This window comes from Zea mays, chromosome 9 (assembly GCF_902167145.1).
Source record: "Zea mays cultivar B73 chromosome 9, Zm-B73-REFERENCE-NAM-5.0, whole genome shotgun sequence".
NCBI lineage: Eukaryota > Viridiplantae > Streptophyta > Magnoliopsida > Poales > Poaceae > Zea > Zea mays.
In genome coordinates this window covers 122873153-122945241 of record NC_050104.1, presented here as the reverse complement: position 1 = coordinate 122945241, position 72089 = coordinate 122873153, and the positions used below count along the sequence as shown (strand labels likewise).

Below are 72089 nucleotides of genomic sequence, written 5' to 3'. Positions count from 1 at the left end.
GAATATAATCGCTTGATGATGGGTATAAGTACTCATCAACATTAATTACTTGGTTTAATCATTTTAGATATTAAGACAACATAACCAAGGCATACTCGGATTGTCACAGATGAGTTAGCTGTTACCCAAGCTAATGGAAACATCATAAGAGGAAAACCAATAGGAAAAGACCACCTCAAATCAGGGAGGTTTCAAACATTAGAAATTGAATAGCAAGGCCCCAAGGAAGATAGATGAAGGAGCGAGGAATTCAGTGCACACAAGAAATGATGTTGAATCAAAACAAGATGATATGGCAATAAAAGTGGTTTGTCCTAACGTGGGCAATAAAAAGGAACTACATCATATATCACATTGGACAATTTAAATGAACAAAGGAAGTTTATAACTTACCAGATGTTGTGCATGGTGTTAAATCAAGCACATTCTTCTGTGATATGAATTCATATCCCTTAGCCTCAGCATCTCTACCAGTTTGTGATGGCTCAAGACAGCACAAAAATCATAAGCAAATGTCCTAGCTGGCTTTACCTAAGAAATTCAGTCTATTGCAAAAATCAGAAAATATCATACATCACCTATGGACATTTTAGCAACAAAACAAATCTCTAAACAAGCATCCATTTTTTGGTGAATAGTAAAAAAACTACAATGGCCATGATTATTAAGGATTAAGGGGGACATACTACTCGTGCAGCCACATGCAAGAATATGGAAGGCAAGTCTGTAAGGGCTAAAAAACTATGGTTGATCCACATAAAAACACGTTTTGGACAGTGGACTCACTCAGAAACGACAATAACAAGTCTGAAGCACATGATGATAGTAATAGGGAAATCTTAAATGGAGTCACACTCCAGCTGGATCATAGGGCTAGCAATGAGTTGCTGCCGAGAAGCATGGCCACCAATGTACCACAGGTGCCCACTCAGCAAACTGACGCTATGGACATAGTCATGCCATATTCCCCCAATGATGTCTGTGAGGGATTATTTTCCTGCATGCCCTGACATAAACATCCCAAGTGTTCGAGGAAAAAGTGTGCATCCCATTAATATTTCAAGTGTTTCTCATACCATAGAAGCATTTGAATTATGGTTGATGGATGCCGGGGACTGAGGGGTGGTGCTATGGCTGGACATATTATGTTACATTTTATGATTTAACTTTAAATATTGTTATATGAAAAATCTTCAATTTGTTGCTAGGTTTCTTAAAGAACAAAGACGTAGATAAAGTCTAAACTTTCTACAAAATAGTTTCTTGTAATTTCATTATGATGTAAAAGAAATCTATTTGTTTGACAGATGGACTTTGTCATTTAATCCTTTTAATGATGTTTTCTTTGCAATAATGCCATGATTGGTCCTACAAGTTCAATGGCGGGATCAGGTAGAATAAACCAAAATAGGACAGTTCCAAGCATTCGTCCCTTTCCTCCATAAGTATATAGTTCACTTGTCACATTTATATATGAATGAAGAACTTAAGCTAAAGTTTGTGTTTTATATAGTTTCGTGTTATTTGATGATATTCAAGATTTCAGTAACTTACCATACGTAAAGAGTATCTTTGCGAGGGTAGTTGTTAAGTTCCCTAGGCGTCATGATAGTCAACACTTCATCCTACAGGATATTACAGTGAGTTACTTCAAGCTTTAAAATAGAGTCAATATAGTCATGTTGTTATAATAAAATTCTTTGACTCATACGACCTGTATTCCCATATATCTAGGGATCCAAAATGGAAGCAATTTCAAGCCACAATAATGTTCCACGGTTCGATGCCTTACTCACACAAGGATGCACATATACATTGTATAGAGTGGGATTCTGTCTAAATAGGGAGGAGATTCAATTTCGGAATATTGGACATGGGCTAGAGATCGGACTCATAACACAAACTATTGTGGAGCCATTCATCAAGCCAATCCAATTTCCTCCATTTCCAAAGTATATTATGCCATTCCATAAGGTGTAGCAACAACCGCATAAGTCGTTCATAGGTAATGATCATTCCTTCCATATGGTTTATATGTATAGTATTAATGGCTGATGTATAAGTTATTCAAAGATAACTAATCACATGTGAATTGCTCAGACATTATTGGCATAGTTCTTCATTTAGAGCCATTAAAGCATATCGGTGGAAGGCCGTATAGAGAGGTTGTACTAATGGATTCCAGGTGACACTAATTTATAGCTACATTATTTTTTGAAAGTATTAAGTAATTGTTAGGTCTTATTCAGACAACATTAATGTTTTTATAGGTGGGATCTAATCGTCGTGGGGGTATGGACTAACCTCTTGCAAAGAAATGCTCTACGATGGTCGTTAGCTAGAGTTGACAATAACATAATTATTGGAACTATGCTGCATCGTAACAATAAACACAGTAATTTCTCTTGTACCTAAAATCTTTCAACTTGAACTCAATTCTTATGCTTATTTATTATCCTAACAATAAGATGCTTGGAAACCTCGGATTACAGCACCGTTCATTTCAACCCAGATCATCACACTACATACCACTTGAAGAGTGAGTGGTTCTTAGAATATAGTTATAAACTATAGCTAAAATTAAAATGATAATAATTTAAAATAACCATCTTCTTACAAATTATGTTCTAAATTGCAGCTATTCGACGTTCGTTGATTCAAAATCCAAGGCGTCGTACGTTGACAGATTTCTTGAGAACAGACGGGCACATCTCACAACTGTGATATCTGATTGAGACGTGTTCTAGCTTGTTATAGTAGATACTTTGTTAGTTATGTTTTAGATGAAACTTAGTAGTAATGATTTGTTCTCTATTTGTATTAGTCGTGTGTTCGGTCTCAATGGTGATCACTTTGTATAAAACTATGTGACCTTTCTATGAGCTAATAAATAAGTTCACCATCATTAGTCTTCATTCATCTTTCTTCATCACTGTTAGCATGGTTCTTGATCTATACAAGCCTATGTCATTTGCATTTAGTCCATCGTAATCCATGGACTGGTAATCACAAAACTATTGAAAACAATATCCGCTTATGAAAGATATGTGGAAAGTGCGGTAGGAACGACATAATGATGATAGTGTTACTCAATAAACGAAACAAATTACAAGTAATCTACAACTTGCAAAATAGAAATTATTGTTATCAACAAGGCTGCAAGTTCACAGCACAAGACATGTCAACTTACAAGTAATCTGCAACTTGCAAAATAGAAAATATTAGAGAAAAAGTTGAGGTCTACTTACAAATGAAGGAGTCAAGGCAAGCTAGACAACTCAGATGGGATTTGTAATGAGTTAATATTCATGTGACTAAAAGGTAAAATTGGAACCATAATTATTTACTAATTTTACAAATCAGAAGCATCAGGATGGGCAGAAAATAAAGATACTCGACACTTACAGATGTTTAATTCTTGTTAAGTTGGCAAAAGAGTTAGGTATGGGCCTGATATGTTGTTATCTTTTATTTGTAATCTGTTAAAGTTCATCAGGTAACCAATCGCATCAGGCAAAGATCTAGATAACTGGTTGCCATTCAAAGTTCTGCAAGATTGTGGATGTGGCAATTAGCATTGTATGTAAAGAGACAGTACATAAAATCTCTTGAAAATAACAATTTATACAAGTTAGTAAAATATGTTAATGCAATAGTTATTCTTAGAAAAGAGAGAAAGAAACAGTTGCAAGATCATAGTATGAGAGGTGATTTGACTTACTACAAATTGTTCTGTTGAAACAGAAATAGGTTGTCCCTCAACTCCGTTCTCTCTTACATGTCTATAAATTGCAACAAGTCTAGCTTCATACGTTCTTCCAGTTTCACCTGTACAAAAAGTTGGTTCGGTTAAAAGATGACATTAAATTCAATTATTCAATGCATAGGAGGGCATAAAAATTGGGTAAACATTCATATAGGTTGCTTGTTCACTGGGGGTGCAAGCTTAATCAGCCACCATGGATGGTAAGGGCAAGCCTTCTCTCTTTGTGTTCCCACTTTGTTACTTATATACATCCTTGCTTCATTACACACTTCTACTCGACCAGTTTGCTCCATTTCTGTTATTTTCTGTTTCCATAAGCCAACTCATGAGTCATGACCCTACTAAAGCATTCCACAAGATCGTGTGCCTTTTGATCTTTTGAATTTAACAAACAGACTGCACTGTTCACCAAGGAATCATCTGGACTAAGGCCCAGAGCTCATAGAGGAAGCAAAGAAGGCTGCCAGACATGTTCATTCATTGGCTGTCTGATGTGCCTCCTTTGGCATTACAGATGCGTCCAGTTTTTATATAGCCTTTTTAAGAAACTTGTAAGTCCACACAAGTTTTCGTTTAGTTCTAAATTTGTGATTATATGGAAATTAAATGCCAGCATGATTTCTGCAAGTAAATTTTCTTTGTTATTCTTTTGCCTGATCAGCTGTAATGCATCGTGTATTCCCTAAAATTATAGCCTGGGATACAGTAGTTTAATATGAAATAAGTATTGATTCAAACGATCCTAACAAATGATATTTGAGTACTAGCAATATATAAAAAAACTCGACCAGGGAGGGAATGACCACCCTCCTGATATTAACATTAATGTCGGGGACCATAATTAGGGGTACCCCCAAGACTCCTAAACTCGGCTGGTAATCACCATCAGCACAAGCTGCAGAGCCTGATGGGCGCAAGTCAAGTCAAGGCCCCGTCCACTCAAGGGACGCGATCTCGCCTCGCCCGAACCCAGCCTCGGGCAGGAACAGTAGACCCAGGCGAATTCACGCCTCGCCCGAGGGCCTCCTCAAGCAACGGGCGCACCCTCGACTCGCCCGAGGCCCAGCTCGGGCAGGCTTCGCAGTGAAGCAACCTTGGCCAGATCGCCTCGCCAACCGACCGTATCGCAGGAGTATTCAATGCGAGGATCGCCTGACACCTTATCCTGACACACATTCCTCAGTCGACAGGGCCGAAGTGGCCACAGTCACTTCGCCCCTCCACTGACTGACCTGACAGGAAAACAGCGTCGCCTGCCCTGCTCCGACTGTTGTGCCACCTGCCAGGGTGAGGCTGACAATAGCTAAGTCCGGCCTCAGGCGCAACAGGAAGCTCCGCCTCTCCCGACCCAGGGCTCGGCCCCTGCCTCGGCCTCGGAAGGTGGTCTCCGCCTCGCCCGACCCCAGGGCTCGGCCCCTGCCTCGGCCTCGGAAGATGGTCTCTGCCACGCCCGACCCCAGGGCTCGGCCTCAACCTCGACCTCGGAAGACGGTCTTCGCCTCGCCCGACCCCAGGGCTCGGCCTCAACCTCTACCTCGGAGGAGTCACCGCCTCGCCCGACCCAGGGCTCGGCCTTACCACGCCACAGGGGGGTACATCATTACCCTACCCCTAGCTAGCTCAGGCTACGGGGAACAAGACTGGCATCCCATCTGGCTCACCCCGGTAAACAAGTAATGATGGCACCCCGCGTACTCCCATGACGACGGTGGTTCTTAGCCCCTGTAGGAAACGGGTGACGCCTAAGAGGGGGGGGGTGAATTAGGACTTATAAAACTTTTACTAAACTAGGCCACAATTAAATCCCTAGAGCAAAACCTATGCAAATAATCAAAACGACAATGAACAAACTAGGTTTTGTCTAAGTGTTGCTATCTCTACCGCAAAGGCTAAGTTTCAATCTACACTAAATAAGTATGACTACAAGATTGAAACTTAAATGCTTAATATAAATGCGGAATGTAAAGAGCTAAGTAGAGAAGCAAACTCTCGTGGATGACGCCGGTATTTTTACCGAGGTATCCAGAACCGCGCAAGGTCCCGACTAATCCTCGTTGGTGCCCCTACGCAAAAGGGAAGCCCACGCGAGGGCCAAGCACCACGGTCGAGTAACTCCGTAGAGAGCCGCGAGCCTTCTCCACGCGCAAGTGGTGCTCCGCTTCCGGCTCCTCTCGGACGCTCCCCGCCGTCTCCACTATCGAGCTTCCGGCCGAAACACCGTGGGCCTCGTTCCCTCCGGTACACGGTGGCGGCCGTGACACAAACGCGGTTGTCACGGTCTCGCAAGACTCTCGCCCCACTCGTGTCACACCCGGATTTTAGGGGTCCAAAACCCGAGCGCGAACATAATCACCAGGTGTGCTGGGACCAAGTCTCACACATATGATGATTCATGGCACAGGATCGAATGTCACATCTTTACTACATAACAGGAGTTCTATACAAAATAAATAAATAAATACATTATAAGGAGACAACGGTCCAGCAACCAAAGTTGACTGGGAGACGACGGCCTAGACCTCTCACGAACACATCGCAGCATCCTCCAAGCGCCTCATCCTGCGGTACCTGTTCTTGACCTGTGGGGGTGTGAGACAGCAAGAGTGAGCTCACATACGTTCATCGCTCAACAAGTTGTGGGGAATAATGTGTATGAACTCGCCAAAGGTGGGAGCTCATGTGAAGTGTAAGGCTTACCAAAGAGGATGGCTGAAGCTGAGCATTGCTTTTAAAGTTGGTCAAAATTTTATTAGCCATTACTAAGTATAAGTAAATACCAACCCAATTAAATAGTAGAACAGAAGTAACAACATCACCTGCGATGCAATGCATATGACAAATTGAATTTAAGTTCCATAGATTAATCATGTGAGGGTCCGAGCTGCTCATGACCGTGAGCACGGCTAGTATACCAGTTTTACACTCTGCAGAGGTTGCACATCTTTACCCACAAGTCATGTTACCCATCTGCCAAGGGATCACGACTTCCCATACACCTCTACCGAGGAGGCGAGGCAGGGTAACACTACGAGGCCTTTACAAAGTTCCACTAGCTTCAGAAAACCCGCTACAGTTTATAGGAAGCTCCAATGCAGGAATCCCTTGCAGGACCGCCATCGCAGCAAAATCCTCCCGAGGGCCTCCCTACACTGACCACTCCCCTACTGCCCTTGCCCCTTTCGGGTAAGGTAGTCCTCCACTAGCTTTCCTAATTAATTAGCCAAGGGCGTCCCATTAAACCCTTGTGGTAGCACTGTTTTCCCGGGTGGTCGCTCCATGTTCCAATTAACATAATGATCTTATCATGAACAGTGATAATAAACAGATAATAAAAGTGTGATCATGAATAATGTATCTTCATACCCAAAACCACATAAAGCACTAGCAAGTACTACCCAAAAAGTTTAGTGGTAAACAAGGTATAAAGATACTCAAACTAGGGTAACCTATTGGGTCCCATCAAAATTAACCTATGCAGATCATTATGATTAATTAGAACATGAGTGGGTAAAAAGAAGTGATCAAGGGCACAACTTGCCTGGGACTTGAGATTCCAGGTATACCAGGATGATCTTCAGGTGACTCGTAACCTCGCTGCTAGTCGTAGCAATACAGACAAACATGGTATAGGCAAAATTAATATTACACCAAATATAAGAACAAATTGTATAATAATAATCTACACGTTGCTACGAGATCGTAGGAACAAGAACCACTAAATTCGGAGCTACGGTTATGAATTTCCGAAATTATTTAGTGCTTAGAATAGATTAATCCAAATGAACAATTTTAATTCAATCTTCATGGCTAACTAGTGTTACTGGTTGATAGACAATATTAATACAAAATTATAGGAACTGAAATGACTCAATTTGGAGTTAAAATGAATTAACTATGAATTTTACAAGTTTCTAGCATTTATTTTCACATTAAAATCATTTTCTAAATTTATTTTTCTGATTTTTCTATCTCTCTGGACCGCGCATCAAATTCTGTAAAGTACAGGGTCCCCTGCGCAAATGTTCTCAACACTCAGAACCACACCCGCATGGACCACGGGTTATTTTCTAGAAAACAAAGGGGCTCTTTAAGAAAAGTGCACGGCGAAGGGGTAAGATCTATTTTGAGCCGTTGGATTAGACACCAAGGACCTAGATGAAATGCTCACTTTACCGAACCGGTATGCCATCAGGGCCCTTGGATCTCGGATCTACGGTCTAGCTTCCATCGCCCAAAAGGGGATCTGCGATTTGATCGTGGCCGTTCGGATCGCATCCTATGGCCCCGGCTTCTTCTACCCTTTCTTCTAATCTTAACCGTTCATCACGAGGTCGATGGCCCTGGGCTCGCCTTCTTCCCCTTACCGATGGCCATGCCATCATCTTCTATCTACGGCTCGGCGCACAGGATCCTCCCCGACAGCTCCTAGATCGCCACACCGAGCGCCAACATAGAAGATGCAACGGAGTGCGGAGGGGAAACTCACCGTCGACCGGAGCAGAGTTGACCGACCGTGGCGCTTGGATCACGGCGACGCTCTAAACTCCGATGTCCAGTCCCCTCGCCATGTGGTCGCTCCAGACCACGGCTCAGCCGAGCACAGGTGACCGCGCAGAGATCCCAAGTCCGGCGAGCTTCACACCCCGCGACATCGGTTGTCCAACCTTCTAGCGCCCACCGGTGAGATCCCTCCTGAGCGACCAGCCGAGGCCTTGTGGCTTCACAAGCAGGCTACAGCGCATGGTTTTCTCTCTCTCTTCCTCTCGATTCTCTCTCGGCTAGCACCAAAAAAACGTTCCTGGAAGATTGCAAGCTCCCAGCAGCGGATGAGATAGTGCAGGGAGTCACGGGGGTTCGGTTTTAATACTCAGGAGCTGGTTCAGTTGGCATCTGGCAGAAATTTCGGATCTCAACAACCTGCTCCTAATCGCAATGAGCCCGCCCGCAGAAACCGCATGCATGGACGGTTACCTGATTTGATTCGTACGTAACAAACTATGCATGGATACAATTCTAGAGAATAGGGCCCACATGATAGTCTCTGTAGAGCACAACAACCGCTGTGACCTGTTAGCGCTGGGGCCCATGGATATCGTCATGAAGCAGCCGATAGAAAGAATAAAGAAATAAGAAAAGGGTTAAAAAAAATCTATGCACGCTCATGCTTGCATGTCGAGTGAAATGGTCTGGCCATTTTATGGTTAGCTCGATTTAATTCTCTCCTTTCTCTCTTTTTTGTCTATTTTTAATTTCTTTACTAAAATTTAATTCTAAATTCGAACTGCATTTTGAAGTTTAAATCTAAGTCAAGTGCACATTTAAAGACCCAGCATGATGCACAATTTATATATTTAGATAATTATTATTTGCCTTAACTGGACCCACATTGTTGATATGCAAAAATATAGTCACAAAATCATATAATCAAGGATTCTATTTTATTTCTAAGATTTTGGGTATTACAAATCCTACCCCCTTAAAAATAATCTCGTCCTCGAGATTAGCAAGAAAGGGATATAGAAAGTTTTTTTTTACTTTTCGTTTTCAATTAGTTTTAATGCTTCCAAAAGTTTCTCTTCATTAGCAAGTGTGGCTAGAAAACATGTGCATATTATGTTTTAGCTAATAAGTAAGATTTAGAAAAGCTTAGGATAAGAGAAGGTTAGGCAAGAAAAACTTCTATCCTGGATGGTGGATCTTGATGCATCTAGAGATCTGGTTTAACTTTTATCCTTGACGATGACTCTTATCCTTTCCTTGATGAGGTTGATCTTCTTCGTAGTGGTGTCTTGGATAAGATAGCTGTGGGTAGGGCAGGCTATATGAGGTAGGTCAAAATCCCTGTTGGTTAAAACAGAGGGGTTATGTAACTATCGAGTGGTTAAGGTAGTTGCATATGGCAAGGTTGTTGTATGTGGTCTAGTCTAAATTGGAATCTTAGTCCAACTTGGATTAAAACATATTTATAAGAGTAGGATCCAATCTTATTTTACCAGTATTATCTAACATGTTTGTCCATTAGGTTAGATCCGATCAAATTAGATGGGATCAGAATTAAATTGGTGTAATCAGATTAGACTGGATAAAGTATACTTAATTTAATTTTGGAATAGATCGTGTTTGTTACGACATTATGAAATAAGCAAGGTGGTGGGGATAAGTATGCTTATTAGAACAAGATGTATCTCTAAGAATAGGATAGAATCTTTTGAGATTAGTCAGATCTATTAAGATAAGAAAGAATCTTTTAAGATAAGAGGAATCTCTATGAAATAGATACATTTTAATGGAGGATAATCTAAGTTGTGTGGTTATCTTATGAATTTTATTTATGCCTATATGTATATGCAGATGTAATTGCGGACATTACTCCATAATTCACCACACTCAATCAAAGATCTAAATCAAACAGATATCATAAGAACAAACACTCAAGCGCATAGATATCTATAAAAAATAGTTTTATTTTTGTTCCTAAGAGTAGGTCTCCTATTCCTAAAGTCACTTTAGGCACAGGGTTTCAAAGTATGAAATCCACTTTTGTCTTTAGAAGGAACATGGTAGAATAATCAGAGCAAAGCGGAAATAGATGAGAAAGGATTGAGATAAGTTTAGAAAAGAATCAGAGTAGCAAAGGTAAGGTTAATCAGAGTAGAACAGTAGAAGATGAGATTAGATCAAGAAAAGTATAGAAGAATCAGAGTAAGGTAAGTAGGTAAAGGTTTGTCTATTTCTATCTAGGTTTCGTCCTACAGTCAACATTCCTCTGATACCACTTCTGTCACACCCGGATTTTAGGGGTCCAAAACCCGGGCGCGAACATAATCACCAGGTGTGCTGGGACCAAGTCTCACACATATGATGATTCATGGCACAGGATCGAATGTCACATCTTTACTACATAACAGGAGTTCTATACAAAATAAATAAATAAATACATTATAAGGAGACAACGGTCCAGCAACCAAAGTTGACTGGGAGACGACGGCCTAGACCTCTCACGAACACATCGCAGCATCCTCCAAGCGCCTCATCCTGCGGTACCTGTTCTTGACCTGTGGGGGTGTGAGACAGCAAGAGTGAGCTCACATACGTTCATCGCTCAACAAGTTGTGGGGAATAATGTGTATGAACTCGCCAAAGGTGGGAGCTCATGTGAAGTGTAAGGCTTACCAAAGAGGATGGCTGAAGCTGAGCATTGCTTTTAAAGTTGGTCAAAATTTTATTAGCCATTACTAAGTATAAGTAAATACCAACCCAATTAAATAGTAGAACAGAAGTAACAACATCACCTGCGATGCAATGCATATGACAAATTGAATTTAAGTTCCATAGATTAATCATGTGAGGGTCCGAGCTGCTCATGACCGTGAGCACGGCTAGTATACCAGTTTTACACTCTGCAGAGGTTGCACATCTTTACCCACAAGTCATGTTACCCATCTGCCAAGGGATCGCGACTTCCCATACACCTCTACCGAGGAGGCGAGGCAGGGTAACACTACGAGGCCTTTACAAAGTTCCACTAGCTTCAGAAAACCCGCTACAGTTTATAGGAAGCTCCAATGCAGGAATCCCTTGCAGGACCGCCATCGCAGCAAAATCCTCCCGAGGGCCTCCCTACACTGACCACTCCCCTACTGCCCTTGCCCCTTTCGGGTAAGGTAGTCCTCCACTAGCTTTCCTAATTAATTAGCCAAGGGCGTCCCATTAAACCCTTGTGGTAGCACTGTTTTCCCGGGTGGTCGCTCCATGTTCCAATTAACATAATGATCTTATCATGAACAGTGATAATAAACAGATAATAAAAGTGTGATCATGAATAATGTATCTTCATACCCAAAACCACATAAAGCACTAGCAAGTACTACCCAAAAAGTTTAGTGGTAAACAAGGTATAAAGATACTCAAACTAGGGTAACCTATTGGGTCCCATCAAAATTAACCTATGCAGATCATTATGATTAATTAGAACATGAGTGGGTAAAAAGAAGTGATCAAGGGCACAACTTGCCTGGGACTTGAGATTCCAGGTATACCAGGATGATCTTCAGGTGACTCGTAACCTCGCTGCTAGTCGTAGCAATACAGACAAACATGGTATAGGCAAAATTAACATTACACCAAATATAAGAACAAATTGTATAATAATAATCTACACGTTGCTACGAGATCGTAGGAACAAGAACCACTAAATTCGGAGCTACGGTTATGAATTTCCGAAATTATTTAGTGCTTAGAATAGATTAATCCAAATGAACAATTTTAATTCAATCTTCATGGCTAACTAGTGTTACTGGTTGATAGACAATATTAATACAAAATTATAGGAACTGAAATGACTCAATTTGGAGTTAAAATGAATTAACTATGAATTTTACAAGTTTCTAGCATTTATTTTCACATTAAAATCATTTTCTAAATTTATTTTTCTGATTTTTCTATCTCTCTGGACCGCGCATCAAATTCTGTAAAGTACAGGGTCCCCTGCGCAAATGTTCTCAACACTCAGAACCACACCCGCATGGACGACGGGTTATTTTCTAGAAAACAAAGGGGCTCTTTAAGAAAAGTGCACGGCGAAGGGGTAAGATCTATTTTGAGCCGTTGGATTAGACACCAAGGACCTAGATGAAATGCTCACTTTACCGAACCGGTATGCCATCAGGGCCCTTGGATCTCGGATCTACGGTCTAGCTTCCATCGCCCAAAAGGGTATCTGCGATTTGATCGTGGCCGTTCGGATCGCATCCTATGGCCCCGGCTTCTTCTACCCTTTCTTCTAATCTTAACCGTTCATCACGAGGTCGATGGCCCTGGGCTCGCCTTCTTCCCCTTACCGATGGCCATGCCATCATCTTCTATCTACGGCTCGGCGCACAGGATCCTCCCCGACAGCTCCTAGATCGCCACACCGAGCGCCAACATAGAAGATGCAACGGAGTGCGGAGGGGAAACTCACCGTCGACCGGAGCAGAGTTGACCGACCGTGGCGCTTGGATCACGGCGACGCTCTAAACTCCGATGTCCAGTCCCCTCGCCATGTGGTCGCTCCAGACCACGGCTCAGCCGAGCACAGGTGACCGCGCAGAGATCCCAAGTCCGGCGAGCTTCACACCCCGCGACATCGGTTGTCCAACCTTCTAGCGCCCACCGGTGAGATCCCTCCTGAGCGACCAGCCGAGGCCTTGTGGCTTCACAAGCAGGCTACAGCGCATGGTTTTCTCTCTCTCTTCCTCTCGATTCTCTCTCGGCTAGCACCAAAAAAACGTTCCTGGAAGATTGCAAGCTCCCAGCAGCGGATGAGATAGTGCAGGGAGTCACGGGGGTTCGGTTTTAATACTCAAGAGCTGGTTCAGTTGGCATCTGGCAGAAATTTCGGATCTCAACAACCTGCTCCTAATCGCAATGAGCCCGCCCGCAGAAACCGCATGCATGGACGGTTACCTGATTTGATTCGTACGTAACAAACTATGCATGGATACAATTCTAGAGAATAGGGCCCACATGATAGTCTCTGTAGAGCACAACAACCGCTGTGACCTGTTAGCGCTGGGGCCCATGGATATCGTCATGAAGCAGCCGATAGAAAGAATAAAGAAATAAGAAAAGGGTTAAAAAAAATCTATGCACGCTCATGCTTGCATGTCGAGTGAAATGGTCTGGCCATTTTATGGTTAGCTCGATTTAATTCTCTCCTTTCTCTCTTTTTTGTCTATTTTTAATTTCTTTACTAAAATTTAATTCTAAATTCGAACTGCATTTTGAAGTTTAAATCTAAGTCAAGTGCACATTTAAAGACCCAGCATGATGCATGTTGGGGTCGTGCTTCGGTGCGCCGAAGGTCTCACACGAAGAAGCAGCTTCGGCTGAAGTCGTCTCCAAGAGATGGCCGAAGGTCCCTTTTCATGGAGCTTCGGCGTTTTGAACCGACATAGAGATAGAATGACCTTTTTACACATATAGGTCTGAGTCAATGCTATAAACTTTCGCAAGGGGCATAATTGTAATTTGTCACAGGCTGCGACCTGTGCCTATAAATAGATGAACAGTACCTCTGTACTATTCACGTGAACCTGTCATTTGCTTTCGCATCACGCTTGTACTTTTGCCTTCCGCAGGACCGAAGGTACATTTGTAATTCGAAGTCATTTATATTCATTAATACAAGTAGAGATAATTCTATGACAATATTCAAATGTTTATTTCATATTCCATGATTTATGCAAATGCTTCATTCTTCGTTGTTATGCTTACGAAGGTATGTCCTTCGTAACCTTCGTCCGAGATGCTTTATATCCCGAAGGGATATATTGTTATGGAGGACGAAGGACCTTAACACCTAACATTTCTTGTGTTGCCTTGTTCTTAATTCTTAGCATTTGAGAACAAGTCCCCAACATTGGCGCCCACCTCCGGTCAACTCACTTCCACCTTTCTGAGCTGATGGCTTCGTTCAACACTCAAGCTGGAGCTGCTTCGGCTTCGAAGCTGGTGCTCCCGATAACAGGCGGTTCTTGCTCAGAGCCAGCTAACAAAAAGCAGAAGAAGGAGGCTCAGAGAAGGGTGCAGCATGTTGGAGTGCAGGGACCCTTTATTAAGTCAAAATGGTCTCACATTCCAATTACCTTCTCTCAGGAAGATCTTCAGCTCAAGGACTATCCTCACAATGATGCTATGGTCATTTCTTGTGTGATCAAAGGGTTTCTGGTTCACAATGTCCTAGTTGACACAGGCAGTGCAGCTGACATTATATTTGCCAAAGCCTTCAGACAGATGCAGGAGCCTGAAGACAAGATTCATGATGCTACGCACCCTCTTTGTGGCTTCGGAGGGCGGCAGATTGTGGCACTCGGGAAGATTACCATGCCGGTAACCTTCGGATTTGTTAATAACACAAGGACTGAGCAAATTGTGTTTGATATTGTTGACATGGAATACCCCTACAACGCCATCATTGGTCGTGGTACCCTAAATGCTTTTGAAGCAATTCTTCACCCAGCTTATCTCTGCATGAAGATACCTTCGGACCAAGGGCCTATTGCTATTCATGGGAGTCAGGAAGCTGCCAGAAGGGCCGAAGGAAGCTGGACTGATTCCAAGGCAATCCATAATATAGATGGAGTTGAAGCTTGTGAACAGTATAAGTTCAGGAGGGAAAAAGCAGCTTCGGCTGATCAGCCGAAGCCCATGCTGCTGTGTGAGGATATAGCAGAGCAGAAGGTGCTATTGGGCTCGCAATTATCTGAAGATCAAGAGAAAACCTTGATAAGGTTTTTATTCAACAATAAAGATGTTTTTGCATGGTCAGCCAATGATCTTTGTGGAGTGAATCGGGATGTTATTGAACATTCGCTCAATGTTGACCCATCCTTCAGACCCCGCAAGCAGAGGCTTCGGAAAATGTCTGATGACAAGGCCGAAGGGGCTCGCAACGAAGTAAAAAGACTCCTAAGTGCAGGAGTTATCAGAGAAGTGAAGTATCCAGAATGGCTAGCTAACACTGTTATGGTGAAGAAGGCCAATGGAAAGTGGAGAATGTGTATTGATTTCACAGATCTCAACAAGGCTTGTCCGAAGGATGAGTTCCCGCTGCCACGGATAGACTCTTTAGTTGATGCAGCAGCTTCTTCGGAACTCATGAGTCTTCTGGATTGTTACTCAGGCTATCATCAAATCTGGATGAAAAAGGAGGATGAGCCGAAGACTAGTTTCATAACCCCAAGTGGTACATATTGCTATCTTCGGATGCCTGAGGGGCTTAAGAATGCTGGAGGGAGTTTCAGCAGGATGACTGCGAAGGTTCTCCAATCTCAGATAGGCAGAAATGTGTTGACCTATGTTGATGACATTATTGTAAAAAGCACGAAGCAAGAAGACCATATTGCTGATCTGCAGGAGACCTTCGCCAGCTTCAGACAAGCTGGTCTGAAGCTGAATCCAGAAAAATGTGTCTTCGGAGTGAAGAAGGGTAAGTTCCTTGGATGCTTGGTTTCAACAAAGGGAATTGAAGCTAACCCAAATAAAATTGAAGCTATACTTCGAATGGAGCCACCAACCACAAGAAAGGGGGCCCAAAGATTGACAGGAAGACTGGCTTCTCTTAACAGATTTATATCCAGATCAGCGGAAAGAAATCTACCCTTCTTCGAGGTGCTAAAATCAGCTGAAGTCTTTCAATGGGGCCCAGCTCAACAAAAAGCTTTCGAAGAACTCAAGCAATACCTGATAGATCTAACAACATTAACTCCACCAATGCCAGGGGCTCCTCTATTGTTGTATGTGGCAGCTTCGCACTCAGCAGTAAGTGCGGCACTTGTGCAGGAGAAGTTTGATGGACAAATCAAGAAGCAGGTCCCAGTATATTTTGTATCTGAGGTCCTTAGTGTCTCAAAGAAAAATTATACAGAACTGGAGAAGGTGTTGTATGCCGTTCTAATGGCATCCAGGAAGCTTCGGCATTATTTTCAGGCATATAATATTATTGTTCCTTCTTCGCAGCCGTTGAAAGATATCATGAGAAATAAAGAAGCTACTGGCCGAATTGGAAAATGGGCTGCGGAGCTTAATGAATTTTACATTGATTATGTGCACAGATCCTCGATTCAGTCTCAAGCATTGGCGGATTTTATTGCCGACTGGACGCCAGGGGCTCAGGGCGAAGAAGCAAATAAAGATGCCGAAGCATGGACAGTGTTTTGTGATGGCTCCTGGGGAACCTTCGGAGCAGGAGCAGCTGCTGTTTTGGTTTCACCGACCAAGGTTAAAACTTGCTATGCAGCAAGACTGGACTTCAGCTGCACAAATAATATTGCTGAGTACGAAGCCTTGCTCCTGGGCCTTCGGAAACTAAAGGCGATGGGGATCAGGAGGGCGATCCTTAAAACTGATTCTCAGATTGTTTCGGGTCATATTGACAAAAGTTGCAAGGCTAAAGACCCGAAGCTTGAAAAATACTTAGACACAGTCCGAAGGATCGAAGCTTCCTTCGAAGGATTTTCTGTTAAGAATATCCCTCGAGGGCAAAATGAACATGCTGATTTGTTAGCCAGGTCTGCAGCACAGGGGCTGCCGCTACCTTCGGATGTATTCTTCGAAACAATAAAGGCACCTTCAGTGGAGTTACTTGAAAGAGCAGTTCTTACTATCTCTCCCGTGTACAGTGAAGATTGGAGAACTGAAATAATTTCTTACCTTCAGGGCAACTTCCTATCAGATGACGAAGCTTATAATAAAAGAATAGAGGCAAGAGCTCGTCCGTATATCATTATAGAAGGGGAGTTATACAAGCATGGAGTTTGTGCCCCGCTGCTCAAGTGCTTGTCTAGAGCCGAAGGTATAGAGTTGATGAAGGAGATACATGCAGGCCTTTGTGGATCCCACATCGGATCCAGGCCGTTACTTGGAAAAGTGTTCCGACAAGGTTTTTATTGGCCGAAGGCAGCTTCGGATGCAGCTGAGTTAGTTCAAAAGTGCGAAGGTTGTCAGAAATGTGCAAGAGATCAAAAACAACCTTCGTCTTTGACACAGCTAATACAACCCATCTGGCCATTGCAAAGGTGGGGCCTCGATTTGCTGGGCCCATTACCACCGGCTCAAGGCAATCTGAAATATGTTGTAGTTGCTGTGGAATATTTTTCCAAGTGGATTGAGGCGAAGCCATTAGCTACAATAACTTCGGCCACTGTCCAAAAATTTTTCTGGCAGAATATTGTCTGTCGCTTCGGAGTGCCGAAGGCTATAACTGTAGATAATGGAACACAATTTGACTCCGAAGAATTCAGAAATTTTTGTGATCAAATTGGCACGAAGATCCACTTTGCGTCAGTCAGGCACCCGGAGTCGAATGGGCTTGTTGAAAGGGCCAACGGCATCATAATGACAGGAATAATGAAGCTAATCTTCAATCAACCAAGGGGAAAGTGGCCAGATCAGCTTACCAAAGTGGTATGGAGCCATAACACAACAACATCAAGATCTACAGGCTTTACCCCATTTAAGTTGTTATTTGGTGACGAAGCAATAACCCCGGAAGAAGCCAAAGCTGGATCAATAAGAGTGGTAGCTTCGGCAGAATCAAGTCCCGAAGATGCTTGTCTCGTGGAAAAAGATGCCTTAGAAGGGATCAGGCTTCAGGCCGTGGAGAATATCAATAAGTACCAGGCTGAAACAGTTAAATGGCGAGATAGAAAGGTCCGGCTAAAAAATATTGAGCCAGGACACTTGGTGCTTCGGAGAGTGGCCAATCCAGATACAGTGGGCAAATTGCAACTGAAATGGGAAGGGCCTTTCTTAGTAGCATCTTCGTCAAGGCCTGGTTCGTACAGACTGAAGGACATGGACGGCAATGAAATTCCAAGATCTTGGAATGCGGATGAGCTTCGGCGGTTTTATGTATAACTCGATGTAATTTTGACTTTTCTTTTTCATGGCACCCTTTTCCTTTCTAAAGGGGGAGAAAGGTTTTTAATGGGGCCATCGTATGTAATTTCCTTTTTAGTTTTATAAGAGCAAAATCCCCCAAAGATGTACATGTAAAAGCTGAGAGTGCACCATCGAGTGCCGAAACTAAAAAAGAGAAGAAGCTCCAAAGACGTCCCTAAGGGGATGCAGAGCTCACAGCGAAAAGTCAACGCTGATTCCGCCGAAAGTAAAAGGCGAAGAAGCTCCAAAGTCGTTCCTAAGGGAATGCAGAGCTTATACCGTCTAAGTAAAGGACGAAGAAGCTCCAAAGACGTCCCTAGGGGGATGCAGAGCTTACAGCGAAAAGTCAACGCTGATACTGCCTAAGTAAAAGGCAAAGATGCTCCAAAGTCGTTCCTAAGGGAATGCAGAGCTGACGTGTGTTTGCTCCTAAGAAAATGATGGATGAGTGTGGCTTCGGACATACGCTTCGGACATTCATTTGCACATTGCATCATGGCATTTGCATGCATAAGCATTCATTCATAGCATTTGTGTTCTTAAATGATTGCTTCGGCACAGAGAAAAAAGTTTCGGATAAATGGCTTGTTATGCAAAAGAAAGGTTTCGAAGAAGTAGTCTTTTATGTCTTGCTATGTAAAAGCTTCGGCAGAAAGAAGAAGCAGTCTTTTATGTCTTGCTATGTAAAAGCTTCGGCAGAAAGAAGAAGTAGTCTTTTATGTCTTGCTATGTAAAAGCTTCGGCAGAAAGAAGAAGTAGTCTTTTATGTCTTGCTATGTAAAAGCTTCGGCAGAAAGAAGAAGTAGTCTTTTATGTCTTGCTATGTAAAAGCTTCGGCAGAAAGAAAAGCTTTGGCAAAAAGAGGAAGCGATCGTTTAGGCTTCGTTGTGTACGAAAAGAAGGGAAGGTGTTTTTTCGCCTTCGGCTCAAAATACTGATTTCGTCCACATCAAAGCGACTCAATCGAAGGGTAAGGATATATTACAAGGTATGTACAAAGTTCCTTGAGAACAGTTCAATTGTATTTACAAAATTTGTTACAAAAAGTATCCTGAGTTTTTTCCTATAGTACATTTCTACTGATCTTCATTAAGCTTCAGCTTCGGCGACAGCTTCGGCGACAGTTTCGGCGACATAACTTAGGCATCATCTTCACCTTCGTCAACCTACATAAATCAAGGAATCGTGAGTGAAAATCAAGTGCAAAGAAAAAGGTAAGTACGAAGTATTATCTCTTACTGGTTCAAGATGGCTTCGTGCTTCATCTCCAGCCTTCTCCCGCCCGCCTTTTGTCCATATCATTTTTATAAATCTGTTGGAGATACTTCGGGCAAGGTCAGGCATATCATCCAGGATTGATGGAGATAAGGCGAAGTTGGGCCTGTTAACAACTTTTCCATGTTCACAGCCAGCCTTCATGAAGGCTGCAGCAGTCCCTCGAGAAGCTACCCAGGCACAGAAATCACCATGCCCAGCTATGACTTCGTTGAGCTCGTCAATTTCCCCCTCAATGTGTTCGAAGGTTTGCGGTAGGTCTTCAGCTGAGGGGGTAAATTTTTCGCTGCTAGCTCCAACCGAATGAAAAATCTTTCTTAGTCGCTGAATGCACTTGTTGCTAAATTCTAGGCATTTTTCTTGAAGATTTGTCAGTAGTTTTCTCAAATCCGAATTTTGCTGAGCTTCGGCTTCAAGTTTTGCATTGAGATCTTGTTTTTCTTGTTCGAACTGCTCAGACTGGCGGAGAAGCTTCGTGTTCAGTTCTAATATTTTTGCTTCAGCTTCCGCCAGTAAACCTTCGGCTGCCTGGAGTTCGAAGTTCTTTTTCTCAAAAGCATCTGATTGTTCCTTTATTTTGTTTTCCAAATTTTCAATTATAACTTCATGCTTTTTATCTTCAAGATCCTGCTGCATTTGCAAGGCCTTGCTCAATAGCATACTCTACACAAACACAACCTTCATCAGACATGTTTTTGTTAGGAGCAATAAAAGTTAGGGGACAAGTCATTTACCTTGAAGTTGGAGTAAAATAAACTACCAACGACATGTTGTCGTCGGTAGCGGCTGATGTCTGACTCCAGCTTCGGAAAACCGATACTCTTTGATAAAGTACCGATGACCTTAGCCCCAGCTGAGTCCCGGATGCAGCCCAGTTGTTCATCATCTACACCCCCAAATAGGAGGGCACCTGACTTGTACCCGCAAGACTTGGCGTAGTCTTTAAGTTCTTCTATTTCCTCCTTCGTCAGTTTTTGCCCAACTAAGTTCTAGAAAGTGTATGCTTCGTCGTCCGAAGGGTCTTTGGCTATTTCTTTTCCTTTTTCAGGCACTGTGGCCATGGTTTTTTCAGTAGTAGCACCAGTTTCTTCCGCGGCCATGTCTTCCAAAATCTTGTTGATATTCTTAATCGTGGTTTCTAAGTTTGTATCTTCGGCTGTAGCGGCTTCGGTAGCCGCGACCTCCGAAGCTACGCCTTCAACGATTGCTGCACCTTCGGCAGCTGCCGTTTTTTGGATTGACGCCCTTGGCGGCGTCTTATCGATAACTTCAGTTACCGCAATGATTCTTTGCCGCTTGGGTTTGCTTGTCTTCGTCTGATCCGGCTCGTCCACCTTTCGAAAAAGCTTCGTCAGTTGGAGCCCTAGTGGACTTAGCTTCGTAGGCATGGGTTCAGTCATTACCTTTAAAATTTCTTCTATGTCGCTAGTAGAAGGCGGTGTGGGGGTTCTCTCTTCTTCGGATATTTTCCGTTTCGGAGTTGATATTTTCCTTTTCTTCGGAATTTTCTTCTCTGCTGCTGGTTGCTCTTCATCCTTCGTCAGAATTTCAGCCACTCTTTTTCTTTTGTGGCCTTCGGCACCCTTATTCAACTGCTCATAGTCTGGATACTCGAAGCCCAGGGCATCGAATACTCGGTTCAGCCTTCGCTTCGGTCGGGTGCCGAAGGCTGCTGTCATTAATTGATCCTCCTTTTTGGAGTAATTCCCCAAGATTTCATTGCACATTGTCTCAACTGTGTCCAACCACTCTTTGCAGGGTTTCTTAAAGTACTTCTTGAATTTGAAGTAGTAAGGCAAGCGTACAAGTTCACCCTTTTTCTTTTCCCCCTCCAGCTTCGGCATTTCCCACTCTTTTACACTAGGGAAAACTTTGAAAGCCAAGAATTCCTGGACCAGGTCCCTTGTACCGATATTTTCTGCAATTATTTTGAATTCATACATTGCTTTTTGAGTTGGACCCTCTGGTAACATGTGGCACTGGGGGCGGGTTTCTCCGAAGGTCAGTTCCAGTGGGCTTTGCACAAGCTTCTCTTTATCATCATCAACCTTAACATAGAACCATTCCGATTTCCACCCTGCTGCCCATTTGCTTCGGTAGCTAATCACAGGACACTTTGTAGTTTTCCGATAAGCAAAATTATAGCAACCAAAGTTGTCATGTAATCCATCCTTTCTAGCCTTTGTCTGATAGTGCAGTTCATGAACTCGGCAAAAGCTGTCCGCAAACGGTTCCACCGCCTGGCTTCGGAGTGCCCAAATATAAACATTAAGCCTAACGATAGCGTTAGGGGTTAGCTGGTGAAAATAGATTCCAAAATTATTCAATATCTCTGCAATAATCCCGTGAAGGGGGAATCTCAACCCAGCCTTTAAGAAGCTTTTAAAAATAACAATTTCATCTTTCTCCGGCTTTGGGGTAGTCTCTTCTCCTCCGAAGCGTAGTAGCTTCTTTTGATTTTCAGTAAAATAGCCTGACTTTACCATCTTGGACAAGTCAGCCTTCGAAACAGTAGATTTCCCGAAGTCCAAATGGCTGGGTTTGCTTGGTGTGGCAAGGTGATAATCATCTTCGGAGTTTGTTTCCTCAGCTTCTTCTCCTTCTGCTTCAGCGATTGCTTGTTCTGCATCATCAATAGGAATCTTTTCCGAAATCACTAGCCCGGACCGTTGCATGGCTTCGGAGATAGGGACGGTCTCCGAAGCTTCAGTTTCCTCCCCCTCGCGTTCAATCCTAGCAGTAGAACGGATTCTGGCCATTTAGCTATGAACTTGTGAAACTTTAAAACTTTTTTCTCCGAAGCAGGTTTCAAGATGGAGCTTCGTTCAATTCTGACAAACAAGCTTCGGCGATGGTTAAAAATTTTGGCAGCAAAACAGTGCAAATAGCAATGAATGCTGTGGTAACTTCACAACTACTTGTCAGTTTATATAGTGCTGCAGGTAAGAAGGCGAAGCGGCGGAATTGTTACACCAGGCGCGCAGTAACTTGTACCCGCTGCGCAGTGGACCGCAAGGATCAAACAGTAACTCTGCAAGGTGGGACCGACACGCGCTCGGAAGTCGGATCGCTTCTCCGCAACGAGCTCAGGGAAGGTGTTTTTTGGACCTTCGGCTTCCCGAAGCTGAAGAGGCTTTTTTCACGGGTCAAGCTCGTTACGAAGAACGATCTAGCACCGCGAAAGGGGCTACTGTTGGGGTCGTGCTTCGGTGCGCCGAAGGTCTCACACGAAGAAGCAGCTTCGGCTGAAGTCGTCTCCAAGAGATGGCCGAAGGTCCCTTTTCATGGAGCTTCGGCGTTTTGAACCGACATAGAGATAGAATGACCTTTTTACACATATAGGTCTGAGTCAATGCTATAAACTTTCGCAAGGGGCATAATTGTAATTTGTCACAGGCTGCGACCTGTGCCTATAAATAGATGAACAGTACCTCTGTACTATTCACGTGAACCTGTCATTTGCTTTCGCATCACGCTTGTACTTTTGCCTTCCGCAGGACCGAAGGTACATTTGTAATTCGAAGTCATTTATATTCATTAATACAAGTAGAGATAATTCTATGACAATATTCAAATGTTTATTTCATATTCCATGATTTATGCAAATGCTTCATTCTTCGTTGTTATGCTTACGAAGGTATGTCCTTCGTAACCTTCGTCCGAGATGCTTTATATCCCGAAGGGATATATTGTTATGGAGGACGAAGGACCTTAACACCTAACATTTCTTGTGTTGCCTTGTTCTTAATTCTTAGCATTTGAGAACAAGTCCCCAACAATGCACAATTTATATATTTAGATAATTATTATTTGCCTTAACTGGACCCACATTGTTGATATGCAAAAATATAGTCACAAAATCATATAATCAAGGATTCTATTTTATTTCTAAGATTTTGGGTATTACAACTCGGTACAATTACAACGACTCACGCAAGAGCCGAGGGGTTGTGAGGTTTATCTAAACTCACTCAACTAACTAGGATTCACCTAGAGCAAGCGCTAAAGCGGTCTAACTAACCTAAGCACTTCGCAAAGCACCTACGCTAATCACCGAGTGATTCTATTAAGCACTTGGGTGTTTGAGCACTTGGAAATATGCACTATGTGTCTTGGTATGTTGCTTGGGCTCTCACACTTGAGAATGGCCGGTTGGGGTGGTATTTATAGCCTCCACACCCCAAACTAGCCATTGGACAGAAAGCATCAGCTTTCTGTCGTCGGGTGCACCGGACAGTCCGGTGCACCACCGGACACTACACAGTAGATGTCCGGTGCACGCCACGTCAGCCGACCGTTGGCGCCTGTAGCAGTCGACCGTTGGATCCGACCGTTGCCGTCTGCCCGTTGGCACACCGGACAGTCCGGTGCACACCGGACAGTCCGGTGCTACAGCCAGAGAGCGCCTGACTTTGGCCTCTCTGCGCAGACTGTCCGGTGCCTCACCGGACAGTCCGGTGCACACCGGACACCAATGTCCGGTGCGCCACCAGGCGCTGGCTGACAACCCTTATCTTGGATTTCTTCGCTGATTTCTTCGGGCTTCTTTGTTCTTGAGTATTGGACTCCTATGCATCTTTTTATGTCTTCTTTTGAGGTGTTGCATCCTCATTGCCTTGGTCCAACTCTCTTTGCATCCTGTGAACTATAATTATAAACACTAGCAAACATATTAGTCCACAGGTTGTGTTAATCATCAAACACCAAAACTCAATTAGCCAAATGGCTCGGGGTCCATTTTCCTTACAATCTCCCCCTTTTTGGTGATTGATGACAACACAACCAAAGCAAGCAAATAATACAAGTATTTGAATGAAAATATGCAATCTACTTGCTAAGATGCATGATTGTCCCCACAATATGAAATTATGGACTTAAGCCTCCCCCTAACTCCATAATTCACTTACTTCCTATTTTTGGACCAAATAACCAAAACCACTTGAAAAGCCATTTGTAAAAATTTTAAATTGGTGGTGTTTGGTGTTTGATATAGTTTTCATTGCTTTGGTCCCTAAACTTCTCCCCCTTTGGCATCAACCACCGAAAAGGAAGACATTAAAAGCATGTAGGAAGTAAATAAAAGCTTGCCCTCATCAAGAATTGTATCAAATGATATCACTAGAAGGATGTTAAATTAAGCTATGAATGATACCACTTGGAGGAGTCCTCAAAAGATTACTCCCCCTAAATGAGTATTCTCCTTTAGAAAGAGTTTTTCTCCCCCTTTAGAGATGAAGAAATACTCCCCTTGACAGAGATCCTCTACTTAGGAAAAAGCATGTGAAAAATTAGAGGTGCAAGACATGATTTGAAAAGACTAACTTCCCTTATACATAGGTAACAGAATATGAGTTAACTACTTATGCATTTATAGCAACATGGAAGCATATGATATGAAATATAGTCTAATCAAATATTGGAGAAGACATGTAAATGATACTAATTGTAGTCTCAAAAGATACCAATTGAAGATCAATGGCGAGCTTGAGAGACATGAGAGTTCTTGGAGATTTTGCAGTGGAAGATTGTTGTCTTTTTCCGGGGACTTCATTTTCCTTACAATGAGACTATCACATGAAATAGACTTGAAAAGGTGTTAGTCTCAAAGTGTTAGATTATAGAGTAACCTCCCCCTAAAGGTGTGCATACAAGTTTTGAATACTTGTAGGAGACATGCACTTTGATTTGATATCAAGAGGAGCAAATTATCCATAATCCAAACTTTGGCACATATAAGTTAAATGATACACTTTGTAGAAATCAAAATTTTCAAATGATGCATCATTTACTATGGAGTGATATAAAAGCTATGTGCCGTGCTTTAACTAAACATTTTAAGCCATGTAGGTTTGCTTAAGTATATGAATTAAAAACAAGCAATCCTACCATATGATTTACCTAGTATGCATGATTTTAAACAAAAGTACATAACAAATGTAATACTAGGCAAGAAAGGTAAACTAGATAGAAGGTAAATAGATACGCATATCTAAAAACGAGAAATGCAATAAAACTAGTTACCTTAGTCATGGGTGGGAAATTTGGGTCCAAAATTTTCACTAACCCACTTGGCAATAAACTTGATCCAATATGATGTATCCCATGATATACACCCCAATTTTGTCAAGTCTCCAAATTTCCCGAAGACCTTTGGTCCACTCACTTCCCTTTCGGGATCCAAACCTTCTTGGTGCTTTTCATGGTTGAAATTATCTCCTTTGGCACCCAGATGCGTTTGGCCCCTTTTCCTTTGTTGGCTTGCTTGTTGGCCTTGATTGCTATCACCTTTCCATTCTTTTTCTTCTTGATCAAATATGGTGTAGCATCCTTTTTGTTCACCTTTTTGATGTAGGTGTTGGAGATTTTGCTTGATGGCTTTTGCTTGAGCTTTTGCCTTTGTTTATCCCCGGTCATCGCCTTGCATTGGAAAGACTTGTGGCCTTCCATGTGGCATAGCCTACAAATCACAGTTTCTCCCTCCATAGGCTTGTTCACTCCCGCAGTGGTGTTATCCTGTGGAGGTCGGATTTGTTTGGCTTTGCCTTTCTTGTCATACAAGGCCTTCCCAAGGCGAGCCACTTCTTGCTTTAATTGTTCATTTTCCTTTGCAACCTCATCCGAACATGTCTCTACAACAATATTCTCAACAACGACTTGGTTGCAGGGGTTAGAATCATCAATTAAATCAAAGCAGGAAGTAGAAACATCTTTCTTAATTATTTCAGGTATTTCAACTAAAGATGCTGCTGGGGTGCTACCAATGTTTTCTAGCTTAGTAGTTAGCTCATTATTGTGTATGCTAAGAATTTCCATTTTCTCTAGCAAATTTTCAATAGCTTCTTGGGAGCTAGCTAACTCAGCCTTAAGTTTTTCATTCTTTTTAATAAGGCTATCATCGGTAGTAGTGGATGAAGCACTAGATTCTAATAGCTCAATTTTAGTTGATAGCTCACTATTTAAGTTTGCAAAAGTTTCAAATTTTTCTAGCAAACCTTTGTAATCATTTTGAGAGCTAACCAACTTATTTTTCAAAGTTTTAAGTTGAGCTTTTTGCTTAGTGCAAACATCCTGAAAAAATCTTACGGCTTCCGCAAGCTCTTCTAGAGAGGCCTTTCCCTCACCTTCATCATCACTACTACTTTCATCACTAGAGGATGGAATGCTTTTGTTACCTCTTGCCATAAGGCATTTGTGTGATGACCGTGATGATCGTGACGAGGATCGGTGGCTGCATGTCCTTGGAGGTTCATCTTCACTTGAAGAATCGTCCCAAGTTCTAACACTTGTTAGCGCCTTGCCTTTGCTCCTCTCCTTTTTGGGTTTGGCCATATTTGGACAGTTGTCCCTGAAGTGGCCCTTCTCCCCACATGCGAAGCATCCTCTCCTCCTTTGCTTTTTCCTGTCAATGTTAAAGAGAAGATCCTCGACCTGCAGGGGCACACCCATTAGATTAATCTTGCGGATCATCCTCATTACCTTTCCGACGCGTTGGATTGTTTCTTCGTCCTCGGAGGATGATGTGCATGGTTGATTATCTTCTTCATCATCACTTTCTTCTTCTTCTTCCTCTTCTTCGCTTGAGGAACTTGGAGTGGGAGCCTTCTTTTTACCCTTCCTTTCATCACATGCAAAAGCATATGGCCTTGAGGAAGTTGGCTCCTCTCCCCGACTCATTTTTCGTGACATCTCAAAGGCCGCGATTTTCCCAATCACGATGGTCGGGGTCATGTTGCTCAAGTCCTCCATGTTATGAAGGATGGTGATGATGCTCCCATATCTTTGTTGTGGTAGCAGGGAGATAATCTTCCTCACAATGTCCGCATCACCTAGCTTATTTATGCCAATAGAGTTGAGCTCATTGATTATTAGATTCAAACGAGAATACATGTCTCTAACAAGCTCATCATCTTTCATAGCAAAAGAATTATACTCATTTAAGACTAGGCAATGTTTTTGCTCACGGACATTGGATGTGCCGTCATGGAGCTCATGCAATTTTAGCCAAATCTCATTAGCAGTTTTCAAGGTAAATACTTGATTGAAAATATCCATGCTAAGAGATTCATACAAGCAATTTTTGGCTCTAGTATTTAAATGAATTTCTTTTTCCTCACTCGTGGTGGGTTTCTCGGGATTCTTGAGGGGTTTCATCCCGTCACGAGTGACTCTCCAAACACCTAGATCAACGGCCTCTAGGTAACAAGCCATTCTAGCACTATAATATGGAAAGTTAGTGCCGTCAAAGTGTGGTGGCCTATGGGTATCCATCCCTTCCTCTAAAAAGCGTCGGCTCTTTTAGCGGTGAAGCTAAAGCGTTTCAAATGAGCCAAACCGGGCTTTGATACCACTTGTAGGAAACGGGTGACGCCTAAGAGGGGGGGTGAATTAGGACTTCTAAAACTTTTACTAAACTAGGCCACAATTAAATCCCTAGAGCAAAACCTATGCAAATAATCAAAACTACAATGAACAAACTAGGTTTTGTCTAAGTGTTGCTATCTCTACCGCAAAGGCTAAGTTTCAATCTACACTAAATAAGTATGACTACAAGATTGAAACTTAAATGCTTAATATAAATGCGGAATGTAAAGAGCTAAGTAGAGAAGCAAACTCTCGTGGATGACGCCGGTATTTTTACCGAGGTATCCGGAACCGCGCAAGGTCCCGACTAATCCTCGTTGGTGCCCCTACGCAAAAGGGAAGCCCACGCGAGGGCCAAGCACCACGGTCGAGTAACTCCGTAGAGAGCCGCGGGCCTTCTCCACGCGCAAGTGGTGCTCCGCTTCCGGCTCCTCTCGGACGCTCCCCGCCGTCTCCACTATCGAGCTTCCGGCCAAAACGCTGCGGGCCTCGTTCCCTCCGGTACACGGTGGCGGCCGTGACACAAACGCGGTTGTCACGGTCTCGCAAGACTCTCACCCCACTCGGTACAATTACAACGACTCACGCAAGAGCCGAGGGGTTGTGAGGTTTATCTAAACTCACTCAACTAACTAGGATTCACCTAGAGCAAGCGCTAAAGCGGTCTAACTAACCTAAGCACTTCGCAAAGCACCTAAGCTAATCACCGAGTGATTCTATTAAGCACTTGGGTGTTTGAGCACTTGGAAATATGCACTATGTGTCTTGGTATGTTGCTTGGGCTCTCACACTTGAGAATGGCCGGTTGGGGTGGTATTTATAGCCTCCACACCCCAAACTAGTCGTTGGACAGAAAGCAGCAGCTTTCTGTCGTCGGGTGCACCGGACAGTCCGGTGCACCACCGGACACTGCACAGTAGATGTCCGGTGCACGCCACGTCAGCCGACCGTTGGCGCATGTAGCAGTCGACCGTTGGATCCGACCGTTGCCGTCTGCCCGTTGGCACACCGGACAGTCCGGTGCACACCGGACAGTCCGGTGCTACAGCCAGAGAGCGCCTGACTTTGGCCTCTCTGCGCAGACTGTCCGGTGCCTCACCGGACAGTCCGGTGCACACCGGACACCAATGTCCGGTGCGCCACCAGGCGCTGGCTGACAGCCCTTATCTTGGATTTCTTCGCTGATTTCTTCGGGCTTCTTTGTTCTTGAGTATTGGTCTCCTATGCATCTTTTTATGTCTTCTTTTGAGGTGTTGCATCCTCATTGCCTTGGTCCAATTCTCTTTGCATCCTGTGAACTATAATTATAAACACTAGCAAACATATTAGTCCACAGGTTGTGTTAATCATCAAACACCAAAACTCAATTAGCCAAATGGCCCGGGGTCCATTTTCCTTACAGCCCCCTACGGAAGCAAGGAGACGTCAGCAAGGTCCCGTCATCCCCGACAGTTGTGCTTCTACAGGGCTCAAGCGCTCCTCCGACGGCCACGGCGTCACATGCACAGGGCACTAGCACCTCTCCGACAGCCACGTCGGCATGTACATAGGGCTCTGGCTCCTCTCTGCTGGACACGTTAGCATATTGCTACACCCCCCATTGTACACCTGGACCCTCTCCTTACATCTATAAAAGGAAGGTCCAGGGCCCTCATACGAGAAGGTGGCCGCGCGGGAGGACGGGCTGACGAGCATGCTCTCTCCCTCTCTCGCGAACGCTTGTAACCGTCTACTGCAAGCGCATCCGCCTGGGTGCGGGATAACACGAGCCGTGGTTCCCTTTCCCCCCTTGTGTTCCATCTCGCACCGACCCATCTGGGCTGGGACACGCAGCGACAATTTACTCGTCGGTCCAGGGACCCCCCGGGTCGAAACACCGACAATTAAGGACCCAAACCACTAGTCCTGGCTGAGAAAAACCCTGAACCCTAGCCCCCATCACAAACGGTCCGAGTACAACTGTCCACTCTGCTACGGCCCAGCCGGAGGGTGGCGCATTGGACATTAATCCCCAAAGAGCGAGCGGGGCACATAGAGGGAATATATTAAAGGGTGCAGAACCAGGGGTCGAACCCCTGACCGGTGAAAAGGACAACACCGCCTTCACCACTAGGTTATCAACCCAATCGTAGTACTAGCAATATAACACTTACCACAATTTCTATGAAAGGAGCCAGGGATGTGGTTCAATTTTGAAGGTACTCATTGTGCAAAATGCGTCCATAGCGGCATGTCTTTTAGTTAAATGGCTTGAGTGTAAAATAAGAAGGTAGGATACACGACCACAGATCACATTATACAATGATCTGCAGCAAGTTTAGATCTGTACAAAAGAGTGAGAATACCTACCTATCAAAAACATCTAGTCGTTGCATTGTGGAGAGCAAACCACGGGTACGCATCAGCAAAGAGCGATGTCCTTGATATTCACCTTCAGACTTCTGGAGAACACTTGTTGATTCGTCTACATAATTTAATAAATTAGTTTGCACCGTACAATTTGACTATGATGATCCTTAAAATGAAGGCAAATAAGCAAATGTTCTGGTTCAAACTTCATACACCATGAAGTGCATGAATGCGCTATATTTTTCAGCCATAAGAGAAGAACATCCTATAGTAAAAAAATTATTCCAACAAATTAAATATAAATATACATAACAAGTACATGACTAGAGCCAAGCAGTTTTATTGATCCACTGTGAAACATCACAAGAACATTAGTACCCCTTCCATTCTAAATTACAAGGTGTTTTGAGTTTCCTAGATACAATGCTTTTACTATGTATATATAAGTATAGTAAAAGTTGTGTATTAAAAAATCCAAGATGTCTTATAAGTTTGAATGGAGTATATTACAATTAAGATCAAGCATATTGTACAAGACAGATTTTAGGAACCGGCAAAACTCAATCATTCTAGAATGATAAAAATTATAAATAATATACAGACTAATGGCTTAATGAAAATGAATACCAAATGTTGCCAAGGTACTAGCACTTCTTTCCACTTCCTGTAAACATTTATAATTTTATATCAATTAGTTAGTTTATGAGCAATAAGCCATTAAGCATCAGCATACAAGCTAACAATTGAACAAGTGGACATGCAAACCTGAACCATCATCTGGCAAGACCGTCGGAGGCTCTCAGTGATACTTTCAGCAGCAGATGTCAATCCAGCCTTTGTCCTGAATCATTTAATAATCACATTATATGACAAAACTAGATGTTGCTTAAATTACAAATGTAAAAGGGTGGTTCATTTATTATTGTGATACAAGAGAACTTATCTAAACATGAATGCAAAAGGATGGCCTTTTAGTTAATGAAATACAGAAATGAGTTAACACAACAGCTCTTATTTGTTATTCCACAATTCTTAGTGTATAATATAGAAAACTAGAATTTACAAATGACAGCCCACATTATCTGCTTTTTAAATTTCAGGTAACCTGAATTTGATGAAACCAGATGGATGGGATACACATGTAACTGATTAAATTATAAAAGCTCCTTAAATATCTCATATATATTGTCTTAAGGGAAAAAGACCTCATTGAAATCAACTTACTGGAGATTATGCCTACGGATGGTAGACTCTTCACCACCGCCTAGAAGAAGTGCCCTCTAGAGAAAAGTCAATTAGAAACCGATAGCCAAGTCATAATGGCACCTGCGATGCTCTAAAAAGGTGGTAGGGTGCCTACAGGTCATTTTCTTGCTAATTTTGCCAGGGAAATTGCAAAAAATTAAAGCAGCATTAGTTTCAATGGTGCTTTTGAACTTAAATGAGTACATAAAAAACCTCTGAGAAGACATACTGCATATAAAGAATAGGTCCTTAAAATTTAACATGAATTCTTAATCTTTCACATTGCATTGGTGATTGGTGACACTCTAGGGGCCTGTTTGGTTGCTACCCTGCCAGGCAGCTCGCCGGCCAGGAAACCATCCTAGCCCCAGGCGACCAAAATTGGACGTCTGGGATGGATTCATGGGCCAGGCAGCTCCGGCCAGGAGCCATCCAAATGAGCCCTAGAAGCATGTACCACTCAGACAGCTCATCACTTGGATCAATATCATCAAAGTCCAGGCATAATCACGTACCTCCTCTTCAGCAGCTTGTCTAATGTTGTCTTTTTGCTTCTAAGTTAGCATTCCTCAGGCTAATACGAAGCCTGCAAAAATGTTCAAGGTTTATATAAAAAAAGTAGGCTAAAAAGGATAACAAAAGTAAACAAACTCCAAGTCTCCAAGAATATCTTACTTCTTGTATTGTTCATCCCATGACTTCAAGGTTGCTTGACCAGACTGCACCTCATCAAAAGTGGTAAGCTGTTGTGCTAGAAGATCAAGCTGTAACTGCAGTGACTTCAGCAACTGCAAAGCATCCTGTTCAGAACCATTCAACCTTGGAAGAGAATTTGCTTCCTCTGTCCCTTTTGTAACATAAACAGAATTTAGTCTTGATACATGAATAAGTGCACTCCTGAAAAACTAAGTTCCATCTGGAGGAACAAAAAATCCTCATGGAGGAGGATTTCCTTAGCAGTGCATAAACGAATATCCATGGCATGTGGAGTACATTTCGGGTTGATGTAAAACACCCATATTCCTTACAATGAAAGAAGTAATTATAACGCAACTACACAGCATGTACCACCATCCTAAGCATTCCCTTGTTGGAGACATCCTAAAAGATTACATTCTCTATATTTCTTTCCTCTTCAATAACATTCTCTAAAGCATGTCTTTTATACACAAATACCTATATTAGAGACATTTTTAATTTGTCCTGTAAATTTAGAAGACCGTTTAAAGGACGTTGCTGGAGGGAGAAGAGGATGACCTCATCCTCTAAATTTAGGGTATAGGACCCTTTAGAGGTCTGTGTTGGAGTTAGTCTTATATGTTGACTTTGATTCTCATTGATTGTCTACCATTTAACTGAACGTACCAATTTTCTCGTTAGGACTTTCCCTATCTCTAAGAATCAATGTTATCTGATTAGATTAGAAATTGAGTGTATCTTATCCTTTGGTGAAGTATGATAAGGTGATTCATCCTCTCATATAGGTTTTGTGGCTGCCTGAAATACGTAGATGGACCCGCTCCAAACTAATGATGTTCGTTCTCCATTAAAAGAACTGTCCAACATCACTGTTGAAGGTATATCTACTATCTACTAATAATATAAGATGCCTTATTTGACATTTCAATAAGGTTTAAAAAATAAAACCTATAATGGTTTAGTAGGATGTGCGGATGCAAGGCAACATAAACGGGAAAGGGAAAGAGCACGATACGTCTCGATGAGTGATGAAACAAAAAATGAATTGAAGAAATGTCGTGCGTCACGCAACAAAGAAAATGTTGTACACCATGAGTATTCAAAAGTGTTAGATCCAAAGGAACGTAAGAGAATCCGAGAAAGAGCTCGATGTGCAACTCAAACTAAGGAACAAAGGACGTTGCGTAATATGAAACCATGTCAAAAGAGTGCAAGGGAAAACTATAGAATAAGACAACAAGATAAGTTAAGTCAGGACTCAATCGCCATTGAGAACCCTAATTTTACCCCGGAGCTTGTGTGGAGTTCAACAGATGCTCAAGCACCTACTGGGTCTCTATTTAGCTCTGAGCACATGGTTATTCCTGAATTGATCCCAACACCATTTGTTCCTACTCCATCGGTGACTGAGGATGTTGAGACAAAGAAACCGACAAAGTCTCCTAGACGACAAAGACATCTGTGTACAGTCCCTGCCACAAATAGTGACAAAATGACTAAAGGAGTAGACGTTGGGAAGCAGCACGAGACATCTTCGACTATTACCACCAATGGTAATTACAGGCTCATTCCATCATTATTTCCCTAATTATTCTTAGTGGTTAATATGATTAAGGTGTGCTCTTTATAGAGGATGCTGATGAGACTGTACTTTTTAAAGAAGATGATGATGACGAAGAAGGATACCTATTCGCTGGGCAAGGTACTTACGTAATGTTTTTAATATAGGATATATGATTTAAAAGTTTCTAAAGTTGTATGTCTTATCCCTTGTTCTTTCAAAACAAATTTAGATGGTGAATCAGGTGAGGATATTGAGATTGATGAAACCCAAGATGCCTTTACTGTCAACCCTGACGTACCTGACTTGTACGACAAGGTGTATAGTAACATAACTGAAGAAACACATTTGTTGAGCACTGTTGCTGACTGCGATTACTGCAAAGCGAAGAAGTTTCAGTATGAACCACCTGGATTTTGTTGTTGTAATGGACAGATTAATCTAGCCGCATTCGAGACACCGCTCTGGGAGTCTGCTGATGCTGATGCGAGGCACTTTCGTGATAACATTCGATTTTTTAACGGCCATTTCTCGTTCACTTCTCTGTACTGTTGCCTTGACAGTATGACTACAAACATGGATTGTGGTATCTACACATTTTGTGCACATGGCATGATGTACCACAACGTAAGGTCGTTTGGTAGGGAAGCTGGGGCGGAACATAAAAACCTTGAACTCTACTTCTACGATGACGATCCTAGCCTCGAGCATAGATATTGTAAATGTCGTCAACAACAATGTGAGAAAGACAAGGCAGTTATTAAACAATTGGTTGAAATACTTATGGGAAATCCATACTCTGAGCACCTTAGGAGTATGGGGCACGTTGATAACATTGAAGACTACCACAACGCCTTGAACCTTGACCAAACGCTGAATCAGAAGTTATATAATGCACCCATTACTTCGGAGGTAGCTGCAATTTGGATTGAGGGGAGTGAACGTCAAGGTCAATTCAGTAATAGTGTTATGCTACATGGGAAGGATAGGTCAAGCCACGGCATCCGTTCATATCATGGATGTTATGATGCACTATCATATCCATTGTTCTTCCCTAAAGGTGAACTTGGATGGCATGCCAATATTCCTAAGTCCAATGTTTCCATGGACGAAGTAGACTCGTACTGCGATCAACATAGGAGAAGTGATGCAAACAATGATGATATAGGTTAGTTATTTCTTTGTGATTCTTATATACTCCTTTGTTAAATATGTTTTTAGCAACACTAATTAATAAACCTTGCGGTTGCAGAACGACCTAGCCATCTATGCGTGTCTGTACGTGACTATTACTGCTACAGATTCCAAATTTGTCCAAGTATATTCAATCCAATACTTCATGGGAAGCGGCTTTTCCAACAGTTCGCGGTTGACACCTACATCAAGATTGAGAGCTCTCATTTGGATTTCATACGTAAAAACCAAGACAGATTAAGGGCGGATCTATATAAGGGTTTGGTAGATAGCTTGCATGAAGGCGAGAACAGAGCAGACAAAATTGGAAAGCGAACCGTGATGTCTACATCATTTATCGGTGGTCCTCGTGACATGAGACGCCGGTATATGGATGCTATGGCCCTTGTGCGGAAGTTTGGGAAGCCAGACATATTCCTCACTATGACGTGCAACCCCAATTGGGATGAAATAACCAGAGAGCTTCTCCCTATGCAGTCACCACAGGATCGTCCGGACCTTGTTGTTCTCATGTTCCTTGCAAAACTAGAGGAACTGAAGAAGAGATTGACTAAGCATCATATTCTTGGAAAAATCCGGGCTTATGTCTATGTCGTGGAGTTCCAGAAGCGAGGTTTGCCTCATGTCCATTTCCTACTCATCATGCAGAGAAAGTACAAGCTAACTTGCCCTGATCAGTATGATCTCCTTATCTCCGATGAGATCCCTGACAAGAAGAAGTACCCTGAACTTTACAAGATGGTTATCAAGCATATGATGCATGGACCGTGCGGGTTGCTAAATCCTAAATGCCCATGCACTAAGGGTCGTGCTTCATGCAAAAACCATTATCCTAGAGCTTTTAGCAATGCAAATGCACTTAATTATTTTGGTTTTTAGGTGAAGATGTAGTTTTGCCTTTTATTTCTCTATTTTGGCTCCTTTTTAGCTTCCTATTGTTTAGTGGTCATTTGGTTGATACAACAAAGAAAGCAGATGAGCATTGAATAGATGTTATCGGTCTCTTTTCATTATGTTTCATGTATTGTTTAGTAAATAGTCTTGGGTCTTTGGACCCAACTTAACTAGATATATAGATAACTACATCTCACTTAAATAGAAGAACAATGTTCAGTATGCAAATCTTGTTTATAAGGAGGTCGTGGAGCTGTAAATGATTTAGATGCACTTGTAAATATTCTCAGTTATACAATGTGATCATACATAAAAAATCTAAGGAAAATCATGGCAATTCTGTAAATGTCATGTGTTCTTGTGTTGATCCTGAAACTGTTCCTTGAGCTATTGATATGGAAAACTGTATTCCTATACTATTGATTATCCATACATGAACCTACCAATGTGGGAAAAAGAATGTATGCAGCTAATTATTTCAATGTCATAACTTGTAGTCTTGCATAAATTCATAATGCATAATAGTTTCCTGCTCACTGCTTGCCGCTTTCAAGAATTTATCAAGCCCTTCACGAGTACTATTGATTATCCATACATGAACCTACAAATGTGGGAAAAGAATGTATGCAGCTAATTATTTCAATGTCATAACTTGTAGTCTTGCATAAATTCATAATGCATAACAGTTTCCTGCTCACTGCTTGCCGCTTTCAAGAATTTATCAAGCCCTTCACGAGTACCATTGTCAACTAAGAAAATTACAGTATGTTAGAGCTACAATATTATCTTCCATGACAGAAAATGTAAATATTGACTGGTTTGAGTGGAGAAATGGAAATTACCACAGTTTGTTCCAAGCACATAAAGCTTTTCCAAACCAAGGTACTTTTCTACAGATCTCAAAGTTGTAGTTCAAACAATAACTTTAGCAACTTTTACTTTAACATTTGATAAAACATCAGCAATAGAAAGAGAAGAAAGGCCAGGTAAAGTAAAAGACCTTGCACTTGACAGCCCACACCGCAGAAAAGAAGCCGCTTTACACCAGCTGCCTGCTAAAGGAAACTGTGAAACTCTCTGGATTTATAAACTGGTCACTATAGGATATGTATTGTTATGGTTGGAGGGATGATTGGAAATTTGGAATAGGCTTTGGAACCCACTAGAATATTGTTCATATTATTTTAGCATTTTTATAAGGAGCAATATTGTATCTTTGCAATAATGCCATGATATACATCCTATAAGATCAATGGCATCGGGTATACTTAATCAAAATAGGATGGTGGCAGGCTTGTGTCCCTTTCCTCCGTAAGTTTATACAAGTTCACTTGTCACATCTATATGAATGAAGAACTTAAGCTAAAGTTCGTGCTATTTGACGATGTACTTTATATACTTAAAATACTTTTGTCAATAAAATTATGTTTGACACTTTCAATCTGATGGGTATAGACCAAATCACAATGGATATAGTGGTGGAGGAAGAAAATGTCGATGTTGGCAATACTGCTGAACCATCGTATGAGGTTGTGGCTATAAGTGGTTGTTCAGCACAATTGTCAACTAATGACACTGATGAACATGAACTGGGTAAGTGCTATTATCAATTACAAAAAAACTAAGGTCTACATAATAAATATTTGTTTGACACTTAATTTTTCTCTTATGCGCCATAGCTATAGAGAGCGAGGATAGTAAGGTCAATGTTGGTAATGCTGCAAAACAATCACACGATGTTGTGGGAGTAGGCATTGACTGTATTTTCAATCATGTTAAAGTGTCAACTGAAGCCGATCTTGGACCACAATCGGGTAGGCTCTCTTATCTACACTCCTAAATGTAAATATTGTCTTATGAGTACTCCTAAAAATGCTTTTGTCAAGAGACTTATGTTTCATTCACTCCTCATACAGATGTGATACACCTGACATCTTTGGATGTTCCAAATGAATCAAGTCAAATAAGTTCTGATGCGGATATGGTAGAGCAGAACAAACAAGATGCTTTGGACACACTTATTAGAATATCACAACATAAAAAACCAAAGAAATTGAATGTAGCTCGAGTTGTCTCGGAAGGTAATTTTTTGTTCTTGCCTTATTGCATCTTATTGGTTTTCGCATATATCATTTGCTTATTAAGTATAATATTTTTCATTGTATAGATTATAAGTGCGACCCAGAAGATGTTCATCTTATTGAATACATTAAAACATTACCGGGGAAACAAGTTGTGGTGAAAATCGATAGCGCATGGTTAAATAGAAATGATATGGAATGTCTTTTTCATGGTGACATCCAATTGTCTGGCGAAGTAAGTACATCTGTATGTCCATATTATATACAGTAATAAAGTATATATATTTATAATTATCATATTATACAGTATGATATACATATTTAAAGCTAGCATGTATATTTGATCTGCTAATTGTATTCTTTTGGTGTACAGGCCCTCAGTGCATATATACACTGTATTAGGGATGAAGAGCATTTACTTCATAGAGAAGGTGGAAATGTCTTCTTGGAGAACACATTCATTTCCAGTCTGCTTAAGCGTGATGGCGACCCTAAGGTGCTCTTAAATTGTAAGGAAGACACAATTGAAAAAAGGGTGGACAACTATTTACAGTCTGACATGGTTGACCTAAAACTCATCTCATTTTTAATATATGTAATATGTAATATATTGGAGCACAATACTTACAAATTAATGTTAATGTATGTTCTATGAAGGTGTTCATTCCAATGAATATAGAAAATTTTCACTGGTACCTGGCAGTTCTGAATGCAAAAAAAAGTGAGGTACATGTACTCGATTCTATGGGACAACAAATAACGGATCGCCGAGACCTTTATACTACAGTGAGTAATCATTTCTTTTATATTATGATTATTTCATCATTACATTATTTGTTATCTATAAATCTTGATATGTTTTATATATACACATAGTTAAAAGGTCTAGAAAGACAGATTAAACTTGCAGCAGAACATAAAGAGCTTTACCAAGGCAAGTGGTCGAACCTTGATGTTGCATCATGGCCAGTTATAGAGAAGATCACAACACAAATGCAAACCGATGGGTAAAATTCATGTGACCACAACTCTACAAAATTGGTTGTATTTATTTTCATATATACATAGAAACTCACATGATCTGTTAAATTTCATATTAGGGTATCTTGCGGGCTATGGATGATAAACTATATGGAATACTGGACATGATCCTCCCTATCTGATAACGTAACTCAGGTAGAGGACGTATATTTATTTATAGGAACATTGTTTCTTTTGTTCTAATTTATATACTTGCAGGATGATATAACAATGTTTAGGTTTAAGCTACCTGCAATATTATGGGACTCGAGATTAAACACAAAGAAAAGACATCAAAATCTTGACCACAATGTGGATGAAGATGGAGAGAGTTCAAGTGATGTTCAAATAATCGATACTCCATGTGAGTTATCTAAATCGTCAAATACATCCCATCAGATTGAACCATATATATCTCCATATGTTCTGCCTGCTAAAGTAACATCAACAAACACGCAAGAACTGATGTTTGTATTATGCACATATATCATGGGGATAGACAACGCCAAATATTTAAAGTAAGTTAATTCTCATTTAATATAGTATATGTATGGTAAATATTCAACACATATGTTCTTGCTTTAACTATAAAAACAAATATTCATTTAATAGGAAACATTGAATTCAGAGCACTAAACCTTATCCAATTTCTTTAAGTTTTCAAAAACTTAAAGATATATTGGATGTAAATAAGCCGATGGATACAGATTGTTTTAACATGGCTGTTCGGATGATCACATGCAATGATGCCTTGTTCTTGTTGGAAGACAAATACCACTACATGGATCTACAGTTCTGTGTAAATTCAAGTAATTAGTCTTTATTCATATAAGTGTGTTCATTATATCATTATTTTACTAACAAAAAGTAGTCCATAACTAAATTTGGTCGAGACCCTCGCCTTCATGCAAAGCCAGATATCAACATGTTGGCAAAATTATTAGAATGTTGGCCTGACATGGAGTACGATGTTTCAGATTGCAAACAAGTAAGCTATACTCTTCATCATTTTTGTAATCTTGTTTTTTCTCTTACTTGAACTAATTTTTTAACTTGTAGATTCTATTGCCCTTTTCTTTCTTTGGTCACTTCACCTTATATGTACTTGACATGGACACTAGAAGCATCTATATAATGGACTCCATGCCTATACCATCATGGTTTAAGGGTGATCATCCTAGCATGCATTATATCCATAATATACATTATATTGCCAATAATATGAATGCTGCCATGGAATTGGCCAATCCTACATGGAAAGACGATATTTATATGTGGCGTCGTATAGTACCAACATGGGTTCCAAGAATATTAAACTGGTAATTTTTTTAACCCGAACAACTTATTAATTTTGTCTACATATATGTAACAACGTATTATTTTAGTTTGTAGGGATTTATCTGGCTTTCTTGTTATCAACTTTATGCACGATTGGAATGGTATAAGGTTACCCTGCATTTGCACTGTGAGTACCCTATTTGTTCTAATACTTTGTCAATATTGTTCTTCTATAATTGATTATTAATCAAGTTCAATGATATGTAATAATGAATGTGCAGAATGGGAATGACCTGAGGACCAAATTCTTAGTAGAATTATTGAAGTACAAGGACAATAAATCCAAAGACAACATTCCAGAAGAAATACAAGAAATTATTAGGCACATCAGATAGATATGATTTTATTTGTAATGATACTCAACTTATTATCCTAATTAATTTTATTGCCTTCTAGGTTTGTAGTATCGTTAGGAACATTTGCCAACATATATTTTAGTTATATGTTGCAAATATGAAGGCAGTTCAGATTTCTGTACTTTCAAAGATGCATTGGTGTTTTAGAAGCTTCAGCTTATCCTAATGTAGTACTGTGCTTAAAAGACTCCTATGGGTTTCCATCTTTTTATTGGAAACGAAGTACCATACTATTGTATTGTACAGTGACTTACAGGTATGGAGGGATAGGGCTCATCGCACCTTCTAGCTTCGTGAGTCAAATTTGAAGACTGGTAAAATCATTTTAAGCCTTTCGAAATAACATACCATGTGTTTTTATTCTTTAAAGCTCTCATGTGACAATTTTTCCTCCAAGTATTGCAATCATTATCAATTCTCATCTTGGTGTTGAACATTAACAGTATCTTTATCATCTGTGTTTTTCTCAGCACTGTAGTCTGTCACCACTGCCAGCATATGAGCCTGCATTTGATTGGGAGAATGAGAGGTCTTTGATATTTGGCCAAAGGGTGCCAGAAAGTATACCAGCAATAAGCAACAAGTTGCTTCAGCCCACAGAGTAAACCAATGCATCCATCATTTCTCTCTCCCCACCCCTTCTTCCGGTGATCAATGCTTATTAATTAATCTCGTTTTAAATTGTTTTGTACTGATTACAGTGGCTTGAAGATAACTGTCAAGGTACTATCTTTGTCATTCCAAGCTGGATTAGTTGGTGAGCAAAACTAGAATATTTTGTGATTGCTTCTTAACTTCTTTACTGTAATTTATCTCATTTACACTCAACCGCACAATCTTAACTTTCTATTTTCACGATCTATCATGTGCGTTTAGAACCTTTCAGTGGAACGATTTGCTTGTATAACAGAGATAGAAGAGAAAAATTGTCAGAAGACTTCTACTTTCACATACTTCCAACAGATATGCAGGATGTAATCTCTCAGCGCCAGTTGCTTTCTTATTCTTGTTTTATATCTGCATATATAGAATATTGTAGCATGTTAACAATGTTAAGTTTACACTAATCAAATTTCTATTCTTACTGATCATTTAACTTCCTCTGGGCTTAACAGGCTCAGGGTTCTTTGGATCGTCGAGGCGTTTTTTCATTGGACACACATTCACCATCAATTTGCCTTTTGATTCAATTGGAAAAGGCTGCTACTGAAGAAGGGGGAGTAACACCTTCTATTTATTCTCATAAAGAGCCTGTAAGTTAAAAAGCGTTATTTATTATAATATTAGTGTTGTGCTGCCTACATGGATTGCGTGTTCTCATATTATTCCTGCACCCATTCTTTGTCAGGTGCACTTAGCTGAGAAAGAGAAGCAAAAGCTGCAAGTATGGTCTCGAATTATGCCTTGTAAAGAATCATTTGCATGGGCCATGATTCCTCTGTTTGAAGGTAACCATGCGGGTGGTCTTAGTGATGCTGCTTATCCTAGCAGTCCTTTAGCAACAAGTTTACCAGGATCAACTTCTCAAGATAGTATTGTGGACCCTATTTTAAAGCTTACTTTAGATGGAAAAGTGAACCATTACTCGAGTGGAAGCTCAGTTATTGTAGAGATATCAAACCTAAACAAAGTGAAGGAAAGCTATATAGTGGACTCCCTCCAATTAAGAAGGATCAGTGCAGCACATGCAGTTAATATTTGTAATTTGTTATGCTAAATAGTTATAACTTTTGTCTCCTATAGGATCCAAAACGGAAAGTACATAAACCAGTGAAAGGTGTATTGAGATTAGAAGTGGAAAAACTTCATGGTGGCCACAATGATGTGGATAACACTTCTGAAGGCGGAAGCATGGCCAATGATTTGAATGATGCTGGTGACATCAATAATGGCAGAAGCAACAGAAGTAGCTTTGATGGGATTCACAGTTTTGTGAATTCTATTGCCATTGCCCAGAAAGATGCTCATCACAATGGAATCATTTCTAATGCTGAGAATGGTGACAATGTAAGTGGCTGGGTACTGGTCATATAGGACAACACTTTTCTGTTTATTTGTGATACATTCTTGTGTTATTCATGTTGTTCTGCTTAGAGGAGATGCACTTTCTTATTGCAGTTTGAAGCTTTGGACTTTTGGATGCTGACCCGAAGTGAGCCGTTTTCACAACTTTTTCATTGCCTCTATGTGTACCCGTTGACTGTTAGCTTAAGCCGCAAAAGAAACTTGTTTGTTAGAGTGGAACTGAGAAAGGACGATTCTGACATCCGAAAGCCTCCATTAGAGGTTTGCCTGCTGAATTATTTGTCCTGATGTTGAATGTTGGTGTCTATTCAAACATCCTTATCCATTAGAGACGTGGGCTTCTAGGCTGTTTATCCTAGGGAGCGGAATATGATGCTACAGAAGTGGGGCCATACACAGATTGCTTTTGGAACAAGAATGGCTTCCTACCATGATGAAGTTAAAATCAGCCTACCTGCTCTTTTGACACCCCAGCATCATCTTGTGTTCACATTTTTCCATGTAGATCTTCAAATGAAACTTGAAGCACCGAAACCAGTATGCATCATGTTGCTTATTAGTATGGATTATGCTTAGTTGTTTAGTTTGCTCATTTCTGACAAGTTCTTTATTTCTTCAGGTGATCGTTGGGCATTCTGTACTTCCACTGTCGACACATATTCAGTATGCATCATCTACTCAATTATTTTTCAGTGTAGTAGCAACATTATATTACTCTTTGTCACTTGTCAGCTGCTTCAAATATGAGACAACATCCCACTCTCAGCCATTACTGTTTTAGCCTTTGAACTTATTCAATTTATGTGATCCATAGCTAATATCATGTAAGAGCATGAAGTTAGTATGTTTAGGGACAATAGTTCATATGTTGTACTCCTTCCATTCTTTCCTTTAAACTTTTCTAAGCATTTCTTATTTAAAACTATCGAAAATATAATTATTTGAAAGCATTTTTAACAAAAAGTTCTTAATAACATTTTCTGGAACACATCTTCATAGTTTGTGTGTAAGTGTATGGATGGTCCCTGAACTTGTTCGGGGATCTCTTAGGTCCCCGAAGGCCTGTGGTTCCATGTCTCTAAATTTGCTAAGTACTCCCTCTGTCCCGACAAAAAAATGTAAATATCAAGTATTGGGGCCAAATTAGTTTTGAAATTATGCATGTGCCCCTCCCACGTGTTGGTTCATAGAAGCAATAGTTGCATCGGAACAGTTCTACACAAGTTCAAAATATTATTTTACTCATCAGGCAAACAACCAGAGGTGTGTGGATGAGAGTGACTGTGGAGATGGATGACTAGGGTTGCTTGGCAGTGGGTGCATTTGGGGACTTTTTTTTGACAGACGGATCCCACACGAAAAGCTGGTGTCTGCAGTACTACATTTACCTTCTTTTCTGGACAAGTTTTGAACCTCAGGATTCCATTCTTTCTAGAACGAGTGAAATTTACCACAGGTCCTGTAGGTGTCATGTAAGCCCCTAAAATATCAAAATGCATTATTTAAGTCACTGAAGTTAGTTCGGGTCTCATCTAGATCCAAATGGGTGTTTACTGAACTGGTACTGATGTGGTATGCTGACTCAATGCTTAGATGGATCTGATAGATGTGACCCATGTGCGGCAAGGCCCAATCTTAGAAAATTTGTATCTTTTTCATACGGCCTCATATGAAGACGATTCTTATATGAAAATTGTTGCCCTCGATGGATCTATAACTTTCATACTGTAAAAGTGTTCCGTATATATAATGTTTCCGACAGAATCATGAGTTGAAAAGAATCTTATCTTACTGGGTTTCAGTTTTCCATTCTCTCAAACTTCTTAGGTTTGCATCGACGCTTAGAGTTGTTGATGTAGATATATTGTTTTCTTTTCTTTTGGTATTTTAATGTTTATATATAAATGTTACTTGTTCTATAGCTCAACTTAATGCAATAAAATAATTGGTCAATGTTACACAGCTTGTCATATCTTCATTTTTTGCACCTCTGGTTTTTTACTTTCTGATAACATGTAAGCGAATGATGTTAAATTTTGCAGCCTCATAAATTATACCATAGAGAATGCTAACTAGGCCATCAAAATTTACCTTAATAAGAATAAATTGTTATCTTCATTTATATCTAACATATCCCACTACGCTAATGTGACATTTTTGTATTTTTAAGGTAACTTTCTTGTGAAGAGAGGTTATATATAACAGAGGAAGCTACCACCAGTTCTTAACATTGACGCAAAGTGGAGGCTTGCAAGCAGTAGTACTTCCGGTTACTCCACCACTATTAGATAATGAGGGGAAAAGGAAACAAATGGCTAAAGATTACGGAACAACCAGATGACATGACTCTCAAAGATGTGATGGATACTCTACCAAAAGAGGTGCCAACTGTCCATGCCAGTTTGCTTTTAGTGTTTAGAATTCACAAATTCTAACTGAACTTTTCCACTACCGCGATATATTTTGTTGCACCTATATATATTTGAAGCAATACTTATTTAAATGTGTAAATGCATCGTTGTTTCATTCATGTTGTGTATACTTTGTAGTGCAGTTGAAAATCATTCAAGATATGATCCTTGTAGTGTTGAAAGGAAGACTTGACACAGCTGTTTGGTGTCTTTGTTTGTTGTAACTTTTCATAGATAGCTAGATGTTACAGTTTCTTCCATAGCTCTTGGTGTGTGAAAGTCTACATGTGTATTTGGCTTAAAGGATTTCAACAAGATCTTGCCACCCTACTCGGTAGGAAGTGATTATGGCCTTTTCATCAAATATAGCTAATAGAAAGGTGCTAAAATCTAGAGCTAATCCAAACAATCTAGATTAGTCAAAATTTATGGTTGACCACTCAGGCTCCAGCTAATAAAAAGCGACTAGCTGCAACTTTCATTAGAATTTTCGTGGGAGGGAAATTGTTTTGTTAATGATATACAATTGAAATTCTTCGGGATCTCATATTCATAATTTGTACACCGTCGCAGCGCACGAGCACATACCATAAACTGTGGACTAATCTAGATTGTTTGAATTAGCTCTAGATTTAGGAGATAAGGATGGCAAACCAGTTACAACATCTATCATTTACAAATGTATTCTTGCACTGGTGTGCTTTTAAATCCAAGCAGACTGCTATTTTTGATTATTTGATTGAGTTTATAAGTTTTCGTAATATCATATGTCACCGTTGCAACGCACGGGCACTCACCTAGTATACTTATTAAGGCGGTAAGGGTAGCCTGCCTTCTCTCGTTCTGCCTTCGGTGAATCTACACCGTCCGTTCGCTTCTGTGAATCCACACCGTTTGCCCACCCACGCACGCGTTCGTTCCCCCGCCTCCCCTCCCCCACCCCGCGTGAGCCCGCCGCCGCCCCATCCCCATCCGCATCCCCCGCCGCCCCGAATCATGCGACCTCCACGTGACCCGGCCTACCCCTGTTGCGCCCTACGACACCGCCTCCTCGCGCCCAAGCCCATACTCAAAACTCAGCCAAACCCCTCGCATCTTCCCTCCCACCGATGCAATCGCGCCGCCGCCCCCATCCCTTCCCCCATCCCCATCGGCGATGTGCCTGCTCCAGCGGGCGATGCTCCACTTTCTGGGTGGCACCGACGACCGCGAGGCGCTGGCGTACGCAGCGCGGATGCCGCAGACCGGGACCATGTCTCTGACGGTGGTGCGGTTCAAGCTCCGGAATTAGGTTGGGATGGGCGGGCGCGATGAGGCGAGGGACGAGGAGCTGCTGCAGGAGTTCTGGAGCAGGCACGGGGACAACGAGCGGGTGGTGTACGTGGAGAAGACGGTGGAGGACGCGGAGGGCACGGCGTCCGTGGTGCGCGCCATGAGCGAGAAGTCCGACCTGCTCATCGTGGGTCGGTGCGGCGGGGAAGGCAAAGGTGACCCGGAGGAGTCCACGGCGCTCACCAGCGGGCTATCAGAGTCGAGCGAGTTCCTGGAGCTGGGCGTGCTGGGGGACATGCTCGCCTCCGCGGAGTTCGCATCCAAGGTCTCCATCCTCGTCATCCAGCAGCAGCCGCCCAAGAAAACCATCGCCACTGGAAGCTCCGTTAATGATTAATCATCATTCCGCCTTGCCGGCCGGTGTCAATCCTATGCCCCCGCCTCCCCCTCTGCTCCAGTGTCTGCGTGTGCCCTCGCCTGTCCCCGCCCCAGTCTCCCGAAGTAGTCCACAACAGCCGCCCTGCTACCCTCGCCCCGTGCTGCGTCCACCGTGATAGGGATCCGAGAACACCCCCGTGGATGTGTCTGGGATTCGAGGCCTCCCCCATCCCTTCCCCTTCCCTTCCCCCACCCCCATCGGTGATGCCCTGATCCGCGACCGCCGCCGTCCAACCCCAACCTCCGTCTGTGACCACTCCATGGTGGCGCAGGCGCTGGAGGCATCCACAGGACCGCATATTTCACGACGCCGTGGACTGGTGGCGCGACGTCAACGAGTCGCCGCTACGGCATCATCTCGGTCATCGCGCCGGTAAGCACCCTCCCGCGCCCGCTTCGCTTCCCTGGCCCCTATCTGGTCCGATCTATCAGAATTTCCCGATCAGATGGGATTTTCTGTCGGTTTCGGTTGGTGTTCGTCTCGATAGCGCGTGCTGGTTTGATTTGTGGTCTTGTGGGACGAATTGAGAGAGGCGGCACTGTAACGTCCGCCGAGAATTCTGAATTCGTGGTGTTTAATTTCTATTGCAGGTCCAATTAATCAGAATCGAGTGCATGGTGCCAGAGTATGGATGCTCAAATTATCATGTGTCACTTCAGCTTTTAGCTCCAATTGTTGTTGTTCTTCGTGAAGCTATGTTTGTTTCTCCACCATAAGAAACATATGTTACTGCTGGAATGCTTTTGAAGGATGTTGTCTATACAACTGTTGATCATGTTTATTATGAACTTTTGAACTACCTCAGTATTCTTTGACACTATCAATTGTGTGATTGTGCGCATCACATTTGTAAAGTTTTCTGTTTGTGTCAGGTGATTAGGAACCATCCAAGTGTGTTTAAGATTTATCAAAGAAAGTTGTTAGAGCCTGGAAATATCTCAAAGAAATATATTGATAAGTTATACAAGAAGGTCAGCACTATACTTAATGAGGATTTCGAGAATAGCAAGGACTATGTTCCCAACAAGAGGGACTAGATTTCAGCTTATTGGCAGGGTTCAAGTCACCAAAGCAGATTTTATGTATCTGAAACATTGGGTAAATAGATTTACCTATTTAGTTTGACTCTTTCTGTGTTTCCTAACATTTTAAGTGACCTTTATCTGACAATCAACCATGCAGAGTCAAGCCAGAGATTCTAAAACGTGTTGGAGAAGCCATGACCACTCTGCCAAAATTTCAATCCTCACAGGGCTGTGAATTTTTTTATCAAAGGCATCAAATGATTGAGACTAGAGAAGACATTGATTGGGCAGTTGGTGAAACACTTGCTTTTGCTACTCTTATCATTTAAGGGAACCACATCAGGTTAAGATTAAGATAGTTGCCATCGATCTTGCCATAATTTTTACTTTAGCTGAGCAGATAACAAGCGGCTTGGGGTATTGATATTTATTTTTCTGTCTTGTTTAATCTATTTGTTCAACTAATTTCAAAACAGTTAGTGCTTCAGAATCTCATCACAGATTCTGAATACTTCCTTTGTCAAAGCTTTCACTTGTCTGAAGGTAATCATTCTTTGATTATGCACTAATCTTATATGTGTTTCTGCATTGCATTCATTTACCAAATCTGTAAGATGCATTCTACCATTTCATGATGTCCCTTATTTACATGTGTAAAATGATCCACATCAATAAAAATCGTCCCTTCGTATTCTGAAGCAAAATAACAAGCTTACATGCTATTACTGATATACTCCCTGTTCTTACCGCTAGGGTCTCTTGGCCTACGCGTAGACAGACTCCAGGAAGATGTCAGCCTTCTGCTTCTCCATCACCGTCGTTATCATGCAGCCTGCTAGAATGCCACAGCGGGACAAGAGCATTGGGATGAGCAGGTAAGCCTCCCTTACTTTTTTGCAATTGATATATTCCTCTTATAATTCCAGTACAGTTACTTTTTGCAATACACATATATGCTTCTACATCTCTTTTTTCTATCTCTCTGAATGTTAGCCTCGTCATGATATATGGCCCGGGCATCTGCATCCTTTTGCAAAAAAAAACTTGAACTATACAGCATGTTCAGGGCCGAGCCTGAGAAATTTGAGGCCCTGTGCCAAATCTAAAACAGTGTAATCTATATATTTTTTATTAAATAAAAACAGTAATAACAATCTACAAGTTACAATAATTTATATTGTAACAGAATATCTAAAGAAACATATCCATTTTATTTGAATAACATCGTTCTTTAGGTGGGTTTTAAAGAAAATCTTGTACGATATGCTTATATTCGATCTTATCCAACGCTTCACTCTCAATGTTATTGTGTCTAAATAATACATTTTTTGTGTCATAGAAAAACACAAATATAAATTTAGTAGCTTTAATTTAGAGAACTTCGTTCACACGGACAAACATGTTAAGATCCTATAAAGGTTCATTTTTTGGTGCAGCTCTCGATAGTTCCACTTCAGCGCAGTAGCATGGTAGGGATAAAAATATGTGCTACATATTAATATGTGTTGTAAAAAATCATAAAACTAGAATAGATCTGCTAAGTTTTGGGACCCTCAATTTTTGGAGCTCCTGTTCGAGCGCACGGCTCGCACATGCCTAGGTCCGGCCTTGAGCATGTCCTTGCTAACAGAGAAACAAGCCATGACAGTTAGAAATGATATGATCGTCTTATATAGGAGTAGTTATCTACTGTGAATCTGAGAGATATACTATGCTCTTAACAATGTTCATTTTCTTTTGAAACAAGCACGTATGTGTCATACATGCACATACTGTCTTTCTTGCTTCCAAGACTGGCTTCCAAGCTTTCGCCAGAGGAGTAAGATCTGTTTCGTTTTGTTTTTTTTCTGACAGGCGCAAGATGACTGCAAGTGGCGCCGGATCTCGACGTTTGACGACTGGAACCTGCGGGACGACATGCCCGTCACCCAATACTTGCAAGCAGGGACTTCTTCATCGTTGTGCCGCCGGCAGAGAAGGACGACGACGAGGATCTGTTCAAGGTGCCCCAGTGTTCCTGCCAAGCCCTACAACTACAAGAAGGTGAAACAAAACAGGACGCTTAGTTTCTCTCGCTAATTAATTACACTCAGGGAAAAAAGTTTATTCCACCAGCTCTGAAGATAGTATCAGTTAGCATTGTTTCATATTTTCGTTTCATATCTCCATTTCCATATACATTATACCCACTCGGCACTAGCGAGCGATGAGAAAGATACTAAACAATTCTATGGTCATTATGAGTTTATCACAGTGATTTGCTTGTTTTCTCCACAACACATGTCCATACATATGTTATAGTTGCACTATTTTTACCCCGTTGCAACGCACGGGTATCTACCTAGAAAAGAAAAGAGAAAAAATAAAACAATATACAATGTAAAAATATATATAAATAAAGATATCTTTTCATGCTATTTTGCAAGTAGCCATATAATTCTTTGCATTCTGTTCACTGTTATATTTTGATGTTTTCATGACTGAGTAGGTTTGGTTTGTTGTAGTTATGATTCAAAATAATGTTATACTTTTGTGTAGATTAGACATGGTGAAGCAGTTGGGATAATTGGACCTTCAGGGACGGGGAAATCAACTATATTGAAGGTTATGGCTGGGCTGCTTGCTCTGGACAAGGTTGTCCATCTTCTTAGTTTGCCCATGTTACAACGGTGCATCATTCATTTTCATTACAGCTTGGTCAACTGGAAGTTTAATGTGCTCTTTTTCCTTTATCTGTCTTTGCAATAACAAGCAGGGCGATGTAATCATTTGTGGAAAGAAAAGGCATGGTTTAGTTAGCGATGAGGATATAGAGGGTCTCCGCATTGGTTTGGTAGATATTCCTTGTGCTTTGTTGCATCTGTACTAAGAAATGGCATGATTTCCTTGTAGCTTCTTGTGCCTGAACATTCTGATGTGGTGTTGTGATACAGGTCTTTCAAAGTGCTGCATTTTTTTATTCTCTCACAGTTCGTGAAAATGTTGGATTCCTTTTGTAAGGGAACATGCTTGCCAGAAGGTCATTTTTCAGTAATTGCTTCTGTTCAGCTTTCATCTCTGATACATCCATCCTTTGCTTTAGATATGAAAATTCAAGCTTACCCGAGGACCGCATTGGTGAATTGGTGAAAGAAACTTTGGCTGCAGTAGGACTAAAGGTAAGTCAAGCTTCCATATTCGTTTAGATAGAGCACTTCTCACCATAAGTTTAGCATTCAATTGTTAAAGTATCTGTGTTTTTTGTCACAATGAGTACTTTGCATGATGGTAAACTTTTCTGATAAATTGCCAACTGTTATCTACAGATGCTATATAATACTCTAGCTATTCCAAATTTTAAGTTGATTTGAGTTTTGTAATAGCTTGTGAGAAAGCTTTCTACTTTTGTCCAATTGATATACAGGTTGTTCCGACTGAGTACAAATATCTGTCAAAGAAATAATTGCCAACAAATCAGTATTCTGTCACGGAGTATTTTCTTCCCATTCGCCCAACTAAGAGGGCCTGGCTAGGTAGCTACCCCCCTCCCTTCCTTTTCAAGCATGCTATCTTCATCTATTCTAAAAGCTGAAGCGTTTTTTCATGTAGCGGTGTACTTCCTGTATGATCTCTCACCAATTACAGTCACCATCAAAGAGGAAAGAAGGAACTTCCTTCATTTTATAACTCGTCTTTATGCAGTTCTTGGTGGCACATTTGCCATGACAGGTTAGCTTGCACCCAATAGTTTTCTGGTCTATCTTTCTGCATTTTGCTTTTTTCCTGACTCAGATTCACTGGTAGCGTCAGTTGCAATGCATGCAACGTGGTACTGACAAGCAGGCTTAGAAAATAAATCCATTGTTATAATTAACTGCTTGTTAGCTTGCTATGTACCTAAGGCATATGTTACATCTAGAGACATAGTAAAAACTATCTATCTTGAGACACTTACAATTTGGAACGGAGGGAGAAGTAGATTAATAGCAGGCAGAGTGATCCTACATGCAAACGATGACAAGATGACCTCTATATTGATACACCTGTTTCATTATTGGAGTAATGCGGTGATACATGTATGGTTCTCTTCTTAAAGCTGTAAGACTAAGGATCACCTTTTCCCCTTCGAACAAGGTGACAAGTCATTATGAGTTTATCACAGTGATTTGCTTGTTTTCTGCACAACACATGTCCATACATATGTTATAGTTGCACTATTTTTACCCCGTTGCAACGCACGGATATTTACCTATTATCTATTATGCTTAAACAGGTCAAAAGCCATAAGCACTCCTGATGTGAATATTTCAACTGATGATGGTGTTCATGATGTAATCTCTGGGACAACGGTTAGTGCAATCAACAATCCTACTTTTTGTTACTACTTATACTTCATGTCCAGTTTACGTACTTGAACCTTAGTTTACAAAACCTTTTGTTTTATCTAATCATCATGGGCCCAATAAATGAAAATGGCCACCAAATTTGTGTTCTTTTCTGACCTGCCATTTTGTTTGTTATATTTTATGACTTCCATGCCCATTCCTTTTAGTGCTAGTATGGTTTACAAGATGGCGAAGCTCCTTAGTGATTAGGGGGTGTTGTACCCCCTCAAATAGTGAAAAACAATGATTAGGACTAAAAAATTCACCATATATTCATCCCTTCTAAATTATAATACAAGTCTATGCACTCATAAGACATCTGCATCCATCTCCAATTCGCTCTAAGCTTAGCTACTAGCTTACAAGCCTCTTGGGCCTAATTTCCTGAATAAACCTGAAGTATCAACTACTTGGTTCTGGCATACCATTTTTATATGTTCTGTTGGCTAAATGCAAGTATAACACTAACTGGTTGCTAAAATCAGCATGACTGTCTTCATTCTTGGTCCTGCTAGCATGTAATCGAAAAGCATCTACTTTTTTCTTCAAATAGACCCCTTCCCTTCCCCCAAATTTTTTTTATAATATTTGGAACTTTGGATTGTATGATTATCGATGTGGTGACCATTTGTAGTAGAGTTTCACCCAACAAATAAGCAAAATCATTTCATTTGGATCTTTCAGGATGATCAAGCTGCTGATATCCAGGCTCAGGGATTATCTAAGGATTTTGTGTAGTGGGTTAATCAAGAAGAGGCATTTTGGTACTGATATTCCAAGATGGGCGTACCATGTAAATTCAAGCCACATGATGGTTGCACTTGCAAAAGGGGGGGAAATAAGGGAGAAGTCTACATGATGGCATTGTTATTAATTTTTTTCTTAAAAGGAATGAAAGAATGTAGGTAGTTTATTCTTTTTAAGATGTACCATTGTCCTGGCATCATCCCCATCTCTCCATCGTGTAAATATATATGTCCCAAGTGTTCCACTTTTCCCTTTTCCTACCATAAGAGTTGAGGTGGGCATGAAAGCACCATTTTTTCCCAGTCTCTTTGTATGGGTCTTCTGAAAGCATGTACATTTATATTTTGTGGCAAGCGGAGAGATTGTTGTGTAATTTCCATTGTACCAAACGTCCAAACCCCTCTTACCAATAGAAGTCCCTTGGATTGTTTGTCACATTGCAGATTGCTTTAATACTTGCTTTAAACTATCTGATTCTGTGCAAAATCTTCGTATGATTCCTTAGGGTCCCTTTGGCAGGGCTTCCCGAAACTGGTTTCTGTTCTGGCTTCATATTTTGCTAGGTGAGTGCCCATGCGTCACAGGCCCGAGTTTCTCTTCGGTGTCATCCCGGACAGCTCATATATGTCATCCTCTATCTCATAATTATATAACACATATGAGCATATATAAGTTATCGAGATATTATATATCCCGTTGTAACGCACGGACACTGACCTAGTTGTTTGTTTATGCTCTGTAAGAGCTAGTAGCTGGGAACCCTGTTTTTTTCAAGGGATTTCTATGTTCTAAAGAAAAATTAGTTCAATTTTCCTTAGAAAATAGGAATCCCTTAAGAAAATGGAGTTCACAAACTAGCCCTTACCTTCATGACTGTAAAATCACATTTATCAGAATGCAGTAGGATTCAGATGTTAATACCGAGTATAATATAGCAATATAGTATGCCCGAAATCGGACAAAATGACACGGTCAATTCTCCAATGCAGCTTCGTCAGCAAGAGCTCAGGGAAAACCCTTGCATTAGATAGATGAGTAGTACTCCAGAGTTCACCTAAAAAGAAGAGCTTAGGGGAGAGCATAGTTACAAAAAGTTGGCAACAAAAGAACAAAACAAATTGGAAGTAAAAAAATTATAACTTATGCTAGCTTTTTTAACCTATGATGCCCTGCTCACTTTTTTCCCAGGCTAACAGAAAAAGATTCTGAGTAATTCTGTAACAGCTTCATGATGTTCTGGAATATACTTAAGCACTAGAAAGTTTGACTTTAGTTCGATTTAGAATAGCACATGATGCGCAGCTCTTTTGAGAGAAAAATGAATATCGGCACGAGGGCCTAGCCGGATTCTAAGTAATTCTGTAACAGCTTCATGATGTTCTGAAATATCGGCACGAGCGCAACGAGTGCGATCTCAAGATGTTCCGAGCTGTTCAGACGAATCCCGACTTGGCCAGTCCCCTTGTTGCTTAGATTGGCGTGGCCAACCAAGTTGCTAGCTCTTCCAGCGGGGATCTGAGACTGGATGTTGCAGCCAATTGCCAGATCCCCGTGCCAATCCACAACAGACAACGCGATAGTTGAAAGCAACCGCCCAATCGGGTAATTTTTGTCCCTTATTGCTTCGAGGCGGCCTCCATAGGCCACATCTCCCCTCCCACTCATGGCCCCACTGCTAACCAGGACCCTGAGCTGCTTGTTCACTATCAGTTTGTCCTCAATCTTCAGACCAGCTGATACTGAGTCCCCAAGAAGCGTGGCAGATATCCCAGCAGCTGTATTGTTGCGCCTGAAGTTCTTAAATCTCGATTCGCCACGAATTGTGTATGCCATATCCTTGCCGACAGACTGCAAATCAAGCCCAAATGAAGTAGTCTTACCCTCAGCATGCTTAATTGAACTTGCAACCTCCATTTGCAGGGAGCAATCCTTCTTGTCTTTTGTAAGCTGGCCAGACACGGATAGAGGAACTTTACCTTTTACAGCAAACAACCTTTCAACATTAAGTCCCTCATAACCAACATCATGGTCCCAGCCCTGGGTTTCCAATACAGGTCTGATAAGCCATTCACTTGGTGTATCCAGAAAACGATAGCGATGGGTAGGATAGTCAGAATCAAAAGATGAGGGTAGTACCATGTCAGGCATGGGCACAGAAACATTAGTTGGAGTATTAGAATCATCTTCTAGGTTGCTGTTGCTGAAATCAGTTCCTCGAGCACTGGCTTCTGCTGCCATTTTCTTCATCAATTTACGGTGCTTGCTTTCCTCTTTCAGCTGTTTTCGGTAGAACAACTTCTCTCTGTAATCTAGCTCCTCAAGGTAGGCCTTCCTCTGCTCATTGTTCAGCTTGGCAAGCTGAGCTTTTGTGAGACGCTTAAATGGAGGTAAATCATCACAATCCGAACCATCATCTGAATCAGAATCGTCTGCCAAATCGTCTTCAAGATCATCATCATCACCACCAAATTGCTCCTCTGGTAACTTCAGTGGGGCACGAGACTGAAGAAGGGAAGAGAGGAGGAAAGGCAATGGAGGAATCCTTGTATGAGAAAGTTTACCAATGGGACTATCCTGCAACTTGAGAAGCACATTGGCTTCTGCTAACACCTTTGAAGCAAAACAAAGCAGCAATAGCTGTGGCTTCCAGACTTGTCCATTTGGCAATACCCTCTGGCCAGCTCTATTTGTCCTGCATGCTGAGTGGTTTTCCACTAGGGATACCGGATTCATAAGACGTCCATCACCAGCAGCTTGCCTTATAGCTTGTTGCACTACGTGAGATCTCTGGGTGACAAACATCTCATAGCTCAGAGGAATTCCATTCTGCCCATCTGGTGGTGCAGACGCAGCATGAGTTAACACGACAATGGCATTAAACCAAACCGATGCTCCGAACACTTTCGTGATAGTTTGCAGCAGAGGGACATCACCGTTGTCCCTGCTCTGCATATCCAACCTATCAAAATAAAGAACAATATCCGGAGGGTTTCTGCTAATAAGTCTCTTGACAGAGTTGAGAACCTTCTGGTTGTGGTGTTGTTCAAAAGATGAACAGGAAAGTCCAGGAGTATCGATGACTTTTACTTTGATTCCCTCAACCGTACCAACTACTTGAACCTTCATAGTACTAGAATCAAAGGCATTTGTATCCAACCTGATATCATCAAAAATTGAATTAATGGTAGCACTCTTACCGACCCCAGTTTTACCAAGAACCAAAATGGTGCATGAAAAATCAAGGGGCTCATTTCCAGCAGCTTCAAGACGTTCTGCCATCTCTCTCGCACGGTCAATGCTAAACGTCCCATTAGCAGTTCTTCTAAGTTGTTCTGCCAGCCCAAGCCGGTACAGAACCTGTGAAACGACCATGTTATGAGATGTTTGCCCCAACCTGCCAGCGAGGCGAAGAAACTTAACCCGGATCATTTGAAGTTTTTCATGGATATCATCATTCTCATCTCTATCATCCTCGGCAGACTCAGTAGCCTCCTGGGTTCCCTTATCCACAGCGGCTGGCCTGCTGGCACGGACCTGTTGAACAGAACGGGCAGGAGGCTGCGATAGGGAAGAGGATGATCCAAGGCCAGCAGGACGAGATATCAGAGAGGGACCATTAGTAGAACGAGCAGAAGCAGCACTGCTGGGTTGTGCAGATGTAGAACTCCCACTTGAGGATTGTGCAGGGGGAGCAGAGGTCGCAGTATTCTCATCATCTGAGGAGCTTGAGTCATCCAACTCCTCAATTACAACAGCAGGCTCAGCTGCAGAATTTGTGACCAACTCTGGCCTGCTATGAGAGGAAGCAATCTCTTCTGTGCTCTTCCCTGGATGATTTTTGCTTTGATGCGCCAAAGTACCACCTTTTACATCTTCATACTCGCTCCCAGAATGTGCAGCGACCTCAGCCTTGTCACCAGGATTTGAAAAAAAATTGTGGTCGTTGTCTAACCTCTCCTTTTCACGATCAGCCAAAACAGATGTGACCATGTACTCCCTGAAAGATTGCCCCATGACATTCTCATTCACATGGTCTTGATTCACATCATCAGCAAAACTTTCCTCCACATCTACGAAACTGGGAGTGTCGTCCTCGTCCCACTTCTCTGCCCCACGCTGTCCGGCCACTCTGGTGTTCGGCGTCACCAATGGCTGGTGATCGCCCGTCACCACCGCAGACTCCACTGCACCTTCTCCGGGGCCCCGGTTTTCTTCCCCAGCCTCATCTCCGCCACCATCCTGCCCCAGCGGCACGTCCCCCTCATCCCAGACCTCCACCGCCACAACACAATTGCCCTCACCCGCCAAAGTGGCTGCCTTCAAGACGGATTCCTCCTCCGCGGCGACTCCGCCGTTCTCGCCCGCCCGATGCTCCGGGCGCCCTTCCCTGACGCCGCCGCCGTTCTCCATGGATCACACCCGACGGCGGAAGGAGCGAAACCCTACTCCGACATCAAGAGAAAACGGAACGGATCAAACGACACTACGGCAGCAACAGGAAGGTAAAAAAAACGTACATATATTGTGGTGAAGTCTGGAACATACAAAAAGATTGTGGTGGACGGATCCGGAGGGAGGTGGCGGCTACCAAACCAACCTGGTTGGAGGCGACGGCGGCGTGGGAAAACGGGATCGCTAGCGCAGTTCGGTCGCTACCAGGAAAAAGGAGCCGTCGCTACAAGGAAAAAGGAGGGTGGTGACGAACTGACGATGAGAGTCAGGCAGCGAGCCAGCGACGACGCCAATGAGAGAGAAGTCGCAAGCCGGTTTGTATGCCTCCGCCGTTTTTACTTACTGGGCTCTGCTAAAACCCTGGAGATATGCTTTTCTGCAACCAAACAAAATTTGGAATCGCAAAAAAAAAAAACATTTTAGCGGCAACTTTAAAATAAAACAGTACGATGCCCGTAATTCAATAAAATATAGATGCACAATAACTATGTAAAAACGAGTAATATATATTATCATTGACCTTAATATCTCATAAATTATTTGCCAACAACTTTACAAAACTAAACTCAGGATTCGAAGTGTCTTCTCCTCCTCTCACTCGGCTGTTCGCTGGCCCCGCTGTCTATAAAGGTGCACGACGGTGAAGAGTCGCGATAGCGGTTCGAAACTCTTACCGAGGAGGAAGGTCGATATCCTCTATTGTGGTGTGGAATGAGTGAGAGGAGCGAAGATGACAAAGAGATGAGAAGTTGAGTTAATATACGACAGCAACAACGAAGAGGGAAAGAAAGCGCTCGGATTTTGTTTATCATATCTAATTAGGCGAGATGTGACAGAGAAAAACAAATCTACACGATTCGCGCGTGACGCACTACGTACGAAACTCGTGCTTTAAAAGAGTAGAGATATAATATCATAAATTTGAAGTTGTTAAAATTCACGTGCTTGAATTTTGTTGCATGTATTTTATATAAGATTACATTTTAGTTTGTTGTAATTTATATTGGTATAATCTGTAATTTTCATATCAGCATATATCGACACAAAGACAAATAAAATTTATGTTTTTCTATAGTTAGACAATGGCAAAAAAAATATTATAACACAAAGACAATTAACGTATAACACAGACAATTAACAAATTTAAAAACTCGCAAAAGAATAAGGTCATGTTTGGTTTCTTTAGTCTAGTGACTAAAGTTTAGTTAGGGGACTAAAGTTTAGTCCCTAACATGTTTGGTTTTAGGGGCTAAAAATAGTAAGAATGTACTAAATAACTCATAAGAAGACTTAAATGACCTTTAACATTCTCCTGCTATTAGTACAATTGAACTAAATTAGGGGTAAATGTGGAATTAAGATTTAGTCCCTTTTAGCACATATGTGAAGGACTAAAGACTAAATCATTTTAGTCCATATTTTAGTCCTAGTGTTTGGCAAAAAAGAGACTAAATGGGACTAAAAACTAGAGACTAATCTTTAGTCCCTCTAACCAAACACCCCCTAAATACAGTGCGGCTATCTCTTCTATTGTCTAATATATTAAAGCACTCATTTTGCTGGTTACGGTTTAACACAAAGACAATTAACGTATAACACAGATAATTAACACAGTATGGCTATCTCTTCTATTCTCTAATATATTAAAGCACTTGTTTTGCTTGTTACGGTTTCACTGTCGTTAATTTAAAAAAAAAAGTCCAACCATTTCTTTATAATCAACCCACCATCCTCTCAGGATCCACATTTATATATTTACTAGGTATGTGTCTGTGCGTTGCGACGGAAGTAAAAAATTTGTATGCACGACACATCTCTGTTAGCACTGTTTTATCAAGGTACATGCTTCAATCTTCCTAGAATTTTTACCCTCAGATCCAATTCATCTGGTGCTGGAACCACTATAGGCTCTACCTTTTATTTTAGTTGAGTGTGATTCAATATGCTTGTTGTTCATCTGTCCAGAAATGGTGTACATGCTCTTGTTCAATTAGTGTGAACCATATGCTTCTGAATCCTGGATGGATGTTTCATTTTAGTTCAAGGTTTCTGCAGGTGGACGACAAGTAGTTAGCCGATAAGATCATGTATCAATTTGTCTTCATGTTAGTCTGGGTTGTTGATTTTTTGTTCACTTCGTTTCTAGATAGTAGTTCTGATTAAAAGTGAGTTATTCCATAGTGTTTTGAGTCTAAATTCTTCTTGAAGCATGCTTCTGCCATGGTTACAATTGAACTTTGAACCAAGCTGCAAATGATCCAAGAGCATCTCCATGAGCTCTAGGTCACATGTCAATTAATTTCATTTTCAGTTGATTTCAGTTCAGTGTGATTCAATGTGCTTGTTGTTCGTCTGTCCAAAACTGCTAAAGTAGCTTCTGAAAATGGATGACATGCTGGACACTTGCTCACTCGGAAGTAAAAAAATTAATTACGGTGTAAAAAATTAATTACATTCTGAAAATGGTGGAACTCCATTAAAGCACACGATTTTTCTTATAATATTCTCACAAAATTACGGTGTAGAAGACCAATACTATAAATAAATGAACATTTACAATGACGAGGATAGTGCTAAAGTTATATGCAGCGTACAACATGTATATGATCACATATGACTAAATGAACCAACAGGCATGCGCACGTGTTTCCACCCTCTATAACTATATACCTGATCCACCATTCAGAGACTAAGTCTTATACCTGGGATTTCCATAAACGTGCTCACCAGGCTGGTGACTCAGCCCGTAGTTAGCAAATGACGTATCCTGGTCCAGGTCTGTTTCCAAAGACCAGGGCTTTTACTATAGAATAAATTGGTCAATCATATGTTGTATGACGTCGGCACCTTCGCTATGCATCACAGGATCTTTTACCTGTTAAAATTTCATTACAAAACAGGCTTCAACCTCAGTATATCTTTCACAAATATTTATGTGCTGGTGTGGCTAAATCGTTGACAGGGAAAGAGTCAGCACTTGGTGGTGAAGCAAATTTTACTTCTGAATATGAGAGAACGCCACTCGGAGGCAAAGGCAATACTTGAATCACACTATGTGCTGCAGATCTTACTTTACTGTTGTGGAAACTAACATCCACCTTTTCCCATGAAACGCGCTTAAGTCCTTGTAAAAGGTGTTCTGAAAATTGCAATATAAGTCAGCCCATCATGTGCAATTCTGTCGTAAGGAACAAAGCATGACATGAACTAAATAATGTTGGATCATGATACAGGTTAACATACAACAAAATCCAAAACATATATTTCCCTTTCCTACCGAAAAAAGCATTTAATGAACTGAAAATGTGGAGACATGGAAAGCTTTTATAGAAAACATATGTGAATCTCCTGGTTACTCGTCGTGATGGATGGATGGCATAAAATGATGGAAGTTCAACCACAAGATTCTACAATAGAGCAGCATACCCGAATTAATAAACAGAATGTGCATGTCAATAACTCAAATCAATCTGGATGACCCAGCTAACTGTCCTTGGATGTGGTTTCATTCTGTAGCATATCAATGGACCTTGCATTCAACCAAAACATTGTTGAGTAGAACCTCAGGGGCCAAGCAAAATGCTATAAAGTCAGAGACCCCCACTCAATAATCAACACATCATGAGTCATTAAACAACTACAATATGATAGATAGAAGCCATGTTCGTATGTCCTTTTGTAAACTGCATGAAAAATGTATTTTCGAAAAGACACGCTTTGAGGTTTACATTTTTTATTTCAAAAATACCTAAGATGAACTATGTACTTTCCATTTCTGAACCCAAGCCTAAGAATATTTGAACCAGTTAGTGGTACATATCCTGACCTACAAACTGGGGAACCTAGGTATTCGTTTTCCTTTCAGGAGGAACTCGGAAGCTTTATTATCTTTAAGCCTACAGCAACTAAGGAACTCACTCCCAATCTGACAATATCGGCATACAACAAAAACCGTCCATCATATTTTAGTGTCAATCATATTTTGACAAGTGAGCAGGAAGCAGATCAAAAACTTTCTGGTAGCCCTTCCATTTAGGTCCTATAGATAGTTTTTGTTGAATCAGACAGAGATAGTTTTGTTGGGCATGTACTCGTATACCAGCAGGTTGCAGTCCACGCTGGAGTAGCAGCAGTAGATCTAGAGCTTCACGATGTTCTTGTGCCGGATGCTGACCAGCGTATCCACCTCCATGTGGACCTCACGATCGTCGAGCCACCGCCACCGATGTCACTGTCTCTGCTGCTGCTACTGTTGGTGGTGGTGGTCACCGCGGCAGCCGCCATCTAGTCAATCTGCCTGTTGCTCGTCCCACACAGCAGCCACTTCGATGATGACACGCACAACTTCTTCACCGCTACCAGCTCGCCGCTGCTAGCTCGATCTTGTACATGGTCCCAGATCTGCTAGCACGTAGTGCGTCTGTAAACAAAACTAAACCTGCAAATGTGAATGAAGTCAGCATCACCTTGGCGACTGGAAGTCATGACGACATCGATGGTGACAGACGAGGATCTCGTCTCCATGGAAGTCATCTGGATCACGGCGTCGTCGTTTGACCCGACTGGCCGGTACTGCTGCCCATTGAGCAGCGTGGGATCCAGCAGTACGTCGTCGGTCTCCTTGATCCACCATTCTACATCCATCGGCAGACGCTGCCAAGCACGCACACCGACTAATCCCGCACAGCCGGCGTCGAATCCAGATCCGCAGTGGCGTGTGCTAGCGGGAGGAGCAGCGCCGACGCAGGATGTGGGGGCGGGGAGAGGTGTCGAGGGAGCCGTTGGCGGGAGGGCAACGTGGCGGAGGTGGAGGTCCTTGACGCAGATGCCGCTGAAGATGTGGAAGAGGATGGTCCTAAGGGGACACGGAAGTAGCAGGGCGAGGATACGGGGTAGGCATCACGGGAGTATGCCGCGCGGGGATCACGGGACCACAACACGGATCAGCTCGGTGAAGGAGAAGATCTCTGGCTCCAGGGGTTACACGCCTGCCTAGGGAGCGGAGTGGGGTTGGGCGAGAACAGTGGTTGTCTCGGCGGGGGTGGGGTTTGCGCGGCGGTCGCGACACCGGAGCCGAGGGGGAACGGAGGTGAGGAGGGTGAGCGTGGCGGACGAACGAAAGCGCATCAGGCGGTGGCTGGAGGGGCGGGGACCGCGAGGCGGGCAGGGGATGGGGTGGCGGGGATCGCGCCATGGATGGAAGGGCGCGGTAGGGGAGGCACAGATTGCGGCTCTGGCGCGGTGGGGGAGGCAATTTAGAGCGGCTGTGGTGTGGTGGTCGTGCGATGAGGAACGGATGGAGAGGATTGCGCGGCAGAACCATGGTGAACGGGTTGTGAACGTCTACACTACACTCTTATAGAGTAGTATAGAATTAATAAAAAGATAAATTTATATACAAATGAAGGCTCGAACCACGGTTATTGGCTCTAAACTTATTCACACACACCCTGTTTTATACTTTATATTTAAGTATAAAAGGAAACCGTAGTGATCATACGTGCACTTTGCTAAGCACATTGCTTGATGTAAGCATGCGACGTTTAGAAAAATACAAACAAAATGCTTATCCGGCCACTTTCTTATGTCCATCAATTATTAAGAATCTATTTGAAAGAGCTTCAATAGTTCCTAAAAACAACATGAAATCTACTTTTTGGAGTCAAACACTTCTCCATTTAGCATAGAGCAGCTTCGCAAAGTTCATATATCTAAATTTCATATAGGGCACATCAATTGCCAGTAAAATATGTGGCCCTGTTCGATTTCGAGAATCGAAAATGAGAAAAGTCTCACTAAAAATAAAAATAAAACATAGCAACGTAAAAATTCTAATTTATTACATAGACACCTAGCAATGAAAAATAAGAGAAACCATAATTTGAGCTTAACTTTTACTTGAACAATGTAATCTTCTAGTATTTTTTTGAAATTAATTCATTAATAATATGCTCATATTCAATCTTCTCTAACAATCTACTCTTAAATAATATTAGAGGAAGTAAATTATCAATTCATAATATAAATTATAAATAATTGAAGTGGTGTATAATTAAATAATATCTTGTGTGGACATGCACTCGTGCAGCTATAAGGGTTTGTTTGGTTGGGTTGTAGCTGTGAAAAAAAACTGATGTGGGTCGTGAGCCATGAAAAAACTGTTGTGGATGTGAACTATTAAAAAACTAAAATTGATTAGTGGAAACCACTAAAACCGTTTCGATATATATTTTCGTAGTTCCATCCAAAAGCCACTAAAAGCAGGTTCAGAGGTGCTTTTAGATTTGCACTGCGTGAAAATCAGCTTTAAAAAATAGTTTCTAGATCCAGCACTTTAGTTTGGCTTTTAGTTTTTAGGGGACGACAACCATGTTTTTTGTTTCTTTTTTGATATTTTTTCTGACACACACTAATCGTAGCAGTTGGTTCCACCATTGTCTCCAACAACTTTTATATATCTTGTTTGCACTCTAGAGAGCCATTCAAGTTTTTAAATTTAGCTAGCGAGAAACCCGGAATAGAAGATCTCTATATTTGGATAGCCATTAAGATAAGATGTTCGATGGTATTTTTACAAAAAAAAATCTCTATTTATATAGATTACGAAAAATATAAAGAGCCACTTAGAGTTGCTCTTACGTTGAATAAAGAAAGGGCATAAATTTAGAGGTTGAAAGTCGCCTAGAGGGGGTGAATAGGGCGAATCTGAAATTTATAATCTTAAGCACAACTACAAGTCGGGTTAGCGTTAGAAATATGAACGAGTCCGAGAGAGAGGGCAAAAACAAATCACAAGCAAATAAAGAGTGAGACACAAGGATTTATTTTACCGAGGTTCGGTTCTTGCAAACCTACTCCCCGTTGAGGTGGTCACAAAGACCGGGCCTCTTTCAGTCCTTTCCCTCTCTCAAACGGTCACTTAGACCGAGTGAGCTTCTCTTCTCAATCAAATGGAACACAAAGTCCCCGCAAGGACCACCACACAATTGGTGTCTCTTGCTTCGGTTACAATTGAGTTGCTCACAAGAATGAAGAAAGAAAAGAAGCAATCCAAGCGCAAGAGATCAAATGAACACAAGTCACTCTCTCACTAGTCACTATTTGATTTGGAATGATCTATGGACTTGGGAGAGGATTTGATCTTTTTGGTGTGTCTTGTATTGAATGCTATAGCTCTTGTAAGGTGTGGGAAGTCAGAAAACTTGGATGCAATGAATGGTGGGGTGGTTGGGGTATTTATAACCCCAACCACCAAACTAGCCGTTTGGTGGAGGCTGCCACCGGACACTGTCCGGTGCGCCTGCCACGTCATCTGGCCGTTGGATTCCGACCGTTGGAGCTTCTGTCTTCTGGGCCACCGGACAGTCCGGTGCGCCATCTGGCTCTGCTCTGACTCTGGCGCGCACTGTAGCGCATTTAATGCCTTCTGCAGACGACCGTTGGCGTGAAGTAGTCGTTGCTCCGTTGGCACACCGGACAGTCCGGTGCGCCACCGGACACTGTCCGGTGCTACACCGGACAATCCGGTGAATTATAGTGGAGCGGCCTCCAGAATTCCCGAAGGTGAGCAGTTAGGAGTTGGAGTCTCAGGTGCACCGGACACTGTTCGGTGGCACACCGGACAGTCCGGTGCGCCAGACCAGGGCACACTTCGGCTGACTTTTGCTCTCTATATTTGAATCCTTTCTCGGTCTTTTTATTGGTTTGTTGTGAACCTTTGGCACCTGTAGAACTCATAATCTAGAACAAACTAGTTAGTCCAATTATTTGTGTTGGGCAATTCAACCACCAAAATCAATTAGAAAAACGTGTAAGCCTATTTCCCTTTCAATCTCCCTCTTTTTGGTGATTGATGCCAACACAAACCAAAGCAAATATAGAAGTGCATAATTGAACTAGCTTGCATAATGTAAGTGCAAAGGTTACTTAGAATTGAACCAATATATTTACATAAGATGTGCATGGATTGGTTTCTTCATTTTTAATATTTTGGACCACGCTTGCACCATATGTTTTGTTTTTGCAAATTCTTTCAAAAAATCTTTTCAAAGTCTTTTGCAAATAATCAAAGGTAAATGAATATGTTTTTGAGAAGTATTTTCAAGATTTGAAATTTTCTCCCCCTGTTTCAAATGCTTTTCCTTTGACTAAACAAAACTCCCCCTTAATGAAATCCTCCTCTTAGTGTTCAAGAGGGTTTTAGATATTAATTTTGAAGAGGGTATACCAAGTTGAAATTATATCAATAATAAGATACCAATTTGGAAATCATCATTTGAAAAATCACAACTTTGAATTTTGAAATTGGTGGTGGTGCGGTCCTTTTGCTTTGGGCTAATACTTTCTCCCCCTATGGCATGAATCGCCAAAAACGGATACTTGAGTGAAATATAAGCCCTTTTTACTTTCTCTCCCTATGGTAAATAACATATGAGTGAAGATTATACCAAAGTTGGAGAGTGGCGCGGAGCGACGGCGAAAGATGGGTAATTTGATGGAGTGGAGTGGAAGCCTTTTTCTTCGCCGAAGACTCCAATTCTCTCTCAATCTATGACTTAGTTTGAAATACACTTGAAAACTCATTAGTCATAGCACATGAAAGAGACATGATCAAAGGTATATTTATGAGCTATGTGTGCAAAACATTAAAAGAAATTCCTAGAATCAAGAATATTTAGCTCATGTCTAAGTTTGGTAAATGTTTGTTCATCTAATGGCTTGGTAAAGATATCGGCTAATTGTTCTTTGGTGTTAATATATGCAATCTCGATATCCCCCTTTTGTTGGTGATCCCTTAAGAAATGATACCGAATGGCTATGTGTTTAGTGCGGCTATGCTCAACGGGATTATCCGCCATGCGGATTGCACTCTCATTATCACATAGAAGAGGAACTTTGGTTAATTTGTAACCATAGTCCCTAAGGGTTTGCCTCATCCGAAGCAATTGCGCGCAACAATGGCCTGCGGCAATATACTTGGCTTCGGCGGTAGAAAGAGCGATAGAATTTTGCTTCTTTGAAGCCCAAGACACCAGAGATCTTCCCAAGAACTGGCAAGTCCCCGATGTGCTCTTTCTATTAATTTTACACCCCGCCCAATCGGCATCCGAATAACCAATTAAATCAAATGTGGATCCCCTGGGGTACCAAAGGCCAAACTTAGGAGTATAAACTAAATATCTCAAGAATCGTTTTATGGCCCTAAGGTGAACTTCCTTAGGATCGGCTTGGAATCTTGCACACATGCATACGGAAAGCATTATATCCAGTCGTGAAGCACATAAATAGAGTAAAGAATCTATCATCGACCGGTATACCTTTTGATCTATGGATTTACCTCCCGTGTCGAGGTCGAGATGCCCATTGGTTCCCATGGGTGTCTTGATGGGCTTGGCATCCTTCATCCCAAACTTGGTGAGTATGTCTTGAATGTACTTCGTTTGGCTAATGAAGGTGCCTTCTTGGAGTTGCTTCACTTGAAATCCTAAGAAATACTTCAACTCCCACATCATAGACATCTCGAATTTTTGTGTCATGATCCTACTAAACTCTTCACATGTAGATTCGTTAGTAGACCCAAATATGATATCATCAACATAGATTTGGCATACAAACAAATCATGTGCAAGTGTTTTAGTAAAGAGAGTAGGATCGGCCTTTCCGACTTTGAAACCATTAGCGATAAGGAAATCTCTTAGGCATTCATACCATGCTCTTGGGGCTTGCTTGAGCCCATAAAGCGCCTTAGAGAGTTTATAGACATGGTTAGGATACTCATTATCTTCAAAGCCAGGAGGTTGCTCAACATAGACCTCTTCCTTGATTGGTCCATTGAGGAAGACACTTTTCACGTTCATTTGATAAAGCTTAAAGCCATGGTAAGTAGCATAGGCAAGTAAAATGCGAATTGACTCAAGCCTAGCTACGAGTGCATAGGTTTCACCGAAATCCAAACCTTCGACTTGTGAATATCCCTTGGCCACAAGTCGGGCTTTGTTCCTTGTCACCACACCATGCTCATCTTGCTTGTTGCGGAAAACCCACTTGGTTCCTACAACATTTTGGTTAGGACGTGGAACTAAATGCCATACCTCATTCCTAGTGAAGTTGTTGAGCTCCTCTTGCATAGCCACCACCCAATCCGTATCTTGAAGTGCTTCCTCTACCTTGTGTGGCTCAATAGAGGAAACAAAAGAGTAATGTTCACAAAAATGAGCAACACGAGATCGAGTAGTTACCCCCTTTTGAATATCACCGAGGATGGTGTTCATGGGTGATCTCGTTGTATTGCTTGGTGGACTCTTGGGTGTGGCGGTCTTGGAACTTGTTCCTCTTCCTCATCTTGATCATGGGCATCTCCCCCTTGATCATTGCCCTCCTCTTGAGGTGGCTCATCCTCTTGATCTTCTCCTTCATCATCTTGAGCCTCATCGTCATCTTGGGTTGGTGGAGATGCTTGCATGGAGGAAGATAGTTGATCTTGTGCTTGTGAAGGCTCTTCGGATTCCTTAGGACACACATCCCCAATGGACATGTTCCTTAGCACGACGCACGGAGCCTCTTCATCATCTAGCTCATCAAGATCAACTTGCTCTACTTGAGAGCCATTAGTCTCATCAAACACAATGTCACAAGAAACTTCAACTAGTCCAGAGGACTTGTTAAAGACTCTATATGCCCTTGTGTTTGAATCATATCCTAGTAAAAAGCCTTCTACAGCCTTAGGAGCAAATTTAGATTTTCTACCTCTTTTAACAAGAATAAAGCATTTGCTACCAAAGACTCTAAAATATTAAACATTGGGCTTTTTACCGGTTAGGAGTTCGTATGATGTCTTCTTGAGGATTCGGTGTAGATATAACCGGTTGATGGCGTAGCAAGCGGTGTTGACCGCCTCGGCCCAAAACCGATCCGAAGTCTTGTACTCATTAAGCATGGTTCTTGCCATGTCCAATAGAGTTCGATTCTTCCTCTCCACTACACCATTTTGCTGTGGCGTGTAGGGAGAAGAGAACTCATGCTTGATGCCCTCCTCCTCAAGGAAGCCTTCGATTTGTGAGTTCTTGAACTTCGTCCCGTTGTCGCTTCTTATTTTCTTGATCCTCAAGCCGAACTCATTTTGAGCCCGTCTCAAGAATCCCTTTAAAGTCTCTTGGGTTTGAGATTTTTCCTGTAAAAAGAACACCCAAGTGAAGCGAGAATAATCATCCACAATAACTAGACAGTACTTACTCCCGCCGATGCTTATGTAAGCTATCGGGTCGAATTGGTCCATATGTAGGAGCTCAAGTGGCCTGTCAGTCGTCATGATGTTCTTGTGTGGATGATGAACACCAACTTGCTTCCCTGCCTGACATGCGCTACAAACCCTGTCTTTCTCAAAATTAAAATTTGTTAGTCCCAAAATGTGCTCTCCCTTTAGAAGCTTGTGAAGATTCTTCATCCCAACATGTGCTAGTCGACGATGCCAGAGCCAGCCCATGTTAGTCTTAGCAATTAAGCAAGTGTCGAGTTCAGCTCTATCAAAATCTACTAAGTATAGCTAACCCTCTAACACTCCCTTAAATGCTACTGAATCATCACTTCTTCTAAAGACAGTAACACCTATATCCGTAAAAAGACAGTTGTAACCCATTTTACATAATTGCGAAACTGAAATCAAGTTATAATCTAAAGAATCTACAAGAAAAACATTGGAAATGGAATGGTCAGGAGATATAGCAATTTTACCCAATCCTTTAACCAAACCTTGATTTCCATCCCCGAATGTGATCGCTCTTTGGGGATCTTGGTTTTTCTCATAGGAGGAGAACATCTTCTTCTCCCCTGTCATATGGTTTGTGCACCCGCTATCGATGATCTAACTTGAGCCCCTGGATGCATAAACCTACAAAACAAGTTTAGTTCTTGATTTTAGGTACCCAAACGGTTTTGGGTCCTTTGACATTAGATACAAGAACTTTGGGTACCCAAACACAAGTCTTTGATCCCTTGTGTTTGCCCCCAACATACTTGGCAACTACTTTGCCGGATTTGTTAGTTAAAACACAAGATGCATCAAAAGTTTTAAATGAAATGTTAGAATCATTTGATGCATTAGGAGTTTTCTTCTTAGGCAATTTTGCACGGGTGATTGCCTAGAGCTAGATGTCTCACCCTTATACATAAAAGCATGATTAGGGCCAGAGTGAGACCTCCTAGAGTGAATTCTCCTAATCTTGTGCTCGGGATAACCAACAGGGTACAAAATGTGACTCTCGTTATCCTGAGGCATGGGAGCCTTGCCCTTAACAAAGTTAGATAATCTTTTAGGAGGGGCATTAAGTTTGACATTGTCTCCCTTTTGGAAGCCAATGCCATCCTTGATACCAGGGCGTCTCCCATTATAGAGCATGCTTCTAGCAAATTTAAGTTTCTCATTTTCTAAGTCATGCTCATTAATTTTAGCATTAAGTTGAGCTATGTGATCATTTTGTTTCTTAATTAAAGCTAGGTGATCATGAATAGCATCAACATTAATGTCTCTACACTTAGTGCAAATGGAAACATGATCAACGGTAGATGTAGAGGGTTTGCAAGATTTTAGTTCAACAATCTTAGCATGTAAAATGTCATTTTCATTTCTAAGATTGGAAATGGTAACATTGCAAACATCTAAGTCCTTAGCCTTAGCAATTGATTTTTCATTCTCATTTCTAAGGCTAGCAAGAGAGACATTCAATTCTTCAATCTTAGCAAGTAAACTAACATTATCATCTCTAAGATTGGAAATTGAATCATCACAAGCATTTGAATCAACCTTAGCAATTAGTCTAGCATTCTCATTTCTAAGGTTGGCAATAATATCATGGCACGTGCTTAGCTCATTAGATAATTTTTCACATTTTTCTTCCTCTAGAGCATAAACATTTTTAACCTTAACATGCTTATTGTTTTCTTTAATTAGGAAGTCCTCTTGAGAGTCCAAGAGTTCATCCTTCTCATGAATAGCACTAATTAATTCATTTAATTTTTCCTTCTGTTGCATGTTTAGGTTGGCAAAAAGGGTGCGCAAATTATCCTCCTCATCACTAGAATTATCTTCATCACTAGAGGATGCATATTTAGTGGAGGATCTTGATTTTACCTTCTTCCTTTTGTCGTCCTTTGCCATGAGGCACTTGTGGCCGACGTTGGGGAAGAGGAGTCTTTTGGTGATGGCGATGTTGGCGGCGTCCTCGTCGGAGGAGGAGTCGGAGGAGCTCTCGTCGGAGTTCCACTCGCGGCATACATGGGCATCGCCGCCCTTCTTCTTGTAGTATCTCTTCTTTTCTCTCCTCTTTCCCTTCTTGTCGTCGCCCCTGTCACTGTCACTTGATATTGGACATTTTGCAATAAAGTGACCGGGCTTACCACACTTGTAGCACACTTTCTTGGAGCGGGACTTGTAGTCCTTCCCTCTCCTTTGCTTGAGGATTTGGCGGAAGCTCTTGATGATGAGCGCCATTTCCTCGTTGTCGAGCTTGGAGGCGTCGATGGGAAGTCTACTTGATGTAGACTCTTCCTTCTTCTCCTCCGTCGCCTTGAATGCGACCGGTTGTGCTTCGGGCATGGAGGGGCCATCTTGCTCGATGATTTTCTTTGAGCCTTTGATCATCAATTCAAAGCTCACAAATTTTCCTATTACTTCCTCGAGAGACATTAGTGTGTATCTAGGATCACCACGTATTAATTGTACTTGCGTAGGGTTATGAAAAACGAGTGATCTAAGAATAAATTTGACCATTTCATGGTCATCCCATTTTTTGCTCCCGAGGTTGCGCACTTGGTTCACCAAGGTCTTGAGCCGGTTGTACATCTCTTGTGGCTCCTCCCCTTGGCAAAGCCGGAAGCGACCGAGCTCCCCCTCGATCGTCTCCCGCTTGGTGATCTTGGTCAGCTCGTCTCCTTCGTGCGCGGTCTTGAGTACGTCCCAAATTTCCTTGGCACTCTTCAATCCTTGCACCTTGTTATACTCCTCTCGATTTAGAGAGGTGAGGAGTATAGTGGTGGCTTGGGAGTTGAAGTGCACGATTTGGGCCACCTCGTCCTCATCATAATCTTCATCCCCTACGGATGGTACCTGTACACCAAACTCAACAACATCCCATATGCTTTTGTGGAGTGAGGTTAGGTGATATCTCATCATGTCACTCCACCTAGAATAATCTTCACCGTCAAACGTCGGTGGTTTGCCTAATGGGACAGAAAGTAATGGAGTATGCTTAGGAATGCGAGGATAGCATAGGGGAATCTTACTATACTTCTTGCGCTCTTGGCGCTTAGAAGTGACGGACGCGGCGTCGGATCCGGATGTAGAGGGCGAGGAAGAATCGGTCTCATAGTAGACCACTTTCTTCATTTTCTTCTTCTTCTCGCCACTCTAGTGCGATCAAATGCGTGAAGGGGATCCATCCTTCTTCTTGTTGGCGAACTCCCTTGATGGAGCCTTCCCGTGGCTTGTAGCGGACTTCTCACCGCTGATCACCATCTTCTTGGCGTGATCTCCCGACATCACTTCGAGCGGTTAAGCTCTAATGAAGCACCGGGCTCTGATACCAATTGAAAGTCGCCTAGAGGGTGGGTGAATAGGGCGAATCTGAAATTTATAATCTTAAGCACAACTACAAGCCGGGTTACCGTTAGAAATATGAACGAGTCCGAGAGAGAGGGCAAAAACAAATCGCAAGCAAATAAAGAGTGAGACACAAGGATTTGTTTTACCAAGGTTCGGTTCTTGCAAACCTACTCCCCGTTGAGGTGGTCACAAAGA

At 41.8% G+C, this 72089-nt stretch overlaps 2 protein-coding genes, 3 long non-coding RNA genes, 1 other non-coding gene and 1 pseudogene across 8 annotated transcripts in view; 4 read left to right on the top strand and 3 right to left on the bottom strand.

Moving 5' to 3' along the window:
• The window catches only part of LOC103638963 (uncharacterized), an 11031-nt gene extending 1005 nt beyond the window's left edge, over positions 1-10026 (bottom strand). The window contains exons 1-4 of one of the 2 annotated variants that reach the window (XR_559133.2): positions 8253-10026; positions 3722-3828; positions 1555-3548; positions 394-545 (exon numbers count right to left, since the gene is read on the bottom strand). This is a non-coding gene — a long non-coding RNA (uncharacterized lncRNA). Of the gene's footprint in view, positions 1-393; positions 546-1554; positions 3549-3721; positions 4660-8252 lie in introns of those variants that run through there. The other variant, XR_002265190.1, reaches the window with a different exon arrangement.
• A 19982-nt stretch (positions 10027-30008) lies between these two features.
• LOC103640249 (uncharacterized) lies at positions 30009-32399 on the bottom strand (annotated as a pseudogene).
• An 8860-nt stretch (positions 32400-41259) lies between these two features.
• On the top strand, positions 41260-41736 carry LOC103638961 (uncharacterized). Its single transcript, XR_559129.2, has 3 exons — positions 41260-41320; positions 41440-41537; positions 41679-41736. It is a non-coding gene; the product is annotated as an uncharacterized lncRNA (long non-coding RNA).
• Positions 41737-41977: 241 nt separating this feature from the next.
• On the top strand, positions 41978-42876 carry LOC103640251 (guanine nucleotide exchange factor SPIKE 1-like). Its single transcript, XM_020544714.1, has 3 exons — positions 41978-42226; positions 42307-42570; positions 42682-42876. Exons 1-3 carry the CDS (start codon positions 41993-41995, stop codon positions 42874-42876), a joined length of 693 nt encoding a protein of 230 aa, XP_020400303.1. The 5' UTR covers positions 41978-41992.
• A 4861-nt stretch (positions 42877-47737) lies between these two features.
• LOC109942227 (uncharacterized) lies at positions 47738-47925 on the top strand. Its single transcript, XR_002264899.1, has 2 exons — positions 47738-47808; positions 47893-47925. It is a non-coding gene; the product is annotated as an uncharacterized lncRNA (long non-coding RNA).
• A 2297-nt stretch (positions 47926-50222) lies between these two features.
• Positions 50223-50976, top strand: LOC103640252 (uncharacterized). The gene is made up of 3 exons (XR_002749279.1): positions 50223-50369; positions 50491-50568; positions 50669-50976. It is a non-coding gene; the product is annotated as an uncharacterized protein (transcript).
• Positions 50977-52835: 1859 nt separating this feature from the next.
• On the bottom strand, positions 52836-57639 carry LOC103638962 (translocase of chloroplast 120, chloroplastic). Of its 2 annotated transcripts, none has more exons than XM_008661744.4 (2): positions 57444-57639; positions 52836-57288 (listed from the first exon to the last, which is right to left on the bottom strand). In XM_008661744.4, the coding sequence occupies exon 2, from the start codon at positions 57254-57256 to the stop codon at positions 54185-54187; it is 3072 nt and encodes a 1023-aa protein (XP_008659966.1). In that variant the 5' UTR covers positions 57257-57288; positions 57444-57639; the 3' UTR covers positions 52836-54184. The 2 variants fall into 2 exon arrangements, with proteins under 2 accessions (XP_008659966.1, XP_008659967.1); XM_008661745.4 differs by having other exon boundaries at positions 57392-57624.
• Between the last annotated feature and the right edge of the window lie 14450 nt (positions 57640-72089).

Coding starts and splice junctions, on each gene's coding strand:
- LOC103638962 (XM_008661744.4), bottom strand. CDS start 57,256: ATGGAGAACGGCGGCGGCGTCAGGGAAGGGCGCCCGGAGCATCGGGCG.
- LOC103640251 (XM_020544714.1), top strand. CDS start 41,993: ATGATTCCTCTGTTTGAAGGTAACCATGCGGGTGGTCTTAGTGATGCT. Junction 42,227..42,306: donor ATATAGTGGACTCCCTCCAA/TTAAGAAGGATC, acceptor TGTCTCCTATAG/GATCCAAAACGGAAAGTACA. Junction 42,571..42,681: donor ATGCTGAGAATGGTGACAAT/GTAAGTGGCTGG, acceptor TTCTTATTGCAG/TTTGAAGCTTTGGACTTTTG.